General features: G+C 37.6%; 4 protein-coding genes and 1 non-coding gene across 5 annotated transcripts; 3 read left to right on the forward strand and 2 right to left on the reverse strand.

Annotated features, from left to right (window-relative positions):
* The first annotated feature begins 10907 nt into the window (after positions 1-10907).
* Positions 10908-12843, forward strand: LOC113280597 (putative nuclease HARBI1). Its single transcript, XM_026529207.1, has 3 exons — positions 10908-11390; positions 11507-11732; positions 12374-12843. The coding sequence occupies exons 1-3, from the start codon at positions 10908-10910 to the stop codon at positions 12841-12843; spliced, it is 1179 nt and encodes a 392-aa protein (XP_026384992.1).
* A 466-nt stretch (positions 12844-13309) lies between these two features.
* On the reverse strand, positions 13310-13499 carry LOC113284690. The gene has a single exon (XR_003328321.1). It is a non-coding gene; the product is annotated as a U2 spliceosomal RNA (small nuclear RNA).
* Positions 13500-20147: 6648 nt separating this feature from the next.
* On the forward strand, positions 20148-28636 carry LOC113284359 (mitotic spindle checkpoint protein MAD1-like). Its single transcript, XM_026533799.1, has 16 exons — positions 20148-20397; positions 20560-20659; positions 20920-21080; positions 21599-21796; positions 21884-21976; positions 22310-22432; positions 23574-23821; positions 24291-24462; positions 25915-26025; positions 26100-26303; positions 26979-27141; positions 27370-27457; positions 27539-27608; positions 27762-27890; positions 27973-28011; positions 28232-28636. The coding sequence occupies exons 1-16, from the start codon at positions 20233-20235 to the stop codon at positions 28319-28321; spliced, it is 2154 nt and encodes a 717-aa protein (XP_026389584.1). The 5' UTR covers positions 20148-20232; the 3' UTR covers positions 28322-28636.
* Positions 28637-31223: 2587 nt separating this feature from the next.
* Positions 31224-33994, forward strand: LOC113284360 (protein NRT1/ PTR FAMILY 4.3-like). Its single transcript, XM_026533800.1, has 5 exons — positions 31224-31466; positions 31642-31859; positions 31989-32441; positions 32526-32671; positions 32807-33994. The coding sequence occupies exons 1-5, from the start codon at positions 31316-31318 to the stop codon at positions 33729-33731; spliced, it is 1893 nt and encodes a 630-aa protein (XP_026389585.1). The 5' UTR covers positions 31224-31315; the 3' UTR covers positions 33732-33994.
* A 2009-nt stretch (positions 33995-36003) lies between these two features.
* LOC113284361 (peroxisomal nicotinamide adenine dinucleotide carrier-like) lies at positions 36004-40230 on the reverse strand. Its single transcript, XM_026533802.1, has 9 exons — positions 39864-40230; positions 39599-39760; positions 39334-39464; positions 38621-38675; positions 37978-38091; positions 37357-37425; positions 37140-37247; positions 36958-37026; positions 36004-36504 (listed from the first exon to the last, which is right to left on the reverse strand). The coding sequence occupies exons 1-9, from the start codon at positions 39942-39944 to the stop codon at positions 36259-36261; spliced, it is 1035 nt and encodes a 344-aa protein (XP_026389587.1). The 5' UTR covers positions 39945-40230; the 3' UTR covers positions 36004-36258.
* Positions 40231-72089: the final 31859 nt, after the last annotated feature.

The raw sequence follows: 72089 nt of genomic DNA on the forward strand, positions 1-72089 counted from the left end.
GGTGGGTTTGATCTGAATTGAGAGTTACGGTTGGAGACTAGCTTAAGTTCAATAGTTAGAGTTTGTATTTGGAACTCAGATGAATTATGAAGTTATCTGGGATGAACTGGCTGGTGCTTGAGTAAATGAGTTTGAGGTAATTGTTCTTCTCTATGAATTTTGTTTAAGTTATGCAGTTTTGTTGTTGAATTTATGGACATATCTATAGACAGTGAATTGAGATGGATAAGATGAGTATGGTGGTTATGACATGAAGCCATGATTACAGTTTAGAATTTAGGGTTTGAATGTATGTTGTTGGTGTTGTCTATGCAGATGGAAGCACTGGTGGAATTGAGATTTAACAGAAGGAAAGACAAATTTGAAGCTCCTGTTGTTGTTGACTGATCGAATGGACATTAAGATCACTGCCATGGAATGAATGGGTCTGTGATAAAGAGGGGTTTTGAGTTGAGGTAGTGATTCATAGGCATGGTCCTAGTAGTGTTGTGAGATGATTGTGCTGTGAATGTGTTTGAGTTTGAGTTATGGGTTGCAGAGAAGAATTTAGGGCTCAAGATAGAAATTGAATGTGTTTGTGTTAGATTGAATCATTGCAGAGACACGATAAGTTTATTGGATGTTAGAGAACTGAAAAGAATGAAGCAGCGATGGAAGTATAGATGAATTTTAGGAATTTGCAGGGAAAATGGCTGAAATTTGCCTGAGAAAAGCGCAGAAAACAGCTGAAACTCGATCTAATCTTTGTTATGTTGAATCAACTCGGTACCGACGATGGCTTATTCTGGTTAGCACGATGATCGATCCAACCAGCCAACTCAGACCGGCAATGACTTACGCTGTTCAAAATAAGGAATGGGTTTGGTGAGTTGGTGACAGATTTGAGGATGTATATGTCTTTTACTAAGCTGGATAAATGCCACCTATGCACTAACTGATGGCAACAATTTTTTTGGATGGAAAAGGTCAAACGTGTGGCATTAAATAAACTCTGAAAAAAACGGTGGCATTTTCTTTTTTGAGGCAGTCTTTAGAGTAGTTAAAATTCCATTGCTAATTTAAACTAGCAAATCTCGAAATTGCATTATCTCATGGATACTGAGGCTGTATATCATCTTGACTAGCTAGCAAAGTAACAAGTCTTCTTAATAGAATAACTCAACGTGAACGTTGAAAATAACAACACCCCATCCTTTTTTCTTCCAATGTACGTAGGATATGTACATATTCTAACATTCATTTGCGTTTCTACTCGGTATCAGTCAATACTCATCAGAGCGTATTCGTAATTTCGTATCGGCAGAACAAAACACGGTTTCCTAGCAAATTCAACGACATACACAAAACTAACCAATCACATCCTCCCACCTGTGAAATAGACCCACTTAGTTTCTTGATTTTCCCTGGATTTCTTCGGAAGTGATACACTCACGGCGGGCTGGATCCCGCAGTGTGCCCCGCAAGAGAGAAAAGTGGAAAAACCTAATGACCCAGCAGTTTTGCAGGGGTGGGTTTACTGTGGGACCCACACCCTCTCTCTCACACTCTCACTTTCGGTATGGTCCGCGGATCGATATAAATCATTTTTGAGATTTCTTACCCTCAAAAAGTCAAACCCGAAATATTGAAACCATAAGAATCTGCACAAGTAATATAAAAAGGATGTTGTTCCATCCATGCAGTCAATCCCACTCTGTTGAAACCTTCTCTGGATTAAGAAAAAGAAGCAGAAGCAGAAAAAAAAGATGTTGAGGCTACCGGAAGAGATTCAGGTAGATGTTTTCTTAAGGTTACCCGTGAAAACTATCTTGAACTGTAGATGTGTATGCAAACCCTGGTGTAAACTACTTTACAACGGTAAATTTATTAAGGATCACTTTAACCATACAAGTAATAATACAAACCCTAGGCTCATGCCTGTGACTTTCGAGCACGACATGAGACCTATGTATGGTTCAATAGATTATGCTTCAATATCATCAGCATTGTCGTCGTCATCTGCAACATGTATATTTGATGGAACTATTCCAATGAATTACCTTCTCCAAGACGAATGGTTTGCTAATCTTATTAGCAATATACTGGATTCTTGTTATGGTTTGATTTGCATAAGCTTACCAAATAAGGAATTTTGTATTCGGAACCCATCAACCGGCAAATATAAGATAATGAAAAAATAGCCAAAATGTCCCAATTTGGGAGGCATGGTTGCAGAAATGCCCCGGATTTTCAAAAAAAGTTAAAATGCCCCAATTCGTTAACTTTTACATCCAAGATCGTTAAATGGTGAATTTGGCACACATGTGACTTCACACATGTGATAAAAAGACAATAATAACCCTTCAGGGTTAAGGGTTTGGGTTCAGGGTTCGGGATTTAGGGTTCAGGGGTGGTGGTGGAGGCGTCGGTGGTGGTGGCGGCGGTGGTGGTGGTGGCGGCAGTGGTTGTGGCGACGACGACGATGCTGATGATAACAACGACGATGGTGGTGGTGGCGGTGGCGGTGGTGGTGGTAGCGATGCTGGTGGTTGTGGCGGTGGTTGTGACGATAGCGGTGGTGGTGGTTGTGACGGCGACAATGGTGGTAGTTTTCGGTGGTGGTGGTGGTGGTTGTCGGCGGTGGTGGCGTTGGTAGTGGTGGTGGTCGGCGGCGGCGGTGGTGTCGGCGGCGGAGGTGGTGGTGGTGAGGATATGACACGTGTCGCAATATTAAAGGTGGTCATTTTCTAAGAAGAAAAGGTGAATTTAATAAAAAATCAGGTTTAAAAATGACTTTTTTTTTCGCGTATGAGAATTCACATATTCACAAAATTGACCACTTAACTAGCTTGGATGGAAAAACTAACGAATTTGGGCATTTTGACTTTTTTTTCAAAATTCGGGGCATTTTCACTAACGACACCCAACGACACCCCCAATTTGGGGCATTTTAAATCTTAGCCCGAAGATAATATTATGGGATTTTTGTGGAGAATTCGAGTACAATGTCAGATATGGCTTTGGTTACGACTGCATAAATGATGATTACAAATTGGTAAAAGTTGGGACGAATTACTATTCTGAGTATTCTCAAATTCAGGTCTATACATTAGGATCAAAGTCGTGGAAAATTATCGAGAGCATGAACCGTTATAAGGATCATCTTCGGAGTAAATTGTTTGTTTGTTTTTTGAATGGAGCTCTTCATTGGTCAAGATTTATCGAAGCAATTAATTCCAATGTGATAGTCTCTTTCGATATCAGCAATAAGAGATTTGTGGATTTTGTATATCCTGAAGAAGTTAATCAAATGTTGCGAAGCAGTAGATATGACTGTGTCGGAGTTTTGGAAGACCGTCTCTATCTGATGGTTAATGATATTCATGATACAGATTATCGCATTGATGCATGGTTAATGCAAAGTTATGGAGTGCCAGAATCTTGGACTAAACAATTCAGTTTTAAATATCTTCCACGCAGTATCCATTTTGGATCCTTGAAGCTAGTATGGTCTTTTGCGAATGACGAAGTTCTAATAGATGTTGGCTATGAAAAAATTTATATGACCGCAAGAATGATGCAACCAAAGTTTTGAAAATCAGGGGTATTGATATGGAATTGAATGAACCGGTAAGTTATGTGGAGAGTCTAGTATCACTAAACTCGGGTACCTTTGTAGGGAAAAGGATCGGAAATGAAGTCACGAAGAAGCAAAGACAAAAGTAAAAGTACTGATATGCAAACTTTGTTATTATCTTGCGGACAGACTGTTATGTAATTTCAATTACGAGTTACTGAAATTTGAATTGAAATTTTTTTCAAAATTGTTACAGTTTTTGTACATTCATATAGTTGCCAATTTGAAAACGTCAGGCATGTTCTTTCACCTTGCACATGTGATTTATACTACTTCATATTAGTATTATTTATGTATTTACTAGAGAGCAGAATCCAATTATATTACTTGTTGGCAGAAAAACTAGTGGTGCGTTAGATTTACATCTCACATAAGTAGATACTGTAGAGAGACAGTCTAGATTGTGACTCATTACTCTCATTAACTCGGAGACCTCTATCACGGAGAGAGAACGTCTAAGTTGCAAGTTCCAGCTATTTACTTGGGCAGGCTTAGGTAATCTAAAAATCTTGGACTTCATTTTTTTCTAAGTTATTGGACAGTAGCTCAGTTTGTTCAGAAGTTGTTCTTAGGAACGAAAAGTAGCATAACATCATAATTTTCTTGTGCTAAACTGGAATGCTAAGCCCAACTTTCAAAACCTGGCAACTAAAGGACAAAAAAGATAGTAATTAAATGGATGAAAGTACAAATTTACGTTCACTATCAAATTCAATCACAAGCCTTATCCTTCGTCAAAACCTAAATCATTTCTACTAACAATCTTTCATCAAAACCTATTTTTTTTTCAGTTTTCATGATAATCAAAAACTAACCTAATCACAAAGTTCTCAATTTTTTGGTTTTCGGACAATATTTCGGCTTCAAACAACCAAGTGTATTGAGTTAAATCCTTTCAAGACAAACCTCTCAAGTGAGATTCATCAATGATTTTGAAAAAAACGGTGGTCTAACAATTTCACCCAACATTTCGCTTAGCAATCTGTATGTATTAACTTCAATATACTTTCAAGAGAATAAACTAGACAGTCAGACTCAATCTTAATAAAAGTATATCAAATATTTATATCTCAATCTCTCAATTCAATCCGCTATCAAACAAATAATAATTTGTGAGCCTGATTGAGTATAATAGAGATAACTTGAACGGTACCGGAGACCAATGTTCAAGGATCAATCAATTTCAATCAACAACCAAAGGTTGGATTTACTAATTGATCGATTCAAAGCACAACCTGTGATATTTCAATTATATAACAAAATGTAATGTGGAGAAGAAATAACACATACACCAGAATCTGTTAACGAGGAAACCGCAAATGCAGAAAACCCCCGGGACCTAGTCCAGATTTGAACACCACATTGTATTAAATCGCTACAGACACTAGCCTACTACAAAGCTAACTTTGGTCTGGAATGTAGTTGAACCCTAATCAATCTCACACTGATTCAAGGTACAGTCGTGTTCCTTACGTCTCTGATCCCATTAAGATACTACACACTTGATTCCCTTAGCTGATCTCGCCCACAACTAAGAGTTGATACGACCCAAAGTCGAAGACTTGATAAACAAATCTGTATCACACCGAAAAGTCTATTGAATAGATAAATCTGTCTCCCGGAGATATACCTACGAGTTTTTGTTCTTTTTTTTTTAAAATCAAGGTGAACAGGAACCAATTGATAACCCGGACTTATATTCCCGAAGAACAGCCTAGAATTATCAATCACCTCACAATAATCTTAATCGATTAACGAACAAGATATTGTGGGATCACAAACGATGAGACGAAGGTGTTTGTGACTACTTTTCTATCTTGCCTATCGGAGATATAAATCTCAAGCCAATCTTACGATTGTACTCAATCACGATAGAAACAACAAGATCAGATCATGCAAAATAGTTGGGTCTGGCTTCTCAATCCCAATGAAGTCTTTAAGTCGTTAACCTACAGGGTTTCGTGAAAAACCTAAGGTTAAAGGAGAATCGACTCTAGCTTATACAACTAGTATCACACAGGAGGTGTGGGGATTAGGTTTCCCAATTGCTAGAGTTCTCCTTTATATAGATTTAAAATCAGGGTTTACAATCTAAGCTACCTTGGTAACAAAGCATTCAATATTCATCGTTAGATGAAAATATGATTAGATTCAAGCTAATATCTTTCAACTGTTAGATCGAACTTAGCTTGTTATACACAAATGAAATGTAACTTCATTTAGGTTTGAGTAACCGTACCTAAACGTGTACACTTAGTCGGATCAAAAATAGTTAACTAATGGTTAGCCATATGAACACTTTCATATCAACCTTATTCATCTTTACTATAACTAGTTCAAATGACTCAAATGAACTAGTTAGAGAGTTGTTCAATTTCTTAGACCTCATAGAAGTATACAAGACACAATCGAAGCAAAATCGGTTTTGATTCACTCGAATCAATTCATGAACATTATATCCATGGTTTGAAAAGATTGCATTCCTTATTATATAAATATTTTAGTTCATGAACAAACCGATTTTAGAAAGTAACCTACCTAAGTATGCAAACGGGTACGCATAATTAAGTAACCGGATTGAGTTTGTTTTTCACTTTCAAACTCCAGCTGAAATTCACAGACGTGAAACTTCCGCCAGTATGCGTACGGGTACGCATACTCACCCGGATTTCCAACAACCGCCAATACGCGTACGGGTACACATACTTTGGGTTCCCGGTTTTGGACTTTTACACAAATGTGAGAACACACTATGTTTATATCCAAAGATGGTTATTTGTTCTAAACTCTCATTTCAATCATTGAAACTTTCTTAGAGGATGTTAAAATAGTTGTTATTCACAAACTATTTTCATCAAAGCGATTTTCAAGTTATTGAAATAATCAACATGACTTTCGTCACGAGTAAAGATGAACTTGTCTAAAACGAAAGCTTACCAACACATATTTCAAGAAATAGATAGGCGAGATAAACTCGGCTCCAAATAGCAAATGTGTATAGTTGAAGTCTATATAGCAATACGACTTTTGTCTCAAATAAGAGATAGAGTAGATAGACTTTTGAGTGATAGATAAGTTCAAGTATCCACAAACCTTTTTTTGATGAAGTTCCACAAGTTCCCTTGAGTAGTTCTTCGTCTTCAATCGATGAATGTCGTGGAGTCTAAGGCTCAACTACACTTACTATCCTAATCCGAGGCTTAGTTATAAGTAGACTAGAAATCAAGACTAATAGTTTTGGAAACTAAACTTGACAAACAAGCTTGAGATAGCAACGGTTGCGAGTTCGACCGAGCAATGCTCTAACAGATTTAACTATGAATCTATGAAATTTCTCATCAAATTATTCTGAAACCAAACCACAATCGGTTGATATATGCATTAAAAAAACGATTGTTGTTGATGTTCCCCAAAATCGTTTTTTTATTATGCAACTACATAAACCGATTCTGGGTTGATGTTCTTCGTGTTTAATGAACATCAACCACAATCAGTTTATGTTAACTATATTTGAATTTTTGCACAAAACCTGAAATTTTTATCTTTATATTATAGAGCATGAAAATACGAATTGAACGTAAAATGAATGAGATCATTTCAACATCGGAAGAAGAAGTTATGAGCAAAACAGTTTCATGAAATGCCCAGATTTACAATTGGTTTATGTGGGAATTAATATAAACCGATTCTGGTGGAAAAAAATCACAGAAAAACTTTTAAATTTTACAATCGGTTTATGTTCTAAGCCTTATAAACCGATCTAAGAGGGCATGGACATAAACCGATTCTGGTCTGATTTTTTTCATGTTTTGATGATGAATCAAGATTAATTGATTTCTAGTTTAGTTTGACTAAACATCAATTAATCACCCGATTAACACTAATTAATCAGGGGTAAATTAGCCACTATGTAAAATAGTTAGACAAGGGGTCTTCTCTTTTAACTTTTAATGACCCTTTTTGTCCATTAGTAGTAGGCCCCAAATAACTAGACTAGGACCTAAACTAGTCAGGTTTCAAATGAATTATTCATACTACGAAGTCAGTGAAAATTGTGTAATTGAGATGTTATCTAGACGTGTTATGGAAGCACAAGACTCAAATGTTGAGGATAGACTGGAATCCAAAATTCTTAGAATTCATAATTTAAGTGCAGACGAGTTTAATAGAAGGGGGTTAAGACTCGAATAAACAAACCCCACATAAGTACTAGACTTAACTGCCTAAGCAAAAACCGAATGTTTTTGCAAATTTTGGTACGGGTGTGCCAGGACTTAGCAGTAGTGCATCGTATGCAGATCCGGGTCTGAGGCAGTACAAGTCGTGCGACCGCATAAGGCCCAGCTCTGTTGAGGGTCTTTTTCTTCCCCAACACAACAGTCATAAATAAATTGTATTCTCTTGAGGATTTGTTTAGTCATAGGTAGGGGTGAGCATGTAGCCCGAGATCTGTGGTTTTCATTCGGCCCAACCGCATTTTGCGGATGGATACTAGACCGTTCACTAGTGAATTGGATGCGGCTGAAACTTTTATGAACCGATGGATTTTGGATTGGATGTCGATACACTCTTAAAAATCCATTGGACATCCACATCCGTTACATTTAACATACTTATACGATTTTTTTTTTGAAGCATTTATAATATATGATGTTAATTATGTATTTTTAATAGTCCTCCATATAGTCGATTATCTCTTCATCATTCCTTTCATCAAACTTTTAAGGCTTGAGCTTGAGAAGCAAAATTAAGTCATATTCCTTGATCGGTCATTATTCAAGTCATTATTTAAGTCAATTCTGTTAGGTCGTGTTTGGCCGCTTGGATATCCTTATCCTAGGATGGGTTATCTAGATAAAACGGTTATATCCTGTTTGTCTTCCCTCAACTCCCAACTTGGGATAAGAATAAGAAAACCCACCGTGATTTTCGTATGCTAAAAAGGTGTGATTAAGGTATTCCCTCATATACCTGTTTTTCCAATTTCCTCGCCAAGGATAGAACTCCACAATCCCATTACCATTCCCACGAATCCATGATACCTGTATCACCATTACTAAACCCACGATAGGGTTTTTCATACCCAATTTCTTCCATATCCTATATATACTGATGCAAAGCTATTGTTTCCACATAAATTCATCCCAGTTGATTTCTACGATTCATCCCACATAAATTCATCCCACATAAATTGGCACAAGGTATTCTCTTCTTCTCAACTAGTTTAGTTTAACAAATTCATCCCAGTTGATTTCTACGATTCAGTTTGTTACAAATCTGATTTGGTTTTTCTTACAGAGCAATTACCGATCAAATCTGCAACAGATCAATTAAATTAGTAGGTAATTTTTTACATCTGATTCAATTTCTATGATTCAATTCATCCTAGTAATTTCTATGATTCAATTTCTTATCATGCAAATCTGATTTGCAAGTTGCTATAAAATCTGATTCAATTTGTTTTTTTTTTACAGAAGGGTTTTCATATCATATCCGCTAGGAATCAATTGCAAGTTACTGGTACCATATTCATCCTCTTTCTTTTTTTTTATCATCTTTGTTGATGCATGAGTATTTATCCATCTTCTTATTATTGTGTATGTTGTCTTTTGTTTTTTTCAGTTGCATGTTGCTGATATCATCTTCATAGATTAATGATTTGGTTTTTCTGTTGATAGTGGTTTTTCTTCTCATTACTACATATATTTTCTTTTTTTTGTATCAATTGCATGTTGCTGGTATCATCGCAATTATAATGATTTAGGTTGTTTGTTTATAGTAGGTTGGTATGACTTAAATTTGGGAAAAAATTTTTAGTAGATTTGATTGAATCAGTAGGTAATTCATTTTTTTATGACAAGCTTTGTTTGAGTAATTACTAGCTTCCCAAGTTCACAGGGTTAAGCTTTGTTGTGTGGCCAAGTTTCCTGAAAAGTTTGTTTAGCAATAGCTTACATATTCAGTTGATTATAGAATATGGAGAGTGATCAATCATCCAACCCCCAAACTGGAAGGACAACTTGGACTCCTCCCATGGATAGACTGTTCATAGGTCTAATGGAAGACCAAGTACAGAAAGGACAACTACTCGATGGTCAATTCAGCAAATATGCTTGGACACACTTTGTTGATAATTTCAAGCAGAGTTTTGGTTCTTCTTTTACCAAGGATGTGTTGAAAAATCGTATGAAAACTTTGAAGAAGAACTATGTTGCTGTGAGTACTCTTAGAGGTCAAAGTGGATTTGGATGGGATCAGTAGCGAGAAATTGTGATTGCTGATGATGCTGTATGGGATGATTATATCAAGGTTTGTAATTTATCTTATTCTTTAAAAATTTAATGAATTTTGATTTTCGTTTTGTATTTAGAAGATATGCTAATAGGAAAATTTTATAATTCCACTTGCAGAAGCATCCTGATGTCAAATGCTGGAGGACAAAGACCCTTGCTCACTTTGATGAGTTAGCTATTATATTTGGGGATAATAGGGCCAATGGAAGGTATAGCCGTTGTAGGAATGACAATACTGTGCAAGATGATGATGACCATGATAATGAAAATTTAGATAACACTCAATCTCCAGATACCCCTCAAGAACAGAATGAGAATGGATATAAATATAAGGATGAGGACTTGCGTACATCTGACACTCAAAAAAGGGCTCGAGCTTCAACAGGTCTGAATTCACGTCCTTTTAGAAAGACCAAAAAGAGTACAGGAGAAGGAATGGTAGATGCAATTCAGGTAATGGCAGCGGCTGTGAACAATGTTGCGACTAAGAAAGAAGAAAACAAAATATCATCATCTTTAGAGGCAAGTTTAGTGTCCGCACTGGAGGATGTACCAAATTTGGATGATGATACTTTTGTGCAGGCTCTAGATTTATTGGAAGATGAAAAGAAAGCTAAGATTTTCATTGCATTGTCTGGGAACATGAAACGACAGTGGTTGTTATCGAAGCTCAATATTCCCGCATATTATCTTTCCAGTTTTAGTGACTAGGTGTCTGATAGGGTGAAGTTTGGCCACATAGTATTCTCAGGGATTTCGAATTACTAGGTTATGTTTAAGTTTCTTTTCATTTAGTAGTTTGTGTCAGAGATTTAATTTTGTTAATGTTTAAGTTTAGTGTTGTTATGGTACTGTAATAGTAGTTTTCCTTTCATTTTTCATGAACTATGTTCCTGCTATATGAATTAAATTGATATGTTTTTATTTTTAAAGTTTCCATGTTGATTTTTAATCTTCTATATTCTTTCTGTTGGTAGGTACATATAAGATATCGTAATATGGCGAGTTCTGACGATGAAGAAGATTTGGTAGTAGTTGTAACAGCAGCCACAACAACACTAATTGTTGTTTATTACCAATATTTTTTGGAGAAAACAATATGCCATGATTCAATTCTTAGTGGTGCAGCTCATGTAGATGAAGTCTTAAATGGTCATGATGCACGATGTCAGGATAGTTTTCGTATGGAAAAACATGTTTTCTTAAGATTATGTGATATGTTGAAAGAAAAGGAGTTACTTCGTCATAGTAATGGAGTTCGTGTTGAAGAAAAAGTAGCAATTTTTATGCTTGTTGTTGGACATAATGAACGTAACAGGATACTTCAAGAGCGTTTTCAGCATTCAGGTGAGACAATTAGTAGACATTTTAATGCAGTCTTGGATGCTATTGTTGCATTGGCAGATGATTTTCTTGTACCAGCAGGGCCTGATACCCCCACTGAAATCTTAGAAAACCCAAGATTTTATCCATACTTCAAGGTATTGCATATCTTCAACCAAGCTTTATCACATAAACTCAATTAGTTTTTGTTGTATATATAAATATGTTTGTATCCACAGCCAACTACTTTTTACTCGTATTCTTTTCATTATAGGATTGTATAGGAGCCATTGATGGAACACAAATACCAGCAATGGTTGGTCTCGACGAACAAGTCCCTTTTTGGTGCAGAAAAGGGTTCATTTCGCAAAATGTTTTAGTAGCTTGTTCCTTTGACTTACAGTTTCAGTATGTTCTAGCTGGTTGGGAAGGCTCGGCTGCTGATTCACGCATACTAGATTCAGCTCTAACAAGATGCGATAGATTAATTGTGCCCGAAGGTATAACGTGCTATCATATATTTTTCATTCTACTTCCAAATACTATTGCCAACCCATGTTTCTAGCTTTGACATCTTTTTAACGGGAATCTCAGGTAGACAACTACTTTTTAATTAGATAGATAGGCATGCTGGTCATGCTGTATTTTTCATCATTTGTTCAATTCATCATTTACTATCAAAGAAACCCTCCAGCTGAATTATGTGTTTGGAATTCCTAGAGCATGATATTTAATCTCATCTGTGAGCATGACATTTTAATGATTATTGGGAACTATTTGTCTGTTTTTTTACACTCCCCATGTCTCAGTTCAGTGGTCTTCCGAGACCCACTTAATCTCATCTGTGAATCCATTTCATTGATACTCACGGGTGGCTCTCAGTTCAATGGTCTTCCAAATGGTAAACGAGTAAAATACGGGCAGTAACAAGGGTTTTGGTTTTGGTAGTTACTGTTGGTTTTAGCACTGCATTGCAATAGCTGCCATTCCTATTCCTACTGTTGCAGGGAAAATTGTACAATGTTTGTACTTCATTTTAGAATGGGGAAGAAGATCCTATATGCAGTAGAGTCTATAATCACATTTATGTTATATCCACGGAGAGCTTGATTGATAACTTAACCTTTTTTTGTTTGTACAGGTAAATTTTATCTCGGTGATGCAGGATTCGCCAATATGCCGCAGTTTATTACTCCATATCGTGGTGTCCGTTATCACTTGAAGGAATTTGGTGTAAATCGTCCAAAATGTGCAAAGGAATTATTCAATCTCCGACATGCATCGTTACTGAATGCAATTGAACGTGCTATCGGTATACTTAAAAGACGCTTCACTATTTTGCAACTGCAGCCTCAATATCCATTCGAATCACAAGTGAAAATTGTACTTGCATGTTGCATCCTTCATAACCACATCCGCAGAGAGTGCATTAATGACTTGATTTTCGATGATGAGAACTTACAAAACCTACTAGAAACCGATACAAGAATGCAACAAGACAGTGAATGCCCTACACTTGGGAGAAATAGACAACGAGAAGTAGCTTCAGAACTTCGAACTTCAATCGCAGATGCAATGTGGAATGATTATCAGCGTCGCTGCCGCGGCTAATGTTTGCATACTGTTGAGTTAGACTTGGATACTGTTATTTTCATATTGTTGTTTAAATTGGATGAGTTAGACTTGGATATTGTTATTTGCATGTTGTTTAAATTCGAGAGCGAAACAAACATGATTCAAGTTATACTTATGATTTCTGTTGGGTGATTGAGATGTTAACCAAACAACTTCTATGTTAATCTAGGATAAGATAAAATTTGAGACAAACATAATTCAAGTTAACCAATTCCTAGTTAGATAACTGATATCTCTATTTAGGATATGTTGTTGGGTTTCCAAGCTGCCAAACAGACCCTTAGTTTTATTTTTTTAGGTTAAAACTTTGATTATAAAAGAAATCCATTGAATCATCCGCATCCAGTCCGTCCGTCCATCCATTAGATACAAATCCGTTGGATGTTGTATTGAATGTAGATGTCAAATTCGAAATCCGTCATGTATTGAATTGGATGCGGATGAGGCAAAAACTGGCCCATGCTCACCTCTAGTTATAGGAGGATATGTACGCATGATAAATCATGTGATGTGAGCTCCCTCATGAAAACAATAATTTAATATAGCACAATCCGATAAGAACACATATCAAATATTAAACCGATAAAAACGGATACTATACTTAATCTTAGCTAAAAGGTCTAGAAAGATATGCTTTTTCAAGTCTCATAATTCAGGTTTTATAAATCACTATATTAACAATGTCTTACAGCTTTAACGATGTGAGACAAAAGCTAAAACTCTTAAGCATTAGAATTCACAAATACCCTGCCAGATCAACCTATTCATTTTTTTTTCATTCACAAACAAATTGATCAGGTTGTTTAGAGAAATGTGGTGGAGAACCTTCTTTTTATTAGTGATACAATTCTCTTAGTGGCATCCATCATAAACAGCAAAGGTTCTGTAACCGTCTCTAACTTGTCCCTGAAAGTTTTGCAATCTGATAACAAATGCAGGTAGAATTTTGTAACCTCTCATTTTCTTCACCTGCAATTCTTCTATCAGAGATAGTGTTCCTCAACCGTTTGTCATCTTCCCAAATACTTGACGCTTGTTTCGAAGTCTCATCATGTAAATTGATTTGGAAAACTGTTTTCTCTAATGTTTCTTTCTCATCCTTTGTAAATTTATCACCTCGTGTTAGATATGTAATCCAAAAACGAATTAAGTAATTAAACGTGTTTAAGATTTGGTCTTAGTAAATGTGTTGACTAATTCTAATATTACAGTTAAAAGTGTTTAGTATAATGGTTGTGTGAAATGGTCTATAACTCAGGAGTCTAATTAGTGTCCTAGTAATATTAAAGTGCATTATGTACGTATAGGTGTTAGTGGTCTTTTAGTTTTGACCAGTTTGTAGCTTATAAAAGGTATAAGAAGTAATTGATGAAATAAATGAAAAAATATTTTTAGAAATGTAATCTTTTGTTAATTTTGTTTGATCTCTCGCTCCTTAATGGGAAATCCATCATGGTGACGGAGCTGGGCTTGAGAGTTGAGTTGACATATTTTTGAATTTTTTTCTTTTCAAGAAAGTTTTGATTTATTTGTTGAAAATACTGATGCTTTAAAAAATTGGGTTTTTGGAAAAAGAAAAATACAATTGGCTTTTGTCTGAGCCAAAAACAAAAAAACAAAAAAAAAACAATCGAAAACAAGGGTTTGCAATGAGAAAAAAAAATGAAGTAGAAAACAAGGGTTTCTAACTGTGATGAAAGAAGAAATCATACAAATTAGGTCTTTGGAATACAAGGGTTTCCATTGAATAAAAAATAGATTTTGAGAAAGAATTTTTTTTTTTGATAAAAAATATTTGACTAAAGTTTTTGTTGAGAAGAGAAAATTGTTATGAAAATATTTTTGCCGAAGATTTTTTGTCCAAAATAGGTAGAGGAATACTAAAAATTTTTTCAGGTTAAGAGAAATTATGCGGGATGTTGATCGGCTAACAATGATGATGACGATGATGATTTTGATGAAGATTCAACTATGATTTTCAAAATAATGTTAGGGTAGTTGAGATGATGCGGAATGTTGATCAACTTACAATGATGATGATGAAGACCGTGACGACGATGGCAATGATGATGATGATTGTGGTGACAATCAAAGATGTTACTGAAATTTATGATGATGATGTTTTAGGTAATATATGATGAGTGATGAAGACAGCGGATAATTAACAGTGTTTGAATTAAGGAAAGGTGCTACATATGTAATCCAAACACGTATTAAGTAATTAAACGTGTTTTAAGATTTGGTCTTAGTAAATGTGTTGAATAATCATAGGATTAAGGAGTTAGACGTGTTTAGTATAATGGTTGAGGGAAGTGGTCATATAACTTAGGAGTCTTAATAATGTCCTAGTAATATTGAAGTGCATTATGCATATATAGGTGTTAGTGTTTAGTTTTGATCAGTTTGTCGCCTATAAAAGACATCAGAAGTAATTGATGAAATATATGAAAAAGTATTTTTAGAAATATAATCTTTTGTTAATTTCGTTTGATCACCTCGGAGGAGAATTTGCGTCAACGCTTCCCCCACTTTCTTACCTTCATCTACCTTTGATTCATGTAATTCCTTAACAATTTTTTTTTTTTTTTGATGAAAAGGTTACATATCATAAATCAAGTAATATAGTACAATAATTTTACAATGTCACCTCTATCAAAAACATTTGATAATATACTTGATTTACTAACTTTTTTCCTAAGGTGCAAAGATATATGTTGAAGACTCTTGATTCTTGCTTCCTAGCTATAGTATCCGCAACCGAGTTGTTTCCTGCTTATGTATCTTACCTTAGCTTGTGAAAGTGTATCTAAAATTGCTCCAACTTCTATCATTTTTTAACAAGTTCATAAACTGCAGTCATGACATCTATATAAAAATTTCTTTCTCGATCAAAAAATAACATCTAAACAACAACTTCTTTCTTGATCTGTATCTTCTTTCACTTCCACAAATTTACTTGAGATTGCATTAACCGCATTTATCTTCCCGTAAACGAATTCCTTTTCCATGTTTATCTTCTCCCTCAAGGTGTCTTCATTCACAATATGTAACACAATCATAACCTAAATTTTTCTTCAGAAAATCTCGACTATTGCTTCAAAGTTTTCTCATACAACACGTAAAGGGTTTTGTAAAAACTTTTTCTGACACTTTTTAAATTTATCATCTTGGATCATTTTCTTCAAAATCTTCAAATATTACCAGACTAGAACTTTTCTTGTAATTAATTTATTAAACTTTACGAAGATCTTTTTTTCAAAGATATTACTAGCTAGTTTGGATTGATTGATGTTGGTGGGTTTGTGTGACTAATTTCTATCTATACCCAGAGGCAGAAAGAGAAATATCGGAAAAACAAGATAACAAAAGTGTTAATCACTCTTCTCATCATCTTTATGTAGGCGGCAACGGAGGAATCAGATGATGACGATTGAGGAACAATTTGTTATACTATCTAATTCTGTTATGTTATAAGCACCCCACAGGCCTAACGAGTTTCATCCTTTTTTTTTTTGAACACAATTTTAATCTTATGTACCAAAAAATTGTAGGCACCTTATAGGACTAATAATAATCTAATGTACTAATATGTACCAGCAAAATTGTGTTATAAGCACCCCATAGGCCTAACAAGTTTAATATCTTCACTTTTCTAGAGACTTTCTCTTAGAAACTCATATATATAAGCTTTTATTAAATAAAACCTTAAAAACTTAATGACTTCACTTAAATAGACTTCAAAAAAAAAAACACTCATGATCTACCCTTTTGTGGAAAACCAAACACCTAGGTAGGATAAATCCTTTACTCTTTCCCTGTTTCTAGTTGTTAGAGCACTGCTCGGTCAAACTCGCAAGCGTTGCTATCTTAAGCTTGTTTGTCAAGTTTAGGTGATCAAAACTATAAGTCTTGATTTCTAGTATACTTATAGCTATGTCTCAGATTAGGATAAAATGTGTAGTTGAGCTTTAGACTTCACGGAGTTCATCGATTAAAGACGAAGATCTACTAAGGAGAGTTTGGAGGAACTTCATCAACAAAAGGTATGTGGAGACTAAAACTTATCTATCACTCAAAAGTCTATTCTATTCTATATCCTATTGAGACTTAGTCGTGTAGCTATATAGACTTTTACATTATACACATTTGATATTTCGAGCTGAGTTTAACTCGCTTATATTTTTCTCGAAATATGTGTTGGAAAGCTTTTTGCTTTAACTAAGTTCATTATTATTTTTGGTGAGTTTAGTTGGAAACGATTTATTTTTTGGAAACTAAACAATGAGTCAAAAGATGATCATGTGAAAATTGCCTTGAAACATCTTACATGATTTGTGTGAGACAGTCATTTGATGTAGACTCGGAATGTTTCGTATTAATCATTCGATCACTTGAAAAATTACTTATAAGCTAATAGTTTGTGTGAGACAGCTATTGTCGTCTTCTAAGGATGTTTCAATGATTGAAATGGGAGCTTAGAATAAATAACCATTGTCTGGATATAGCACGGTATGCATACCAGTATGCAAATTGTTGTAGTGTGACTCAGGTTCGGGAACCAAGTATGCATACCAGTATGCGAACGGTTTTTACCGTCAAAGTCTGGGAACCAAGTTTTCATACCCATTTTCAAACGGTTTCACCTGAACTCGGCCCGAAACGATAGTATGCATACCCGTTTGCGAACTGTCGTACATGACCAATGTCCGGAACTTAAGTTTGCGTACCCGTTTGCAAACTAAGTTGGTTTAAGTTCTAAAGTCGGTTAAGTATGATTTCATACTCATGAACAAATATATTTATATATTAAGGAATGCAATCTTTGCAAACCGTGACTAAAATGTTCATGAACTGATTCTTTTGAATCAATCCGATTTTGTTTCAATTGTGTCTTGTATACTTCTATGAGAATATAAACAATTGAACAACTATATGAGTAACACAATTAGATTCATTTTATCATTTGATCTAGAAGTGTTAGATGAATGTGGTTAACACAAAAGGTTCAATGGCTAACTTCGGTTAACTGTTATTGAGCCAACTCAATATACACGTTTAGGTACGGTTACCCATATCTAAATGAAGGTATATTTCATTTGTGTGTAACAAGCTAAGACCATATAATGGTGGAGAGTTATTGCTTTGGTTTTAAGCAAACTTAGCTTGAATCTTAAATCAGGGTTTCATCTAACAGTGAATATTGATTGCTTTGTTTCAAAGCTATCAAACCCTGATTTGAATACTACATAAGGGAGAACTCTGGCAACTGGAAAACCTAATCCCCACACCTCCTGTGTGATACTAGTTGCGACTAGAGTCGATTCTCTTTTAACCTAGATTTTTCCCAAAACCATTATAGGTTAACGACTTAAAGATTTCGTTGGGATTCTGAAACCAGACCAACCTATTTTCTCTATAGTTGTGTGTTCTGATCTTACTGTTTCTATCGTATTGAGTATTATCTTCTCTAATATTTTCTCGAGATTTATCTCCGACGGGTAAAATATAAAAAGTAATCACAAAGCTCTTTGTCGCATTCTTTGTGATTCCACAATAATTTGTTCTACTACCATATAGTTAAGTTATTGTGAGGTGATTGATATTTCTAGGCTGTTCTTCGGGAATATAAGGCCAAATTATCAATTGGTTCATGTTCACTTTGATTTATCAAAAGATTGAAGAAAAAAACTTTGTTGGTATTTTTGTGGGAGACTGATTTATCTATCAGAATAGACTTTTCTGTGGGAGACAGATTTGTTTATAAAGTCTTCGACTTTGGGTCGTAACAACTCTTAGTTGTGGGTGGGATCAGCTAAGGGAATAAAGTGTGTAGAGTCCTGCTGGGATTCAGAGGAGTAAAGAACGTGACTGTACCTTAATCGGTGTGAGACTTGGTTAGGGCTCAACTACATTCCAGTCCGAAGTTAACTTGTAGTAGGCTAGTGTCTGTAGCGGCTTAATACAGTGTGGTTTTCAAATCTGGACTAGGTTCCGGGATTTTTCTGCATTTTCGGTTTCCTTTTAAACAAAACTTCTGATGTCTGTGTTATTTCTTTTCCGCATTATACTTGTTTATATAATTGAAGTATCACAGGTTGTGCGTAGTTCAATCAATTAGTAAATCCAACCTTGAGTTGTTGATTGAAATTGATTGACACTTAAACATTGGTCTTTGGTACCGTTCAAGTTGTTTCTCATAATAATCAGGCTCACTGATTCTATCTGTTTGATTTGCTGATTACATTGAGAAGCGGAGATATAACTCTTGGATATATTTCCTTGATTGAGTCTGACCGTCTAGTTGATTCTCTTGGAATTATATTAGAGTTAGTTCATACAGATTGGCGAACGAAATATTGGGTGTGGTTGTTAGAACCCTGCTTTTTCACTAGTGGAAAAAAAAGTAGTTGCCGGAAAACCCACAATACACCCAAATAATAATCCTAAAGCTACAAATCAAAGTTACCAAGCAAGCATATGAGATATAGGGTTAAGATTCACGGTTAAGTAAGCAAAGTAAAGAGACACATGCGATTTACGTAGTTCGGTGTTAAAACCTAGGTCCACGGGGATTTTACTATGGATGAACGATGAGTACAAGCTCTCAGTGTAGTATAAGATAACTCTTAGTTGTTTTCTCTCAGCATGCTTTGAACCCTAAAATTCTCAACCCTTCTAAATTTTTTTACAATTCCTTTTATAGATAAAATTCTCTAGTGGTAGACAACTCACGTCGCTCGCTGGGCTCCTCGGACATGCACTTTACTGTAGCTTACTTGCAGAAGGATTCATCTTCACTGGTAATTATCTTCTCTAATGAACTCACCTACCTTCTTCGCTGAAGCTGTCACTATCACTCTATATGCATCCTTACTTCATTAAATTCCCAACTACCTAATTCAAACTTGATTGTAGATCTCAGTTAATGCTTTCAACGCATCTTAATATCGTGCAATGGGTAAATATCTCGAAAGAAGGAAAATTTCTGCTAGCGTATCTCTTCAGTGTTCTTCACGAACTTGGCTCTCCGGTGTCTGTGTCTGGAAATGTTTACACGTGACGATGTGATTTTCTGCCAACACACCGTCACAAGTAGAATTGCTTCTGCTTCTCCAGAAGTCAGTCCCAGAGATAAGAAGTAGAAACTAGGTGACTTTTCTCATTGAATGAGCGAGCCCATGATAGAACGAGTAAGCCCATTACCGTTCATACACCTTCCTTCCGAATAAAATCCGAATCAACTTTTTCATTAGGTTCTACTTTATTATAATCATCATCACTCGAACCCTTTAATTCATTTCAAAATCCCGCTCCAGTTTTGACTCTTCGAGTTTGAACTCAACCCAAATCTGAAAACCCTAAAAGATGATTACCAGAACACCAGCCGCTAGGAAACGCAGGGCTAAGGATCTCTCAAATTCTCCTCTCGTAATGTATGAAGATCCTCCTGAGTTACCTCTATCTTCTTATGAACCTTCTTCTTCCTCCCCTTCTGAACAGATGTTATGTACCTATCAATGTCGTCAAATGGTAATTACTACATCTACTAGTTCTAGTGTTTAATTTGATGCTTCTATGTTTTAATTTCAGAATTTTTGTTTGATTTTTGAAAAATTGGAAATTATTACATTTTTAAAACCCTTGAGCACGTTAAATTTACGGAAGAAGTTGTTTTTGTTGTTTGTATTATAGGTGAAATCTGAGTTCTTAGATAATCTGGGAAGTGCAGAAAAGCAAGTGCGTGATTATAAAACTAAATTGGAGTCAATGAATGAGGTTCTTTCCAAGACTGGTGAGTTTAACAACATACAGTATTACCTCATCTTGTCAACTATTTTATCATTTCAAATCGGAAATTTGGTTTCGTTGAGCTAGCACATGGTAATTTACACTTGATAATCTGGATTACAGTGGTTGGTATTTGGTAACATGACATGTCTGAGCTATCAAAGATTTTTTAAGTTTTCACATTTTGCTGTTGTTAATTTTTTGATAATGATGCAAAAGTTTTCTTAACCTTAGTCCATTTTTTTCAATTTCGGAATGTTGTAGAAGCGGAGAGAAAGAAGTTCAAAGATCAGTTCTTTTACGCAGAACAAGAACTTGCTGCTGCTAAAGGGCGAGAAAAGGCATTGCAAGAGCAGTTAATGAAAGAAGTTACTGATTCTCAAGAAAGAATTAAAAAACAAATACAATCCTTCAGTGAACTTGAGGTAATAAAGTTTTCCACGCTTACTATTGAGTTGTTTCGGGATGTAGTTAGCCAAACGTTTTACTATAATCAAGCTAGAGTGGGAGTGCAAGTCATGGTTTAAAAAAACGTTTCGCCTTGTGCTTCATATATGACATTAGAAAGTAATCACACTTTCTGTCTTGCTAGTTGATATATTTTTCCTGGTTGACTAATTAACATCTTTGGTCACTTGGAATATTTCTGTTGTTACAGAAGATGTATATAGGTTATAAACTTAAGCACTCAATCAATTGCGTCTCTACAGAGTTTTTTCTTAACAATGTTAGTATTACAGGTTTAAGACGCCATTGCATCGAAGTTTAGTTGTTAATTACAATGAGAAAGGCACCTTGATTCTCTCCTTTTTCTCTCATCAGCAGTAGAGTAGGAGGCCATGAACTGTTCCTATTTGAGCCAAGTTGTTATATTTGCTCTGTTCTTTTTATTTAAGTGAATTTTATGACCTAATAGTTACTGTGTTGTGTAATTAAAATTAAGGTGAAGCACCAAAAAGAAGTCAGTCTTCGCAAGAATGCTGAGTCATCAGCAGCTTCAGCTAAAGATCAAGCAAGCACGCTTGAGCAAAAACTTAGCCTTGTATCTGAAAGCATGGAAAGGGAGAAAACTCGTCTTCAAAGGGACCTCACGGAGTTGAAAAAAGAGTCCAAGCTTTCTATTTCTAGAATAAGTGCAGATGTGAGTAACTTGAATTTTTGTTACTTCCATTTAGATTCTTATCTCTGTTGGGAATTTCTATTTATTGAAACTTTGTCATGTTTTTAGCTTGATCATATGGCTTGCAAAGCTAATAATGCCGAAAAGGAATCAGAGCTACTAAAGACACAGCTGGAGGATCTCCATGAGCAGCTAAACGAGGTTTGTCTATGGATTTCTTTTTAACGTGCAGACTTGCCTCTTATAGATCCCTATTAATGTTTTACTGCTCAATCTTGAATCTGAAAGTTGTTTCACGCTTTCACATTTTGAATAATAAGAAAAACACTTGATCACATATCTTCTGTAGGATGAAGCGGACAAAGTTCTCAACATCATGTGCATTATCCTGTGAATGGACTTTTTATGCGCGTTTTTGTTATGACCAAAAATAGACATGTTCCCTTAATCGTCCACCAACATTACAGACCCATGTAATAAGAGCATTTTACTTCTTGTTTGTTTATTCTTATTTTCTGTTTCTCTATTTATCAGTGTATGCATCAGAAGGGTGATTTAGAGAAGAAACTAGTAGATTTCAGTTTTCAATCTCAAGTGGGTTCTCCCAGGCAGAGTGATATTCTGGTGAAGCACTTGCAAGAAGAGCTTAGGAACTACGTAAGATGTGTCTTCCTCTGTATTTTCATTATTACCTTGAAAATTTTGAGTTTGTCTTTCTCATTTCCTTCATTGTTGTCTAGCACTAACCATCTTCTTACAACTTCGTAATGATATGTTGTATGGTTGGAAGTTTTTCATAAGCAGTTTTGCATGTAGTCATGTGACATACTATAGGATTACCTATTGGCATGAATTCAAAATGCTAGATCATCTTTGCCCTTATGATGCTTTCTGTGCTGTAAACAAGAAAGCGAGAAGTTCAGTTTTTGGTTTTCTCCTTCTAAAACCTGGCTGAGATATAGAGACGACATGGAAAGAAATGGGATGCAATAGACTGACATAATAGAAACTAAATCTTCTTCTTGAGCACTTTCATATTGTTTTTATGACATTTTATGGCTACCGTTACCGCATATTCCAAACGCTAGAGCATTTTATTCTTCTGAACTTTACTTTATTGTAGGCAAGAAAATTTTCTCCCTTAGCTCTTTAGACAATCTGGCTGAGATAGTGAGAGCCATGGAAAGATGGTATTAGATGGACTGAAATGCGAAACCAGCATGTTTGTAAGGTTTACCTTTGTAAAGCTATAAATCACTAAGCTTGTTGGTTAACTTGGTTTATACTTGTATGTCAAAATGGTAATTTCCTTGGTAAAGGAAAAGACTGGCACAATAAAAGCAAAGTTTTAACATTTTTCAGAAACATCTTCAGTAAATTGGGTTGTTACCATTTATGGGGCACTGTCACAGAAACTTTCTGCTGGGGCAGATTCTGCTGAGAGTCATTGACCTTCTTCTTAACTGTATCAACATTAAGCTCTTATTTTTTTAATTTATATTTTTAAAATTATTTGTGATCTTAACTCAAGAAGTGGACCCTTTAGCTGCATGAAGTGAATCACTTTTAGTACATTTAGGGTTTGAAGATTGTAAAATCTATTTACATATTGGAGTACTAGAAGAATCACTGATGCTGTTTGCAAAGTGAGTCTTCTTATGAGCGCAAAATAGATTCTTTTGCGATTTTGGGGAACTGCATGTCTGATTCTTTAATTAGTTAATGATAAGTTTCTATTACATAATATGAACATTAATTTTTAAGTGTTTATTAAATAATTTACTTTTATTTCTACCAGCAAACTGAAGTCCAAGAAGCTAGGAAGTTGAAATCCTCCCATGAAAACAGTGAATTACTGAAAGAGAAATTATTGGAAGAAAAAGGTCGTAAAGATCGGGCAGAAGCAGAGCTACTTAAATTACAAGAGGTCCTGCTTGATTCAAAAAAACTGGAGGATGAACTCATGTCGTGGAAGTCAATAGACAACGATATTCCTGGTATCTCGTGTGCGCAAGATGTACTTACTAAGTTTGCAGCTTTGCAAAAGTAAGTGCTTGAGTCTGGATATTTGTTACACGTCACTTTACTTCAAAATCGATTTTGAGACCCTAATGGTATTCATTAAATGACTCTCAGCAACCCCAACCACGCTTGTAATGGTGCAGGCCTTGATGCATATACCTAACAAAATCATAATTATTTGTTATTGTAGCGTCTTACTCTTGTTTATTATTTTCTCATGTCAAATTTTCTTGTCTAACTATATGTAGTGTAATGGAGCATGAGGTCAAGGCATTACTTGAATATTTCTCCCAGCATTCTGGGTATTTACGGTTCTAACAACATTTCTGATGTTACCTGATTTTTTCATTTGTTTTCTATTTTTGCCAACACACTTATCACCAATTCCAGATTGTTCATTATAGTTTGCTAAATTACTTCCCTGTTAACAAAGCTTTTTAGTGTAGATTTTTTTCCAAGTACTATATTAATGACTTGCCCTTTAATTACGTAGAGAGGTGATTATGAACATGGCAAAGGTTGGTGAAGTAAGTGCCAGTTTGAAGCAGATGGAGGTAGCTTTGGAAGTGGCTGAACTTGGTAAACAACAAACGGAATCTGAGGCTGCATTGGCCAAAGAGAAGGCAGGTCAAGCAATTTCGGAAGTTAAAAGACTTGAATCGATGGTAAGACTCCTGTTCACCACATTTTTATTTTCTCGTAATGATGTCATTCCCCTTCAAACCACAACTACAATCCTTTAGATTTTGGGTTTTGTCTTTTGCTAAACGCAGTTGAGCATACTATATTTGTCTTGCTGAAACAGTTCATTGCTGGCTGTATTGATTATTTCATCACATCTCATTCTTAGTTCTTCTGTGAAACTCAGTAGGATCACTTTTGGTCATTAGCCGAACTTGTTATCTCTATCATACAGTATGTAGACGTGGCGTAGTCCATCTAGAAGAACTAAGGCTATTTCAGAAACAAATACCAGAAGATGTGCTCCACTAAAATGCTGTTTAGTTACCCTTTTGCGTGATGGTTCTTAAGCCTTTTGACTTCAATCTGCCGTCTCATTGGAGCCCAGATCGAAATCCATATAGTTATCTCATCAGATACACTAATAATAGATACATGCGGTTTGTCACTAGATGTAATTTGCGCCGCGCTTCATTATAAACAACTCACCTTTTTGTCTATGGCTGCTCTTTCTCCCCTGGCGTGTTGCTATGTGTCAAAATCTATCTTTTAAAGGTTTTGATTAATGCTTCTATGAGCCTATCCATCCTCCGTTGAAGTTTAGCTATTTGCACTGTCTTGCTGTCGTCATTCTCGTAAAGAGGGGAGGGCCTCTTTACAGGGGCGCAAGCAGCGTACTCCTTCCCGTTATCAATTCTGTTTGACCACCGCGTCCATAAGTGCAAAGTTACGGTCGGAGCAGCTCCTACAGATAGGGCTGTCAGGATTCTCCTGCTTTGATGCCTAGAACAACAGCTCCAACAGCGAACCTCCAACTGAACCATTAACCAAGTCCCTCTTCCCTCCATAATTCAGAATTAATCCTCCACACCTATAAACTCCTCTGATTACAGGAAAAGTCAAGCCATAGTTTCCCATCATTTTCAAGGTCCTTTTAAACCTGGAAGAGCAACACCTCTTCTAACACGAGGCATATTAGCTCAAGTAGCACAAATTGTTCAACTAATTAGTCCCTGGACCCAGCACACAACGGAAACTTTTTCTAGCCTATAGGTTAAATTCTTTGTGAACATTGCTCTTGTTTCATTACACTGTTGTTTTTACTACGAAGTCTAGTTTCAAGCTAATCACTGACAAATCTTGGGAAAACTGGTAGGGAAATCTTGACCTTTTCTGCAACTACCTTCATAATTACTAACGAGTATATACCGTTACCCCTGTTTAAGTTTGTCCGCACACTATTATCTGTCGACTTCTTATGGCTTGCTGTACTCTCGTTATCTCTCTGACTGAACTCTTTGATCTTTTCGCTGATTAGATTACATGCTCTTAATGTTTGTTTTGCCTGTTTCGCTGTTTTCTGGATTTGTTTGTTCTTTGGCAGTTGAATCTGGTCAGTACTCATATTTTTTATATCTGTTGATTGGTTACTTCAGCTCCATTCGGTTGGTGAGGAGAGAGATAGGTTAAGAAGTGACGCTCTTGCGTCAAAGAAGCAGAAGCATGTGGAGGCAGAGACTGAACCTGCGAATGGATCTCTCATTCAGGTGTCAATACTCTTCCTACATCTATCATTTCTGTAATATTTTTGTTGTCTTCCTGATGATGTTTACAAATTAAGGAGTTGGAGGCATCGCTTGCTATAAAAGAATTATCTATTAGAGAGCTGGAGAAAAAGTTGTCTGAACAAAAGGAAGTCATTACTCGTCACAGTGATGAAATAGTGGTGCTCAATGAGAGGCTACATAACGAGGCTAGAAGAATTAAATCATTGGAGCGTGAAGGTGATCGGCTTCGTTCAGAAATTTCTCTTCTGGAGTCCAAGGTAACGCCATTCTTTTGAACATTTAGATTTCTTTTTGGTGCTCCATTCGTAGAGTTAATTTCATGTTAAACCCCTGGTGGGTAGTGGCTCTTGAGGAATCTAGTAAGCACATATCTGCTCGAAAGAGCGAAATTATGCATAAAGGAGAAAATCATCAAACACTAACACTGCTTCAAAAATAAAAAATAAAATCAAACACTAGTACAATCCACTTTTTTATTTTTTTCTTCCGGATTTTCGTTTGTTGATTAGAAATGTTCTTGGGTTCCATACTTCCATTATAATATGCTTATTAGCAGATCCTTAGATTTTCGTTTTTGGAAAGTAGGGGTTCCATTATTGTGTACTAGTGTACCTGTTCTCCTAACAAGATTTCCGTATAAATTTTTTGTTTATACTTGCTATTTTGCTTAAGTTGATCGATATAGTTGTAGGAGTTTTGGGCCTTGAATTTTTTCAAGTTAGGTGAGGTACCCTGTTTTTGCATTTTCTGTATGTATATCCTAAGTAATAGAAACAACATATTCCGTGTTGGACATCTGTAACCTCAGAAGAACAAATAAAACTTGAACTTAACGTAATTCATCTATGTAAGTAATGTTGTAAATTTTATAATTAAAAGTATTTATAGTTTAAGGGGGATGCTACATTTAACATCTTTTGTTTTTTGAACAGTTAGGTCATGGTGATTATTCTGCTTCAAGTACAAAGGTTTTACGGATGGTGAACACGTTGGGAGTTGATAATGAGGCAAAACATACAATAGAAGCATTGCGTACTGAGTTGGAAAAAGCCAAAGAAAAGTTACAAGCTGTTGAAGAACTCAAAGGAAAATCAGGTACCGGAGATGATCATTACTTGTTTATTCGTGCATATGTCCGTGCATAATGTAGTTCTAGTTTCAAATTTTAAATGGTAATTTTTTTTTCAACTAAGTAATGACATTGGAGAGCGTTAGGACTGCTCTTACCGTGGAACCTTAACTTGGGACTGTCGGTTCGTCTTTCAATGTGTGTTATAAACTGAATACCAATCTAACTGAAGGTTTGTGCAAATCATTCCGCAGATACTGGCACTTATATAGATTCCAATATATCAGAAAAGCTTGCGCAACTCAAAGCACAAATAGCAACCCTGGAAAAACGTGAAGAAAGGTGGATGAGTATTTACAAAACATTGGTGATTTTCTTCATGTTTACGTTTCAATATATTTTTTAAATGGGTGCTTGCTACAGATACAAGACCGTCTTTGCTGAAAAAATCTCAGTGTTTAGAAGAGCATGCTGCTCGCTTTTCGGCTACAAGGTACCATCGGTGATTAATATTTTTTTCGTTTTTATCATTGTCTATTTCTTACGAAGGCTTAATATGCCTGCGTTCATATCATTTATCATCATCTGAACATTCTTTATATCCTTATATTCGCTCATTGTTGTCGATTCATGAATTTTGCAACAGATCTTAATGGATGATCATCAGCGTCCTAATGGAATTCCAGTAACAAGGTTTACCCTTCAATCCATTTTTGCTCAGGGGGAAGATGAGAAGCTTGATTTTGAATATGAATCAGGCAACACAAACCTTTTGGTAAGACATTTTATCAACTGGATGTTGTTGCAGTTTGCAGTGTCTGAGGTTAAATGACTAAATGTTTCTCTTGACCAAACAGGACAATGAATACACCTCCCAACATGAGGTTGCGCAGCAGGTATTTACTTAATTTAATTTACACACCTTAAATTTAGACGTCAACCCTGCCAAATTAAATATCAATTCTATGCCGTTATACTTAAACAAATAGATTAGGTCACCAATTATTTCAAATAGCTCTTCAATACTTCAGATTAAATGTTATTTTGTTCAAGATTCAAGGAGAAGAGGCATAACTAATTTCGAGCTTCAACTTCACTGAACGTTGTATTTTGCAGGTTGGGATATTTATAAAGAAGTATAATTCAATTCCTGCATTCACAGCTAACTTGACTATAGAATCCTTCAACAAGCGGACAATTTGTTGAAACTGAAACAAGTAGTTTGATTCTTCTGAGGTATGCAGTGTGTTCGGCCTATGAAGCTTCGAGTTCTTCATTTTCTTCTATTAGTGTATGTTCTTCATGTACAGTAAAGTTGTGTCAATCTCTGATTTGAAATGAGTAAATTATAACAAACTTCGAATTTTGGATGGTTCAGTTCTTTTTCTTGATGGGGTTAATCCACTGAAAAAAAGAGAAAAAAAATGAGCCGATGAAAAGCATTAGTTTTTGTTGGAATAATATGCCTCTGTAGACATCATTGGCCAAATTCTGACCGGAAATGAAGAATCTATGAGCCTATGTGTCAGTGACAAACTATCAGTGATTTCTGTGATATGGTTAGACCACTAAAATCATGGCAAAAAAATGAGCTAGATTTTTTTGTTGTTCTTTCATGAAATCTGTTTCTATAGATTGTAAGCTATCACCTAAGCACTATCCGTCAAACTGAGACTTGAAACAAATAAGCTGACGAAGTATGAGTCTTTAGTGAAAGCTCAGTTTCCCATGATTGGTAAAGGTGGGTGCTAGTATTGCTAGGCCAATACCAATCTAGAGTGCAACTTGGCATTTCGGTTTATTTCATATGGATTGGTACGGTACCTGTCCTGACATACTGGTACCCCTTTTGGCGATTGTGTTATTTTCCATGTTTTGTTTAGATAAAAATAAATGTTACCAACCGAGAAAAACAAAACCATGAGTACTGTTGGTTAAATCTGCGAACCCTCAAAATGGGGGACATGCTTTTAAATTTGGTCGGCATAGTGCAAGTAATGAGTTTTCTTTGCTGTTTAGCTGCTTTGGCCAATCGATTACTGTTAATCTTTCTCTACTTTTTTATCTGATGAAGTTGAAATCCATGTTAATTATGCTTCTTCTTTTTTTTTTGTGCACATAATTTTTGTGGTTCTTGGTTTGGTGTAGTTGGTGATTATTATGTTGGGGTTGACTCTTGGTAGCTCCTCATCTACGTTTGTTTTTCTTTAGTAATGGTTGGTGTTATGGTGGTCCATGTTAGTGGTTGACTTTTTTTTGACCTCTTTGCTAAAAGTAGTCAAATAACGATTCATAATGTTTTGTTAAAATGTCAAACTCCTATTGACTTTTATCATGTATTTACTGCTTCAAAACTATTCCAACTTTTTTTTACTTTTGATAAGAGGCGTTATATATCACCAATGGAATACTCTTGATGTCTTTGGTGATTTCTCTTTGGAACCTGACTTAATCTAGGATGTAGAATTAACCTGACTTAAGTGACTTAATCTAGACTGTAAATATCATAATTCACCTGGTTTCAGATTTTCAAACCATCAATCCAGATTCTTTATATGTTTTTCTCTTTTTTTTTAAGTAGCAAGCCAATAGAATCCTTATATACATCAAAATAAGCATCCCAAAACCGAGATCGTAAAATTACATGAGTGTCCCTGACCACATGGATAATGGGAAGAGTTATTTAATGTTTGGGTCGTAAGTTTTGGTATGGTTCAGTATTTGGGTCCTAAGTTTGTCCAGTTTAGTGTTTGGGTTGTTGACCCGTTAGTCAACTAGGTTTTACGGTCAAACAGTTAAAAGAGTAAATGTCCGTTACGGTCTGTTATAGTCTTGAGGTTAACTTGTCATTCGTTTACCAAACCCTACGACTTCTACCGCATCTCACTCCTTCCTTTCTTCTTTCTCAACTGAAATGACATCAGTTTACTTTGCAACAGCTTATTCAGTACTCTTCAATCTATGCCTTCATGTACCAATCTTCAGTACTCTCTACAAAGATTTCTACTTTTATCTCAAACAATTGTTAAGAGTTTAATCTTGGGTTAATTTACACTTGTGGCGGTAGTGAGTGTTTATTAATTTAACAATCTAATGATTGTTAGGCTTTGTTGATAATCGACAGTAGTTAGTGGTGTTTACTGTTTACCAATCTAACAATCTATTGATTGTTTCTGCATTGGATGCATTAGCAGCAAAACAGTTTGGTGATTAAAGATTACTTGATCGTTTTCTTCACCCAAAATCTCATCTTCAAGAAACCTTTGCTTTTGGTGATCAGTTTTGAACTTTGAATAAAAACAATTCATAAGGAGCGCAACGTATATAGCTTTGTTAACGGTGTACTCCATGAATGGTGATGTTGGATGGAAGAATGATCCTCTTATGGTTTTGGTTAAGAAACTTCATGAACTTGTGAAGTATAAATTGAAAGAATCTTAATCGGGAATTACAGATTTACATGGATTTTTGAGTTGCACTGAAGTTGTTCTCTGAAATGCCCAAGAACTTTCGATTCAGATTTAAACAAATTTTAGGCGATGGCAAACGTGTAATAATGAACGTTAACTCACCTAAGTGTTTGACTACAATACGTAGTTGACTAACGGGTCAACGACCCAAAGACTAAAGTGGACAAATTTAGTATCCAAACACTAAACCATATCAAAACTTACGACCCAAACACTAAATAACTCTAATGGGAAGTGAGTCTCATCGTAACCTTTACTGGTTAAGAGAATGACACGAAATGGAAATACACTTATCCATTCTAGATACTCAAAGTGTGGAATTACTGGCACACACTACACTCTAGTCTTCTTGATGTACAGATGTCTATTTGATGTTCTGTTCTCCATATCTGTATGAAGTCAAAGATGATGCGAAACTTTCCCCCCACCCCAAATAAGTATATTTTCAGCCATTCATATAACCATAATGGTCATCATCAAAAATAAACAATCTAACCTGTTGTGACACATATAGCAGTAGGAATAGTATTAGGCTTATGTGGATGAATACACGTAGAAAGTATTTGAGGGTATATCCAATTATATGATCAAGAAACCCCACAATGGGGCTCGTTTATAAATATGGGGACTTGGCTACTCATTTTATCTCAAGCAAACAAAGTTGTTGCTAATACTAAATAGATAGATCTTGGGTGGTGGTGAGGTACTAGATATCTAGCTAGCTAGAGAGATGAGAGGTACAACTGAAAGAAAGAATTTCAGTAAAGATGGTGTTGATCATGAAGCTGTAGCAGCACCAGCAGATTTATCTGTTGATTGGAGAGGAAGACCTTCTAATCCTAACAAGCATGGTGGAATGAAAGCTGCCCCCTTCGTTCTTGGTAACTCATTAACATCTCTCCATATATATATATAGATCTCCTTTCTCTCCCTATATATATATTCACATGCATGCCATGCACTGCATATATATATCTTCATACTTAACTATTGATGATAACTTCTTTTTTTTATGATGTTTTAATGGAGTAGGATGATTGTGTGTGTGTTTTGTAGGGCTACAAGCATTTGAGATGATGGCAATAGCTGCAGTTGGGAATAACCTTATAACATATGTGTTCAATGAGATGCACTTCTCACTGTCAAAATCCGCAAATATAGTTACCAATTTCATTGGTACTGTTTTCCTTTTGTCTCTACTTGGTGGTTTCCTCTCTGATTCTTATCTTGGAAGCTTTTGGACTATGTTGATCTTCGGCTTTGTTGAGCTCTCTGTAAGTCATATTACTTGTTTCTAGAATCTTTTTCTTTCTATTTTTTTCTTGATCTTCAGAAAATTTTAGATATTCCAACTCTTGGTAAAATGATAGATAATTTTAACTAATTGTCTTATTGTGGTGCAGGGTTTCATACTACTATCATTACAAGCTCATCTTCCACAACTGAGGCCACCACAGTGCAACATGTTAACACTATCAGCCAAAAGAGATAATCACTGTTTACAAGCAAATGAATTCCAAACCTTCATCTTTTTTATGGCTCTATATTTGGTAGCGTTAGGAAGTGGTTGTTTAAAGCCAAATATCATCTCATTGGGTGCTGATCAATTTGTCAAAGAAGATCCTAATCAATCAAAAAAGCTCTCAACTTACTTCAATGCTGCATATTTTGCATTTTGTGTTGGAGAACTCATAGCCCTCACTGTACTTGTTTGGGTTCAAACTCGTTCCGGTATGGACGTCGGTTTTGGTGTCTCAGCAGCTGCCATGGCCATGGGATTAACTTGCTTGATTTGTGGCACTCTTGTTTATAGAAACAAACCCCCTCGTGGAAGCATTTTCACTCCAATTGCCCAAGTAATGGTTTTTCTTTGACTTTTTTCAATTAGTGTTGACTAAGAAGTTAATGAAACTTACTCTTTTTTCGTACGTGATTTTCAGGTTGTTGTAGCTTCAATGACAAAGAGAAATCTAGTTTGTCCATCCAATCCTGAAATGCTTCATGGAAGTGTAAACCACTCATCAAATCACATCAAAGATGCTTCCTCTTCCTTTGACAACAATCTCCTACATACTGATAAGTTCAGGTTTGTATATATACTTGCAAGCCGGTCTTTTCAAGATTTATACGGCGTATGTTCTTTTATATAGGTTCATGGAATAATAATATTCATGATTATTAGATAGCGCCATAATTTGATATCATAATCTGAAAATTTCAGGTTCTTGGACAAAGCTTGCATCAAAGTAGTCCAAGATGGAGTGAAGGAAAGTGCATGGAGATTATGCACAGTAGCTCAAGTGGAACAAGTCAAGATAATCATTTCAGTCATCCCCATTTTCGCTTGCACGATAATTTTCAATACTATCTTGGCTCAACTCCAAACATTTTCAGTTCAACAAGGAAGTACAATGGACACCAGACTTGGAAAAAGTTTCCAAATCCCACCTGCTTCACTTCAATCCATTCCATATATTATGCTCATATTTCTTCTCCCTCTTTACGAAACAGTTTTCGTTCCACTGGCACGTAAAATAACCGGAAAACAATCAGGCATCTCCCCTTTACAACGTGTAGGTATCGGGCTATTCACTGCCACGTTCTCAATGATTGCAGCTGCATTAGTAGAGAAAAAGAGACGAACATCCGCACAAAATTCACACGAAACGTTATCGATCTTCTGGATCGCCCCACAATTTCTTATCTTTGGCATATCAGAAATGTTCACAGCAGTTGGTCTCATTGAGTTCTTTTACAAACAATCCTTAGCAGGCATGCAATCCTTCTTGACAGCCATGACTTACTGTTCATACTCGTTCGGGTTCTACTTAAGTTCACTCCTAGTTTCTCTTGTGAACAAGATCACATCAAATGGTTCTTCAGGGTGGTTAAGTGAGAATGACCTTAACAAGGATAGATTAGATCTGTTTTATTGGTTATTATCTGCACTTAGCCTTTTGAACTTTCTCAACTATCTTTTTTGGTCCAAGTGGTATTTTTATAATCCATCTTTATTGACAAAAACTCCACCAACATATCATCATAATCATGAATACCATGAAGAGGAAGAAGATCACTCAAATCATCATCACCAAAGTTTCAACTCTTCAAAGCGTATTGGAGTTGACAATATCATTATACTTTAAACAATATGTTCTAGTACTTATCCCTTGCATAGTGAGTCTTGACTTATCGCATGTATAAAAAAAGCATATATATAAAAGTAGTATTAGTGCTGCTCATCTTAATAGGTTAGACCCACTAATTAGCACTATATGGGGTTTTCTTTAAAATGGCCCCTTTTGTTTCTCTATTGATTGACATTGTAAGGTGGACTTATATAAAAGTATTAGTTTGCAATAATAATAAACATGATGTAAATTACTTAATCCCACTGTTACAAGCTTTATCAAATCACTGTTGTATTACTGTCTTGTTTTTATTTTCTTTTTCTTCATTAGTTTTGTTTCACAAGCAATGTTGGGTGGGTAGCATCTATGAGTTATAACCGAGAAAAACTAATCTAGTTGATCAGCAGCCTGATTCTCATCCTTGAGGTAAGTGGATCGAGTTTCCATTCAACAGTCTGAGGATCTTATAGAAGCCCTCCTGGCAATACTTTTTCAATAAAAAAAAATATTTATGAGGTATGCTAATTTATACATGAAACCAACCTTTCGGCCATGATCACCATTGAAGCTGGGTGTTACAACACTACCAAGCAACAGTACGTACCACCTATAAGTGAAGCACTCATAGTCCAAGGATGACATGCCTAGAGATGATACATATCAAAAGTATATTTAGGTGGAAGAAAGAGCAGCATAAAGATGCTGTTATAAAATATTAGAAGCTTCTGGAGAGACCACCTAAAAGGAAGAATGTTTTAATGTCCCCTGGCTTTTTCACCCATTTGACCTTTCTATAAAATTCATGTTTCATACATGTTTTAATCAAGTTGCATTATATCCACTAGAGAGAAGCACTCCGAAGCAAATGTTGGAATCATCCAGTTATATACTAAATACTTTGTGGAACTGTAGATCACAAGGTCGATATGTCCGAGTGGTTAAGGAGACAGACTTGAAATCTGTTTTCTCATTCGCTGCTGTCGACGTCTTTTTTTGTTTTCTCATTCGCTGATAAAGCTGTTTTTTTTTTCCTCATTGCACTTTAGGCCAATTCAGCTGGAGCCTGGATACTTCAATCTCAAAGTTCATGTAATAAAAGTCACTTAAGTATTGGCATAGAGATTGAATTGCCAATAAGCAACTTGTAATCTTAGGTAATTTAACAACAATATCAGCTGCTGCTCAAGCATGGTAGTTACCTCCATATGAGATTTCTTCCTTAAATCTCCAGTAAAACTTCCATAAAGAAGTTTACCTCTGAAGAATTCTTCACCATGTCCTTGACTGATAATTTCGTTGTCAATAACTGAATAAGGCGACTCCAAAACCAAAACACACAGTGAGAAATCACGAAAAATCCCATTCCTAATTCGAGAATCATTTTAGAATTCCTAAATTTCACTTATCCCTGTGCTCGGGAGGAAAGTTAAAACAGACAGATATTTGGTGGTATTTTATTTTGCTTATAAAGTTATAATAGTTTAGTCCCACATAGTGTGGGTTACTCATTTGCCTTTTGTTTACAAGACCAGAATAACTAGCATCGAGTTAAGCGTATAGGATCTGTAGTTTAACTCGTAGCTTGCTCTCTGCGGGGATGTCGAGCGACCTGGTGTGCGGTGCAGCGAGTTGCATTGGCGGGTTTGTCCGCCCCTTTTTTTGTTTTTGGTTTCGTTTTTGTGTAGTTGGACATGACACCAAGGCCTTGGATAAGGCTTCCAGGTTCGGACTGTCCCTTGCTGCCAAGTCTCGAGTGTTCGTCTTCTGAATATTCATTGTCTGGAAATGATCTTACGCTGCCGGGATCCATTAACCTTGTCTTTCGTTGGTGGTGTCGAAAAAAGCTGGAAATAAATGTGCCACAGATGAAACTTTTTTCATTTTTTTTAAGGTTTCTGATGCCTGTGGATTTGATTGTTTTGTTCGAATTTTAGGACTGACACTGTACTGCTTTTTATTATTTTTTTTTAGCGAAAGCGTCTAATTGAAGGCTTTTATAACAATTCATTTTTTGTATTAGAGGTTCTTAGCTCTGGCTTTCCTGTGAATGACAGACCAACTCTCAAACCAGAACCTGACAGACTTTCCATTATGCATTTTAGCTCTGGCTTTCCATTTTTTTTTTTTTTTTTTTTTTTTTTTTTTTTTTTTTTTTTTTTTTTTTTGGGTTGTATGTAATTGTTGGATGCATAGATTCTGCCATGAAAGTGTTCAATGAAATGCCGAATTAGGATTTCTTAATCAAGTACATATAGAGAAAATGCGCTAGTCAAGTCTGTTTATGTTTAAAAAACAGGTTGTAAAATTGAAGTGTTGAATTTCTTATGAAATACAAGTGTGTTTAAATTATAACCAGAAATTTCTATGATCCGTTAAGTACTTACAAATTTAACTACGACTCCCCTTTACCCAGATGATTTTAAACATTTCACATTTTGGCCAAGCGATGGCTTATTTATTACTTAAATAGACCCAAGAAAGACGAGTTTTATAAAGGGGAAAAGGGACTGGACAACAGAGAGAGACCTTCGTTAAAAAAAAATCATACAGGCCTTCTCACTTTGTTAACTATGTTTCCTGTGGTCAGCAAGCGAACGCCTTTCACAAGTTCTTCCTTGACCATAAAAAGGACAGCCGCAGCAAGCACACTCTGCGTGATTTTTGTGCTCATCCCTCTGTAGAAGCAATATAACCCTTCGTACTGGATCATCTTCATGATTGCATCCAGAGTACCTTTGTAATGAAGATTTTTATCTCCACCAGTCACTTGTTTTGCCTGAAGTCTAGACTGTTAAAAGGCAGAAGAAAGAAAGATGAGGAACCAAAACATGGTAAAGCAATATACACAGAGGTGTAAATAAGGAAGGAGAAAAATCCCCTCCCACATACGATCATCTGCTTATAAAATAACAAATTCTTAAAATGAAGATATGTTGAGAAGGAACATGCAAGTGTTGGGTGGTGATGGTTGATAAGAGCTTGTTTTTATCTATCATGAAAAAGAATAAATATAAAAAAGGAAAACAGAAACATAAGTGCCAAAGCATATCACAAAAAAGCTTGTCAATTGAAAAGGGTCATCAAATCCATTTTTAACCAACCTGACAAGTACTCCTGCATCAATGATGCACATACGAGAATGGGTATATACTACCAAGTCAAATATAAAACAACCAAGTTTTGCCGCAGAGACAAGATTTTATCATTTTAAAAAATGTTTTCACATGCCAATATGAATTACCTTCACAACCAGAAGAGGGTAAGTCATCACAGTAGCTCCTAGTTTTGCCGCAGCACCAAGAAGAAAAGTCTAGCCAATCACATAAACATAATCACAACGTTAGGCACTGAAATCAGACTAAACTAGTATCACAAAGACGATGATGCAAAAATCAAAAGACATGGTGTTACAGCAGATCTGACCTCTAAAGCAGTTACACCACTGTTTGCTTTCCCTATGAGGGCACGTCTTGCCTTAAGTTTCTTTAATAGGGTCTCATAGATCATGAACTGTATGGAAGGATTGCTAACCTACAAACAAAAAAGAATTCTTGCCGAGTGGCAGGACTAAACTCCAAGAAGATTACATCTCAAGTCTTTCAGAATATTAAAGTTGGAAAGGAAGTTACTTTATACTAACCATCAAAAGTGTCGGGCCTACACCTTTCCAGAACCCACGAACTCCAGCTTCATCAAATAATTCTTGCACCTACAATTCGTAAACTTCCACTTAAATAAGCCTGGCCAGTTTCCAATAACAATACAGTTAACTCAGTATCATTCAAAGGTGGTGATGTATGTGCCTCGTATATTGAATAAATGCGACTGGACTGGAGTCAACTCAATCCAACTGAGACCCATATTTCACTTAATTCATAACACTCAAACTCTGCGTCATTGCAGCTCATCCTTGACATAATCTGACCCGATGTTGGACTATCTAACTTGGACCATGTACCGTTATTCCTAAGCCAGGTGATCTAAGTTGAGCTACCAGTTCTGGAACAGCTAACATTAAATCGTACAGCAAGTAAGAATATAAGCAGATCCTCTACACTATATACATTTCAGGTAAATCTAAATGCAATTTGCATTACATGATCTCATGTTATATTCCGACTTTGGCATTTTCTTTGTGAATATTAAGTCAGTTGATTCCGCAATTTGCCATTTGTAGTAATATCATCCTAAATAATTAGAAATCAGTTAATTCAAAGGAGCAAACATGTTGACCAATATTAGAATGCTCGGAGTTGCGTACCGCGTTAGTAGTTCCATATGGAGGAGGTTCGATTTCAGAAGTTTGAAGTTCTTCATCTGGTGTAACTGAAAGAGTTAGACTAGGTTTTGGAAGTTTTGAAGCTTTTCTGTGTGTCTGCAAAGTAAAACAGATACACCAACATTAGCTAAGAGTATAGCAGATATCTCATCTTAAACAAATACTATTTGAAAAAATAAACAATTGATTTTTTATTCATACTTTACAGAGGTTGAAATATCAGAAAATATTACTGTGCAACACATTTTTGACTAGGAGTATAAGGTCGAATTGGACCAGGCTACATATAAGAAGATGCTCGGCAACACAGGATGCTAATTCAAGTACTAAAAGGTAACAAGCCAAGGATCATAAATCATAATCAGAAATCTCAAGCACTTGTACAAGGATACAAGGTCTGAGACCTCTTTTCCATGATTCAATGGAGTTGGATCTTATTTTTATTAAAACACATCGGTAAAAACCCAGTGTTTTATAACTTAGCCAGTGGAGGGCGTGTAGTACTGCACATACAAAATTAAAGCCCAGGTCCTATTAAATTGTCAAATATTTATTTTCTACACAGATAGACAACTATGTTTAGTATTATCAAATAGCCTAAGAGCAAAAGTGGAGATTATGTTACCTGCATACGGGTAACAACTACCCATATAGGATTGGTCAACAGCACGTTCACACACCTATAAAGAACAAAAATAATGAATTAAACAGTACAGAGAGCATTGACTCACATGAGAATGCCACCTAAAATATGTTTTCATAATGTTGCATGAGCACCAACAAATTGCCAATAGTAGGTTTTGGGGGTATTAATTCAACACAGATACAAAAATGGCAAGCCAAAAGCAATAACCGAGGGTTCAAATTTCCTTCCATCATGCAACAATGAATGGATAAGAGAAACAGTGGCAAGGATGAGAAAAACAAATTTAATTTCAGCAACTAACTCACAAGTTCCACCAAAAATATACCCAATGAAAACACTAATCCAAGTAAATGGCAAATATTATTGATTGGAAGGATTGAGGCCTCCAATACAATCATCTAACCAAACTAAGTCTGGTAAAGATATATGTGAGCTGGAATGTTGGATCCATCAGTTGATCAATGGTCTGTCTTACTCTTATCAATACAATATCCAGCAAATATTTACATCGCAACTAATGAAGAGCAGTTTAACCTTAGAGTGGCAGGGGGAGATAGAGTGCTCAACTACAATTCAATACTTTCTACCACCTACTACGAATAAGTAGAAAACAAATACCACTAAGTTCGAACCAAACTAGGACAAGAGAACAACACATCTTAATTCAAACAAGAATACATTAACTAACTCACCCCGAGAATGCAGCCACTAAGAGAGATGAGAATATCCCAACTGTACCATCACCATGCCCTTTCTTAAATCTAGCAATTGCAGCAGCCTCAGCTTTACTCCTAAAGACTTGATAGAAATAATAATACACACCCTGTAGATTACCAACAAAAGCACAGTGATCAGAAACTGTACAACTTAAGTATCAAATTCGCCAATTCGGCAATGAGGGTTCCTTAAGCTGAAGTAAAAGCTGAGGGAATGATGCATTGGTGAGGATAGCAGTACCTGAGAAGCAGCAGTACCAAACAATGAAGGAGCAAGACCACTGTATAAACGACCCCAACCTTCAGTGTTAACAACCTGAATCATCTGCTTTAGGGTTCCTACATCTTGTTTCCTCTTTGTGCCTTTCTTATGATCACGGTCTGTCTGTTGACGAGTATTAACCTAAACAACCAAAATCAAACAATTGAAAAGGGGAATTCAATCAGAAAACAAAAAATAAAATCAAAATCAAAAACCTAAAAAAGTAAAAGGTAAGGAGAATTACAGTTTGGAGGGGGTAAGTGATAAGTTGAGCAATGATTCCACCACCAGCACCAGCTAATCCGTTAATTACAGCATCAGACATGATGATGTTTGAAATTGAAGAAGAAGAGAAAGGAATTTGAAGAATTTCAAGGCTACGTCTGTGGATGAAGATGTGAACACGAATGAGAAATCAGAATCATATTATTCAACAAAGAGAAAAAGAAAGACTTGCTAGGAAGTAAATTGAGGAGGAGAGTCTTCTCTTCTGTGGAGTAGAGTATTATTAACTAATGTTTTAATTTCGGACGCAACGGGTTGGTGGTGTTGTGATACAGTCCTCCCTCCTTCCTTTTTCCCCCCTCCTCACTGTCAAAAGAGGGTGGTAGTGGTGGGGGTATATAATGGTAATTTTGCCAGGACTTGTGGATTTATTGTGCAGTTCGAGAAAGAAACTAGAGTGACGTCTTCAGTTTTGTCTGGGTGTTACAACGGTCCGTGCTAGGCCAGGCACGTTTTCACTTTGAAGTTGAATGCTGTGTGAGTCGAATCAAATGGGAGACTAACCTTATGGTCCTTGTGCTTTTACTTGATTCAAGTTAAATTTATACGAAGATTACTTGATTCAAGTAAAAATATTTATACGACGATATGGCGAACATGAACCTAATTATTTAGTTAAAAAAGTGGAGCCGATGTAAAGAAATTTTTTAAATATTCATATAATATATGTCGAGTGGTTTACATAAAAGTGAAATTTTTTTGTGCCAAATAATTGAGCGTAAAGAGCTTGATTCAATTTCATGCTCAAGCCACAATTTGAGTCAAGATTTTCGAAAACCATAGGAAACGTTTTTTCAGGTTGAAACTTGAATATGCTCATAAGTCTTTAACCTAAGTGTAAGACTGATTTCAAACGAGAGGAGATCTGTTGAGATTAATGTTATAAGCTAAAATTTTGTACTATATTCTCCTTACGAGGATAATGTTTTGATAATATGAGATGTACACAAATCTAGCTTGACTTGTAAGAGTAACATAACACCAAAAATTGAGCTTCAAATGCATATTGTTGTTTAGGTTAAAAAAGATGCGCAAAAAATGTGAGATGGTTTGAAAATAACATGTAAATTATCAAGAGATCCTTTACCATCAGGAAAAAAAAAGATGAGTTTTTATTAAAACATCTTTGTCTTTGTGAAAAGACGAGGGTACCCAAATTTCTTCTCTCTTTTCTTCTTCTTGTCCATCACATCGTGATTCTCCATCGTATGATGATGAAGATGATGATCTTAACAAAAGAAAATTTACTATTTTTCTTCTTTTCTTCTTCTTCAACTATTCAATCACGTTACGATGATAAAAAAAACAAACTAAGAAAACCTACCATTTATTTTTGCTTTTAGTTGACTAAAAAATTCGATTCGATATTGAGTAAAAAAAATAATCTGAAACTGTATACGGCCCAATGTAGTCAATATCGGCTGTATCGGCCGATATATCGGGGATATTTCGGATATCGGCCCAGAACGATACGATAAGAAGGATATCGAGGATACGATATTCGCCCGATAATATCGGCCGTATCGATCGAATATCGGCCGTTTCGGTCAAATATCGGCCGTATCGGTCGATACGAAATTTTCCTACATTTCCTGATATGAGACAGTATTGGTCGTTTTCTATAAAGTTTAAGGGTAATTTTGGCGAAGAAAGTCTTCCAGGTGGTAGTAGAGGTGCATGTAGCTCTCGAAGCAAGTCTACTAAAGTTACTCTTTTGTTTTTTTGATAAAATTGATGTTATCTATTATATCTTATCCGAAAATATGTGGAGAAATGTTTAATATAAAATTATAGTCTCTAAATCTAGAACCGATATTTCAACGATAATATTCCCGATATAAAATCGTACCAGTGTATCGGTCCCGGCCGAGATGAACCGATATCCGATATTAACTACATTGATACGGCCGAGAGTTCTTACTTACCCAATGTGAATCCTATATTACGGTTGGGAAAATACGGATTCCTAACCGTAACCTACATATACGGGTTGGAAAGTAAGAAGTCCCAACCGTAAAAGGGTGTTTACGGCTTGAAAATCCTAGCCGTAAGAAATTCTGATAACACGCACAAAAAAAAGAAGTTTTTTTCCTGATAGGTTTTCCCCGCCCAACGTGTTTGTTTCGGCTTGGAAAATAGCTGATTTTTTTTTTTGGTAATTACTTAAAAAATAGAAAAAAACTGTTTCGGCTGGGTGTTCTTCATTTCCCACATTTGAAAGTAACTTACGGCGGAGATTGCCTCAATTTCGAGCCGTAAATTACCAAATGCGGCTGTATAGACAATATTTCCCACCCGTAACTGCAAAAAAATAAAATAAAAATAAAATCAGATTTCTGATGGATTTAAACCGATTGGATCTATAAAATCCTCAAAATATAATCTTCCCCTTGAGAACTTTGAGGATATTCTTCATCATATAGGTGGTTGATTCTCAGAAAATTTAGAAAATTTTTTTAAAAGAAATCAAACAAAAAGAAAAAGAAAAAATTATGATGAAAAAAGTTTTTTTATTTTGGTTAATCCTAGTTTATGTACTAATTGTAATTAACATTGATTTTATCGGGATACTTTAGCCATTATGAAAAATAATTAGATAAAGAGTTATAAAAATTAATTATTCATAACATAGAGCAGCCTCAAAAACCTATCCGGTGTGCATCCCCAATGATAAGATTTTTTTGTGTTCATTATTTTGTAATGCACTGTTTGGTCTGGTTGCTTCACAATAACCATTGGAAGTTTGGAACCACTACACCGCCCCTTGTAAATTGGCACACCATGTCAGCAACACGATTTTTAGAAGAATTAGGGAATGTGAAGCGTAATGGTTTACGAAGAAAATGGGCAGAAGTGTGATCGTATCGTGGGCAACTGGGTGGTTATGAGTATACAGTCGGATTTTATCCACATGCCCTTAGAGTAATTTCGACAGTAGAAATTCTTATTTCCTTATTTTTTTTACCATTTTTATTTTTCATTTTCCGTATCAAAATCTTTTGGGATTGAAATTTTCCAGCCGAAAAATTAGTTTCCCAACGGGAGAATAATGATCTCTTTTTTAAACGAAACCCTAATTAATGCAATTTCAAATTGAATACATATATACTCATATATCTCTCAGAAGAAGAAGAAAAGTTTCTGAAAAAAGATATTACACTTTGAGTGATCAAAAAAATTGTTTTTTTTTAAGAGTAAGAAATCTTGAAAAATGGCTATTCTAGCGGGGAGAAATCTTAGAGAAAGAAAAAAAAAAGTTATGTAGATGATGATAATGATGATGAGGGTTTGGAGGATGAGATACTTGTTGATGATGATAGTGTAAAGAAGACGGCAAAGAGTCGTAAAAGCACTCTACAGAAGAAGAAGAAATGTGTTGCTACTAATATTCAGAACATGAGAGTTAAGATTGGTATTGATGTAAGTAAAAAATTAAAAGTTCTATTCTTAATTATTCTTGTGCGGTTTTTTTATTTTATTTTATTATTTAAGTGTTTTGAGGATGGAAGGTGCACATACACGGTACTAAAATTCTATTGAACAATTTCCATCAATGTCAGGGGAATGATAGAGGGGATGTTATTCGATTTCTTAAGTGTAATGATAGAAAACGATTTTGTATTCCCTGCCTAAAAGCCTTGAGATAATCAATAAGGCTTTGCTGATGAAGCTGGTGTGGAAGATATTATGCTCTGATGAGGATTGCACAAAATTTTTGCGTGCTAAGTTCTTGAATAATGGTAGTGGTGATCTGTGTACTTACTATAAAAAATATTATAAGATGGGTTTTGAATGAAGTGAAGCTCCAAACAAGGTGAATTATAGATGATAATAAGACAAATATTTATGTGTGAAATGATGCATGGATAAAAGAATCTGCATTGTGTAACGCGAACCTTGCAATTAGTATATTTGGCAACACCAAAACATGAAAGTTTCTGATATGATTTGTGAAGAAATGATGAATATATTTGAAAAATTACTTAACTTTTTCTTAATTGATGATCCATTATCAAATGCTGGTAAGGATAAGAGGATCTGGAGTATTGAGATTTCTGGTGAATCCTAAACAAGAGTAGTTGCCAGTATTATCATGATTCACTATCTTTTTCGCAATTGGGATAAATATGTTTGGTTCTTAGGTCTTCATCTTAAATCTAGGAGTCGAAAAAGTTTATAAGTTGTTGTTGTCCTAAATACCATCGCCTCACCAGGATTAAAAGCCTTGAGATTATCAATAAGGCTTTGCTGAAGAAGCTGGTGTGGAAGATGTAATGCCCTGATAAGGATTGCGCAAAATTTTTGTGTGCTAAGTTCTTGAATAATGACAGTGGTGATGTGTGTACTTAATATAAAAATATTATCTTCAGCCTGGTATAAGATGGGTTTTGAATGAAGTGAAGCTGCATACAAGGTGAATTATAGATGATATGACAAATATTTATGTGTGAAATGATGCATAGAAAAAAAGAATCTTCATTATGTAACGTGAACCTTGCAATTAGTATATATGGCAACACCAAAACATGAAAATTGCCGATATGATTTGTGAAGAAGTGTTAAATATACTTGAAAAATTACTTAACTTTTTCTTCATTAATGATCCATTATCGAATGTTGGTAAGGATAAGAGGATATGGAATATTGAGATTTCTGGTGAATCCTCAATAAGAGTAGCTGCCAATATTATCATGATTCACTATCTTTTTTTCAATTGGGATAAATATGTTTGGTTCTCAGGTCTTCATCCTAAATCTAGGAGTCGAAAAACTTTATAAGTTGTTGTTGTCCTAAATACCTTCGCTTCACCGGGATTAAATCCTTGAGATTATCAATAAGGCTTTGCTGATGAAGCTGGTGTGAAAGATGTTATGCTCTGATGAGGATTGCGCAAAATTTTTGTGTGCCAAGTTCTTGAACAATGACAGTGTTGATTTGTGTACTTACTATAAGAAATATTATCTTCAGCCTGGTATAAGATGGGTTTTGAATGAAGTGAAGCTGCATACAAGGTAAATTATAGATGATAAGACAAATATTTATGTGTGAAATGATGCATGGATAAAAGAATCTGCATTATGTAATGTGAACCTTGCAATTAGTATATATGGCAACACCAAAACATGAAAGTTGCTGATCTGATTTGTGAAGAACTGTTAAATGTACTTGAAAAATTACTTAACTTTTTCTTCATTGATGATCGATTATCAAATGTTGGTAAGGATAAGAGGATCCAGAGTATTGAGATTTCTGGTGAATCCTCAATAAGAGTAGCTTTCAGTATTATCATAATTCACTATCTTTTTTTGCAATTGGAATAAATATTTTTGGTTCTCAAGTCTTCATCATAAATCTAGGATTCGAAAAAGTTTATAAGTTGTTGTTGTCCTAAATACCTTCGCTTCACCAGGATTGCATCAGTTACGCTGCACATCCATTAATCAATTAAATCTTTATCAGTTCATATTCACTGTTTTCATCTTCCACATGATTGTTATTTAAAAAAACATAATTTATCAAAGGAAAAAAATAAAAAAATATTAAAAAAATACTGGTGATCAACTGAACTAGAGAAAAAACAAGAAGAAATTCTTGCTTGAATCCAGTCCATCAAACTATATCAGAGCAAGTAAAAGGGAACATTTTTTTAAAGAAAAAACCCTAGGGTTCGAAGGGTCTGGAGAGAGTAATAGAGAGAAATGGGAGGCAATAAATACTCAAGTTTTTCAACTTTTCTTTTGATTTTTTGTTAGCGTTTAGTTTCCTAAAAAAAATATTCGGTGTAATGTATTAAATTACGTTTTTGCTTGATTAATAAATTTTAAAAGCAAAAAATCATAATAAAATACAAGAACAAAGTCTTCCCTAAAAAAGGATTGCATTAACAAAAATAAACCAGAACAGGAGCACCCAGATTTTAGGGAACCCCTTACAAGCTAATACAAAACAACTAAAACACAATCATCTAAAACGAAAGAAGATATTAAGGAGACCAGAGAGTAACTAAAAAGGTTGTCTTATCGATATGTACAATTTCAACTTCTTTCGTCAAACTAGCGTCTCTTTGATCTATCTAAAACGAAATAATATATTAAGGAGACTAGAGAGTAACTAAAAAGATTGTCTTATCAATATGTACAATTTCGACTCCTTTCATCAAACTAGCGCCTCTTTTATCTAGCGCCTCTTTTATCTAGCTTATCTGTTGGGAAGTTAATTTTGTTGTAGTTATATACAAAGTTAACACTCCTAAATGTTGCACAAATTTTAGATTCCATAAACCAAATTCTTACCATAACAAAAATTAAAAATTACTGCCTCAAAATCAGAATGAATAAATAAATTTCTAACTTAAAATCCTCAATTTCTATTTAGAAGCATAAGTATTTTTAAGTGAGTGTAACTTCTTTTAATATTTTCTTTCTTTCTATATTCTTTGTGAACTTGTTGTTTGCTTTTTGTAAATTTTATGTGCATAAATAAAATCTTTTCTTCTTACCGAAACGAAAAATTAAATGCTGATAAATCTGTTTAAGGCATGTTATCACCGTCGACTCTATTTAAAAATAGTCTGAAATGTTTCCTCTTTTTTATATTAATTAATTTGCAGAAATTAATTGATAAATCTATAAAATTTATTAAAATCATTATACAAAATCAAAAGGTAATCTCCAAAGTCAGGGAAATGGTTGGAAGTCGAGCAACAAGCTGAGCTCCAACCCCCTTCTGAATGGTAACTCCTACTCTATGAAATAAAAAATTTCCTATTTTAGAAGACGTATCATGACTAGTAAGAAAATTCTTCAGTCTCTTAAGAAAATCACAAACTCCTCTTCGGGCTCTCCTAAAGTCGTGAAAGCCAAGGTACCAACACAATAACCATGCCTAGAACATATGTCAAGATATTTGTTGCGCTTGCGGTCAACAACACGAGAAGCAGCCACACCAGGTGAAAACTTCTGCACGCCATTACCAGTAAAGGGAGAAACACCAGTGACATCAAAACAAGTATCCCTTCCATTATCCTAGTTAAGCACCAGGATATCTGCAGGCTTAGCTTCACCTCCATCATTAGCAAGGAAACCAAGAGAAGCCTCTGTCTTAGCTTGCACCCCAACACGATAGCATATATCCGACAAGGTGTCACGCATAAAATCGGGGCGAAATTTCAATCCAACTTCATGTGCACAATGAATAACGTGATCACCAAAAATATCCATGTCATTACCACAACAAGAACAAAGGTTATCCTTGGAAAATAAGGGGACACCCAATCTATAGCCAAGAATTGCGCTAAATTGTCGAGGTCCAATTTTTTGAACCAAACCCTCTATTAGGAATAGCCATTAGGTAGTATTTAGTATGCTTTGTTTTGTTATTTTTCCATAAGGCCAAATCCCGTTGCATCGTACCAAATTTAGTGGGAATATCTTTTGTCACTTGATCGAAATACATAGCTACCAATTTACTCATGGGATGGGGGGCAACAGTTTCGATACAAGGAGAAGAAGAATCTAAACCATAAAAACGGGCAAACGCATCCAAAGAAAGTGTGCATGAGGGACTCATACCTGTAACCTATGAGTTGCGCAAAATATCACCCTGTAACTGCTGAGTTTTCTAACAAGAAGCAAGGTAAGAATACTGTATCGTGTCCTCCATCGTGTATAAACCCAGGCCACCATACTTAAGGGGTAATAAATCCACATGCATTTGTAAATCCCAAAACTAGGATCATCACATGCAACAATTTTCCATAAAAAATTAAACATGCGACATTCAAAGGTGTTCTGAGCCTCCTCAACAAAAACTGGAGCAGTCATTCTCAAAGTAAAATAAAGCTTGGAGACACCGGAGCAACTACGAAGCTGCATCTCAATTTGGGGGTCCTTCAAGCTTTGAATAGAATACATCAGCTGCAAAGTTTTGTTTACACGAGCCTTCACCAACTGGTTGCAGAAAAGGGGATCAAGACTTACCGGGACACCTAAAATATTAATCCCCAAAGCATATCTATCAATGTATGTTGGAAAAACCGACACAACAGTGCTCCTTACATCAACAAAAGGCCAGAATAATTCATTTTTACGAATATTAAGGTCCATACCAACCAGGATGCCCTCCTCTCTAATAATATGTAAAGCCTTGGAAACCATGTGAGTGTCTCCAACCAAAGTACCATCATCCAAATACTAAGCTTGCAAATCCAATTTGCAGGATTGAGAGATCTTCAGCACTATTGGGTGTAAAGGTTGGGAAAAAAGTAGGGGCCCCAAAGGGTCTCCTTGCTGCACTCTTTGCGATGAAGAAAGAGTGTGAGATCCATAGTAAAGTCTTGTTAGGCTAGTATAACAAACTTCCACCCATATCGATATAGAATGACATTTGCGTATGACTTCTAATATCATGGCAGTTCTATCGACCAAATCAAAGGAATTCCTAAAATCCACTAACAACATATACATGGAATTGCAGTTTTCTTTCTCGGTCAATATGCGATTAACAGAGTGAAGTTCAGCTTCACCCCCATATGGTACTCCAACCCCAAATTGGAAGTCACTGATGTAAGCACTCATGTCTTTGCATACACTAAGTGCAGCTACCTCAGAGACCAGCCGCCTCCAAATGGTACTGACCGCAATAGGACGTATACCCCCATCTGGCTTTAGAAGTGGTGTGAGGGGTGCACTATCAATATACTCACTCAGTTGAGGAGGGCAACGACCAGCAAGTAGCAGATTAACAACAACAGTGATAGAAGTAAGTACCTCATCAACAATGGAAGCAGCTGATCCACTGAGCGCATCGAGCAGATGTTGTGCGTTCAAACCATCCCTACCACATGAAGTAACTCTAGGAAAACTTTTAATTCTCCCCAAAACTAAATCCTTGCTAGGAATGAATGGTTCGGCACTAATGGGGGAGGGAGGGATAATAGGCGGAGGTGCAACTGGGTGTTTGAGCTGTAGGTCAGCCAAAGTAGCAGCAGTCTTGGGTGCAATACCATTAGATGTTAGAATACGATTGGCAGCACTAAACGAACCTTGACTTGCCTTCTTTTTGAAAATACTTTGGTTGATATCTAACTGGATCTTCTTCTTCGGCTGTGGTTTTTTTGGGATGAGGGATATATAACAAAAGTTCTTGCGCCAACTGAAAACAACCATCAACTTCACGCCATTTGGACAATGCTTAAGTAATAGCACAGGCTTGCGAACTTTTACGCACTCTAGACTTACCTTCAACCTTGTCCTTGGTAGCATAATGACGGAGTATGCATGATGGGAGAAGAAGAAACTTAATCCAAGCTACGGAATCCATAAGGCGAAGAATAACTTCGTCTAATGCAAGCTTGAGAACCCTGGAAAAGTTCAGTCTGCATTTAGCAGGTACATGTCTGATGGTACGAGTTTGGTACCTGAGTACACTGTTAAAGAGACCAATGTCGAGACACGGCACTGGACCAGGTTCTTTTCCACTAGTTATACTACCAGCGTTACCCTCTTCAGCAGCAGGCTTCGAAATCCCATGAATAAGGAAGTTGGCATCTATCCCCTTGAAGGGTGCAGCAGCGCATTGGTTTTTCCAATCCTTTCTCCAGGCCTGTAAATGCATACATGTAGTTGATAAGTGCATAATTCATATGATTTTAGTGTCCATTCCATACTTGTTTTATTTATTATTCTTGCATATTTTCGTGTTATTACTCTTGTTTTCTCTTATTTTCCTCTATTATGTAAATCATCCAAAAAGGAGCTACAAAGTGATGAAAATAGCTAGGAAGAGAAGTAGTCCAAGTATCCAAGTGACCAAGTCCAAGAGAAGTGGTAAAAGTACGACGAAAAGGAGAAAAACGCTCAAAATCAAGAGAAGTACCAAAGACCGATCTTAACTCATTCAAATTAAGGATTTATCATCATCATCTTTAAGATAATTGAAATAGAAAAATAATGCAAAAAGAATGATGTCATTCCGAGTTCGGATGAAGAAGTTGTGGCAAAAACGAGTTATTATCGAATACCGAAGACGGTAAAGTATGCAAACGGGTACGCATACTTAAGTTCCGAAAATTTCTGCTGGAATTTGAAGTTCGCATACTGGTACGCATACTTAGTGTTGATGGTGGTTTTTAGTTCAGGGTTAAGATTGTAAAACCTCGCATTTAAAAGGCTGTGACTCTGCCAAAAGACAGAGCCATGTAAAAGTGATGAGTGTTCAACCTCTTTACTGGCGCATTTATTGAGCAACTCAATATTTCCTCATGAAATTTATCCAGAATGGTGCATGTAGCAACAATCCCAGATATTCCGTAAATTTTGGCACCTTGCCTGTGTTATTCAGTTAATATAAGTTTCTCTGAATACTTTTTGTGCTATGTTCCCCGGCTGAACCCTTAATGTTGATATGGCATGACAATTTGTGTTCACTCTTAGCAGAGTAGCACGAATTTCCAAGTATCAAGGTTAAGGTCCTTGCATAAAGTATTTAATCGGAAAGCATACTGCTCTCTGACAATGAACTTAAAGAACTATGTGTCAACACAAATTCAATCAATTTTGTGATAATTCACAAGATTCAGATATTACCCTGACTAATTTGCAAAAATTAGGTTTTTGCGCCCTGCGCAGTATATTAGACCTTTCCTGCAAAATTAATCCTAGGAGGACTAGGTAATTAATCCGCCATGGATTAGTAGGTGCAAAATCCTACCTAAAATCAGAAAACAAGGAATAAAATGAGCCGCAGAATATGAGCAGCAACAAAGGAAGGTGTGGCCATGCCATAGGCCATCCGGTGCCACTCGCAAGTGGCCACACCCCATGATTTCTCGATCGACCCCTATTTCCTGTCGACCAATCAGGTCGCCTTAAACCCGCCATACGCACATGAGTTGTGGCTGGGCCCATACTTGCCGGACCTATTTCTTATCGACCAATCAGGTCACTTTAAACCCGCCACACGCACACCAGAAGTGTGGTCATTCCCATGCTTGGCCGACCCCCTCTTTTTCGACCAATCAGGTCGGTCTAAACCTGCCACAGTATTAAAAGAGGCAAAGTTGCGCCAGATGGTCACGATGCCGAATTGGCTTCCCAAAAGCCGCGCCAACATGCTAATTGGCATGCCAAACGTGCATGCCAAACGTGCCATTCCGCTCCGGCGTGCTAGTGGCATGTCAAACATGCCATGCCGCGCCAATACACTAATTGGCATGCCAAACGTGCCACTTTTCCGCAGTAGCATGCCGAACATGCCGAACGTGCCACTTTGCCGCAGTAGCATGCCAATCATGTCAACATGCCATAAATAGCGCGCCAACTTGCTAATCCACTCCTTGTTCGTGGCCAAACGCCATAACATATTACAATTACATTTCAGTCAAAGATTCCAATTTCCCAGATGTATCCTGGTCATTTGAACTTATCAAAAGCAATGAACAGCCAGAAGCCAACCGCCATGGAAGGCGTGATAAGAATGCTAGAAGATATGGCTGCAAACCAAGTCGATATTATCAGACGCCAAAACGAGACGCTTCGTATCTTGAAGAGTATGATAAGCCGATTGTGGAAAGAATCAGCGGGTACCTGTCAGAAGGATCACACCAATTTCAAGGATAATATGAAGAAGGTTCAACCTTTAGCTAAGTCTCATACTCCTACCAATGAAGACGCATACGGATCACGTAGCCATGCCATAAAAGAGCAGAAGAGCAGCCAATTGAATTCTGTCAACGACAGGGAGCTAAGACATTTTCACGAGACCAAGGAAGAAGACTTGCCAGGTGTGCCACAACGTCTACAGGACAAGGGTAAAGAGCCATCCTATGAAGTTTTGTTGGAAAACATTTATCTCCAAACTCTCGCGGAGGTTCAAAGAGTCGTCCAACAATCTGCATCCACGACTGCTTTACTTACGAGAGAGGCGCCGGAAGAATGGGAAATTTGTGATGTGTTTTTCAATTTAGTTGTAGTAATAGGTTCGTTGAGGCTTGTGAAAGCAAAAGATTCTAGACTTAATAAAACTTAAAATAAAGAAAACTTAACTTCAAAATTTGATTTCAAGATATGAGAAAATAACCAAGACACTGATTCCACTATTACACATGAATGAATGATGGTAAATAACCCAAAACTCTAATTATCTTTAAGTCCCTTATTTTCTTAACTCACAAATAATCAGGCAAATTCTCAAAAATTAATTGTATCCCCTAAGCATAGATTATCTAATCAAAGCATAACCTATCTAATTGAATCACAACTAATGAACAAAAATATGCAAACAATTAAAAACTCTGCAAAAGCAGTGATTGAGTGAATTATAATTAAATATTAGAGAAAATATAATAGTTAACAAATTATTCATGCGTAAATAGCTTCCTCATTGCCTTGGTTGTGAGAGAATTAACACATCATCATGTTGGAAACACGCTCTAAATTCATTATTATTGCTCAAAAATGGTTTACAAATGATGAAAAGGGAGAAATATAATGAAAACCGGGAACGACACACAATATGTGTCACTGATACTGCAGCAAATAAGTCTGCCTCTGATATGCGACCCTCGACTGTGAGTCGTTATCACTGTAGAGAAACGACTGTCTTTGGTGGTCTGTTCTTCATGTTCTTCAGCTATGCAGCAGCAGAAATGGTGACTCTCTGCAACTTTCAATTTCTCGCCTCTGAGATGTTCTAAATCCTCCCAATTCTCTCTGTCCCCCTTCAGTGATACCCTAATTGGCTATTTTTACTCAACATGGACAAGAATCTTCGCTCATTACTCCGTAAAATCCTTCCAATATTCGGCAGTAAAAGAAAATATTTTGGAGATATTTTCTTTCCTTTCTTTTAGAATCATGCATCTGCAGCTGTCCGAGCTTCCTTGTTAATCTCAGTCATGCTCCAAACACGCTTAGAATGAGTCCCTGGTGAAGTAAAAATCATGCAAGAACATTATCTTCACGTTATTTCCCGTGAATGTCTTCTCGGCCAAACAAACCTCCCTGTTTTCTTCTATCCACAATTACAACCTAGTTTCACCGGTTCTGATGGACTTACCAGTCCTGTTTAGATGTAACAGGCCCATATCAATCCATTTGAGTGACTGAATCACTCCATAAGTCTCCAAGATCAAAAACAACAACTCTCGGGTTTTCTCATGCAAAACCCGGAACTCCCTGATTTCTTCTAGCTCGAGTTCTAGCGAAAATACATCGAACCAAAGACCCAAAACAATCCTGTTAGGCTCAAAGGAAGATACCAAAAATGTTCCAGCTCTTTAGTCTCACTGAAACAAGCTCAAATTCGCAACCCTAGTTCTGACATTGAAACCAAAAATTTCCCGCCAAAACATAACTTTTGAAATGAAGAAGATGGTTAGCCCTTATCCAACGTCCTGGGTGCCAAATAACAAATGGGTGTTGTGGACAAATGGGCTACACATAGCCATGGGTGACACATAGCAAAAGTGGGGGTCCGTATAGCAAATGTCCTTCGGGGGGCTCCGAGCAACTTTTCGAGCCGAATTTTCCAACAATACTTATTTCCAAAAAATACCTACAAACACACAAAACACCATAATAAGGAAGAAAACGAGTACTAACAATACGAAACATTGAGGACAAATTAGACATATAAATGCGTCTATCAATTTGCCAAGACGCCTATGGGAACGAACAATACCCAGCCCAACAATCTCATGTCGCCGCCACTGACACATGCCCCTCAAGATAAATTACCCTTCAACTATATGGTGGAAGTAAACGGTCCGCTCATGAATCCATGATCGCTCAAGCATCAATTCCGCCCCCGAAAAGAGCTTTATACCAAAACCCACCAGAACTTCCACCACATCCACTGATGCAAGAGAAGCCAGACCCAGAATATCCACGCTTCCCGTTGTCTGTCAACAGAATCTTGGAGTTACTGGAAATTTGGGTGCAAGAGGGGGTGGTCTAACTACCCTCGGTATGGTGCCCACCAACTAATCAAGATAGATTCAAGATATTGCCATTATCACAAACTTATCCATCATCCTACCAGTGAATGCAATGCTCTGAAGCGCATTGTCCAAAGAAATATAGATTCAGGGGAATTGCGCCTTGGGACTAGAAATTCTTCGCCTCGCCGCAGGTCAACGTAAATGTGTTACACATACGATAAATGACGACTGAGGACTTCTCGTGACCAGGATGGCGTCACACAATAAAACTCGGATTTGCTCTTGAAGATTCAGTTTGTTGAAAGACCCTTAAGCGGGTAAGTTTTGTTTGCACAACTCACGTTTGAGTGTGCTGGAAACCTGACACGGGCATCAGTTCCATGTTGACTACAAAATCCAACAACCCAATTGTTCTAAAATTTCATACCATTCCAGAAATAAACCAATTCAGAAAATCATTATAAAACAACCATCTATCAATCCAAAAACTAGAAAATCAAACCATAAAACAGGCGTCTATTGTCTTTCAAAAAAAAAAAAACCTAAAAGAGGAGGTCCAGAAAAATAAAAGCATTCAAGAGAAATTGTCCAACAACAACCCATTCTTCTTGGAGAAAGCATCCTTCATGTTTTGAAGAGCATCCTTCTTCAACTTCAACTCATGGGATAATATCTCGATTTCCGCCTCCTGCTGGTTAATAAAATCCGCGGAAGGAACTCCAGCCATCTCAGTTTGCAGCTTTTGGATTTTGGAAAATCCTTCACAGAACCAGGAGGCGTTAAACTCGAAGTTCACACACATGTCTCGATGGAATTCCCAGCTTTTGATTACATCTCCAAAACCAGTGTGTCTAGTCACGCTGCACATGTTATGGATTGAAGAGTAGGCTTCCTCCACACGCTTAACCAATGCAAAGCGACTATCAACCTTCCTGGTCGTGGTGATGTGCCCATACTTTCTCCATATCTCAGTATATAGCTCCGCATACTTCACTTGCACGATGAATCCTCCTATCAGCACATGACCCTCAAAATGAGCCTCAAATGGAGGATCGAAAATGACACCTGCAGCTTGATATGCGAATAGCAAAGATTCTTTGGGAACAATCACGCCCGTCGTCACAACGACGTTTTCCGCCATTGGGGACACAAAAACATCTTCACGACGATCAATCTCCATCTCCAGATTGCCATCGGGTACGGTTTCCATGATTGGAGACACAACTACATCTTCATTGCCGTGAATCTCCATCTCAAGGTTATTTTCAGAAGCGTCTTCTTCATGTAAATATCACCGGTTGAATATTTATTATATATAAATAAATAGTCCAAGAGGAAAACGTGTAGGAAACTCACCGACTCATCTGCGGGCCCACTGGGACTATAAGAAGACTCGTCGCTACGCTCTGAAGTACTTTTCCCGTCACCATCATATCCTGAGCTTTCTCTTTCTTCGCTTTCCTCTTCACTGTCAAGAGGCTCAGTATCGCCAGATTTTTCTTCAGAAGGTGCCGTTTTCTGGCCACGTGCAAGTCTGGTGAAGGCGTTTATCTTGTTAAGACCCTGAGTCAAAAGGGGAAGAGATTTTCAGTGGCGACAATTCAGAATATTTACACAATTCGTCCAAGTCAGAAAGAAGATCATACGTACTTGCATGTTGGAAGAACTAAAGGTCACGAGAGCCGTCGAATCTGATCGGAAGCCACCTGCATGACTTTTGGATCTTTGCTCCCTTTTCTGCGGACTATTCCCATTTGAACTAGGAGATTTCCGCTTAATCGGGGAAGGCTCCCTCAACAAGGGGTGCTTTGCTAAAATCTTAGAGGAGGGCTTGCCACGTGGATTTGTCACAATATCCTGCACGAATTGATGAATAACGAGAAACTCATCCTTCCAAAAGACATTATATTTGGGAGTCGTCACAGGTCTTCGTTCTGAGAGCAAGAAGGGAATGCTTTTATCTTGTGCAAAGACGTTGTTATCAAGAACGACGGGTAGCAATTCATCTGGAGCTGTCAGTGGGTGGCGGAATGAGACTCCCTGATCAAATCCCATATGTCAAGCAGCCCTGTCAATGTTGTAAGGGACTACATCACAAGACCCTCTGAAAAAACATGGCACATACCCAGGTATGCAGCTTCGCAAGAACACAGTTTCTCCAATGCTCATATTCTCTTCAGCAGAATGCAATGTCACGTTTGGGGCGGAAGCAAAAGTGTCTGGTTGAACTATGGAGGCATGGACCGGAGCCCAAGGACGAAAGTTAACTGCATGCGCGTTTTCAAGAAAATCAATGAGCTTTGATCCAGGTCTTGGACGCCTCTCCAACCAACGAAGTATCCTAGAGCCGCCATATGTATCAGGAAATGAGTTTTTCGGGTTAGGAGCATAATTTTTGAAATTCTCCCACAACCATGCTTGGACATACATGTCCGAACTAAGTAATCCAGATGGGTGTACAAATAGCCAAGGAACAAACTGCCGATGGGAAGAGCAACGCCTTTCGCTAGTTTGATAGAAAATTTGATGAGCTTCTGCCTTATCTCCTTCTTGCCAGAGCCATCATCAAAAATGTCTCTGGATAACCACAGAGCTAAAAATGCAGCAACATAGAGTGTATCATCCAGCACATGATCCGACCCCGGCTCATCAGGGAACCATTCAGACACCCACCAGTTATAGAAGTACTTTTCCTCATAATCCTTCCGAACATATCCTGTTGCTTTTGTGACCAAAGTGGCACGTATTTATTCTTCTTCCTTAAACAAGACGACGTCAAGTTTCCCAATTATTGGAAGACCCAACAGAACGACTAGGTTTCCAAAGAAATGGTCATCTCACCCCATCTACATATAGATGTATGAGTTTCCGGACACCATCTGGAGATGAAAGTAATCAAGCCTACATCATCTTTTCGGATTTGAAGTGTCGCAGATGCCATGATAGCATTCACGATTTGCGCCCCAGTCAGATTAGCTCTTACATGGTCTCGGCTTATCATGAATTTCATCCATTTATCATAAGAGCGCAATGGACTATGACAGATTTTGAAGTCTATGGGAGAAGCCAAATACTCTTTCTTATGAAGTCAAAACCTCATTATATGCCCTGGATAGACTGATTGGACTTCTCCCTCATTCTCTGAATCGGTCAGGAGGGTTGCCACGAATTTGGGATGGGTCTTTGTAACTGTAGTAGACTTTGTAAAGAACTCATCATCCGCGTTCGGCTTAGAGTTGTTAGCATTTCTCGATGCGGACATCTTAACAAAAAATTCCTTATGCTGCTTTCACTTTCAAAGTAACTACAACAGAGCAAAAACGAAAAAGTTACTACTTTGAAGAAAACCACGCATGAAGATTTTCTCAAAATCTGGGTATAATAATCAAGAGTCAACAACAAATTCTATACATGAAGTTTTCCTTGGCCACATGTCATGGCATTCACGGCCGAAGGGAATGGGGACTGATGCTCGCTCAAACGAGTACTGGCCAAGAAAAATATGCTCTTGGCCAAACTATGTCTTGTCACGAGAATGGTGATCACGGCCAAGTAAAAACCTAAATCTAGGTTTTACGAGAGAAAGAATCAACAACGTCCACCTGCCCATACATGTTTGCTTTGCATTGGCTTCGTTGCGATTAATGTTGTGGCTAACACTACCACAATACTACTGAAAGTAGGAATTATTCATATTAAAGTGTTTTTAAAAGTTCATGGAAGACATGCCTATGGCTAGGGTTTACACCAATATAGAAACAAACAAGAGGGAAGAGATGTTGGAATACATACCTGAAATATACTCGCCTGCGTTTAATGCTGTTGTTCCTTCCACTGGTCCACTCACGGATGATGCACCTTTGCTGCTAACACGAAGACGCGGAAGCAAAGCCAACGATACAAAAATAAAAAGAAAGATGGGCGACACCTTTTATATACATGGCGCTTTTTGAAGTTTGAGTAGAACAAGTTTTCCTTTTTTGGGCCCAACACGGAAGAAGGCAGCTCAGCCCGCGGGGCCAACGTTCCATGGCGCCAATTTCCACGGCCGAGCCGGCGCCACGCCAACGCTCCAAGCGCCGACGCCTTGAAGTCGAGCCAGCGGAATCATCACCACTCTGTAGCCCAAGCCAGCAACGCCATCATTACCGCTCCGTGGTTAAAGTTGCAGCGCCATCATCACCGCTTTGTGGCTAAAGTCGCAGCGCCAACAGCAATGGTCTGTGGCCGAAGTTGCAGCGTCAGCATCAGCACTCCGTGACCAAAGTTGCAGCGCCAACGCTAGCACCCTGTGGCCAAGCCGGAAATACGCCAAGACGCCAACACAAGGATCATAAACTACTCATGTCTCCTTCCAAAGGTTAGTCGAATTTTCCTGGCAATCTCTTCATGTCTCGTCCTTCCGATTTTACCCTTGTCTGTCACCATCTCATGCTTACCGCGCAACAATGCCACTATTACGAGCTAAGCAGGGGACTTAATGTTGATGGTGGTTTTTAATTCAGGGTTAAGATTATAAAACCTCGCATTTAATAGGCCGTCACTCTGCAAAAGGACAGATCCATGTAAAAGTGATGAGTGTTCAACCTATTTACTGGTGCATTTATTGAGAAAATCAATATTTCCTCATGAATTTTATCCAGAATGGTGCATGTAGCAACAATCCCAGATTATCTGTAAATTTTGGCACCCTGCTTGTGTTATTCAGTTAATATAAGTTTCTCTGAATGCTTTTTGTGCTATGTTCCCCGGCTGAACCCTTAATGTTGATATGGCATGACAATTTGTGTTCACTCGCAGCGGAGTAACACGAATTTCCAAGTATTAAGGTTAAGGTCCTTGCATAAAGTATTTAATCGGAAAGCATAATGCTCTATGGAAATGAACTTAAAGAACTCTGTGTCAACACATACAATTCAATCAATTTTGTTATAATTCACAAGATTCATATATTACCCTGACTAATTTGCAAAAATTAGGGTTTTGCGCCCTGCGCAGTATATTAGACCTTTCTTGTCGAAATTAATCCTAGGCGGACTAGGTAATTAATCCACCATGGATTAGTAGGCGCAAAATCCTACTTAAAATCAGAAAACAAAGAATAAAATGAACCGCAGAATAGGAGCAGCAACAAAGAAAGGTGTGGCCATGCCATAGGCCAGCCGGCGCCACTTGCAAGTGGCCACACCCCATGATGGCTCGATCGTCCCCTATCTCCTATCGACCAATCAGGTCGTCTTAAACCCGCCACAAACACATGAGTTGTGGCTGGGCCCATACTTGTCGGCCCTATTTTTTATCGACCAATCAGCTCACTTTAAACCCGTCACACGTACACCAGAAGTGTGTCCACGCCCATGCTTGGCCTCCCCCTCTTTTTTCGACCAATCATGTCGCTTTAAACCTGCCACAATATTAAAAGAGGCAAAGTTGCGCCAGATGGTCACGATGCCAAATTGGCTTCCCAAAATCCGTGTCAACATGATAATGGGCATGCCAAACGTGCCATTACGCTCCGGCGTTCTAGTGGCATGTCAAACATGCCATGCCGAGCCAATACACTAAATGGCATGCCAAATGTGCCACTTCTCCGTAGTAGCATGCCGAACATGCCAAACATGCCGAACGTGCCACTTTGTTGCAGTATCATGCCAATCGTGTCAACATGCCATAAATAGCACACCAACGTGCTAATCCACTCCTTGTTCGTGGCCAAACGCCACAACATATTTCAATTATAGGGTATTCTAAAAGGATCTGCCTTAGTGGCATTAGTCGAAACCCTAATTTCCAGTCGTGGCCCAATTACGCTACTTTGGCCCTACAACATGCCATGAGCCATGTGGGACCCGCCAAACCCTAAAAATGGCGCCATTCTATAATCACCCGTGGCCATCCTCGCTCATTGTGGTTATTCCCATATTATGGCCTGCCATAGTTCCTTTGCTGTGGCCATGGCACCGATTGCATAAAGCGTCACCGTGTCGCGGCCATGTCGTACGCTAATTAGGGTTTCGATATGTCAAACCCTAATTTAGCTAAAGTTGCCACGCCAACTAAGTCAAGTAATTCTGCTGAGTCCCTAAGTTTGATATAGCAACAGGGCCGACGTTTCCAGAGCCATATTTGGGTCTAACACCAATATGCCAAAATAGCTGACACGGCTACGCCAGACGCCACTATGCCACTGGCATGCCGTTATATGCCACTGGCATGTCCCAATGGCGTCACTGTGCTGTCGTCAGGCGCCAAAAGAATATGTCCATAATCAATGGCCATCCTTTCTCATGGGTTACAATCTCAGCCGTCCTAATTCGCCACAGAATTGACAGGCCTGTGGCAAGTTTGGGCGAACAATTAAGATAAGCCAAATAGAATCACGTGTTATTCTCATGTGGTAAGTCTCCTGACTTTGACTTGCCACACATAGCAACTTGCTACATGTTTTCCATGAAAACGCTCGAGACGTAAAACATGTCACAAACTGGGGGATGCTCATCAGGGTATTGGTCTGGCGGTTTACAGCGTGCGGCGAGCAACACGCCCATTATAAGAAAGTGTCAGAAAGTAGGGCAGTTAGTGGCGGTAAGAAGAAGTGGGTGTAAACTGACCAGTTTCCTCCATGGTGGGAACGTGGTCTCTGGCATTTACACATAATCCCACTTCTCCATTACTCAATCACTCCCACTTTTTACGAGATCAGGGTGCGTTCAATATGACTTGTATAAATAGGTTTTACCTATTTTCGACCAAACAACAAGTTTTTGGTTAGAACAACGCAGTATCTAGAAAAACACCAAAGAACTGATAGCTTTCATTCCACAAGCCAGTTCCAAATTCTGATACAAGTCATAAAATAGCCACACCTTCAGAATTAACCATTCTGGTCTCAACACCTTCTTCGCTTCCCTCCCTAAGACCAACCCTTCTCCTTCACTGTATGACCGAAGCAAGAAAGGAACGACCCTTTCTCATCCACAAACCAAAATTTACCAAAACCAGCAGAAACAGTTTTTACCCATAAACACTTAGCTAGTAGGAAATCGTGTATCATACCTTGGAAGGCCTAAGGGAACGTTTGGAGTTGCTATTTCGTATTTTCGGGTTGGGTTCTTGAACCGAACTAAATACGTGAAGACCAAGCAATGTAAACCTATAAAAAGGTGTTAGGTTATGTAAAATGAGATCACATCAATAAGTCACGAAATTGTAAGTCTTGGAGAGGAGAAAAATCACTCAGAGCGAAAGCTAGGGTTTCAGTGCGATTCTCAATCGTAATGATATCTCTAACCTTTTCTTATACGTATATCATGGGTGTTTCTACATCCATGAGTAGCTAAACACCTATTGATTGAGGATGAATTCTAAGTTGTAAACAAGATTTGAGTTATTATATTAATCTACTTTGAAGTTCTTCATATGATTATCGTTTGTTTATACTATAATGAATATTTATGATTGATTGATAGATTGTTAAGGTTGCCAACTAAATTGATTTGTTGATTCAATATATTGCTAGTATTGAGTTAGGAGATAAGTAATCGTCGAATAACTTGTACACAAATAGATAACACAAAACCTTGCAGAGGGATTCTGTGGAGCTTGTGTGAATAAAAAACACTAAAAAGTGGACCTTGATCTAAGAGTCTAACTAGTAGGATCAACCTATAAATTCACAAAAGATAAAGCATTCGAATAAATTACACATTGAGTGATCTACTAATAGGTGGTTTGGATGAATAGAATCTGGTAGGCGAGAACTTTCGTATCCAGTGATATAAGGAATTTTGGGGATAGCACTGATCTAGCTGTTATTCCACGGTTGATGATAATCTGTGACTAACGACGAGTAGGAAACTATAATAAATCATTGACGGTTTATTAACGAAGAAGGATTCCTTGATCATATCTCTCTCTATTGCTTACAAATTAATATTTTCAATTGCTTTTATTTACTTTGTTCGAAATCTAAAACAAAACCCCCCTTTGTGACGCTTTGAGAACTAAAACTCACTGCTCTTCGTCGGAACGATCCTTACTTCCATTATATTACCAGTTAATTGTGTGGAAATAAGATTATTAATTTGACAACCATCAAATTTTGGCGCCGGTACCGGGGAGCAGTCGGTAGCTTTAGTTGTTATTTTTATTAGTTTTATTATTATATTTAGAATTTCTTGTTAGTTTTTTAATTTCGTTTTCTAGATTTTTATTTTCAGGTACTTAATCTCTGACACCGAAAGATTGGGATTATCAGAGGTGTGGTATTCAAACCCGTAAAGGAATGGTACTACAAGCACGCCAACAAACGCAACCAGAACCTTCAGAACAGATGGTAGACGGCACAAACCCTCCACCGCCTCCGCCTCAGGAGAGGAAGCTGCGAGAGTTGACATCTCCATGCTTAGATTCGCAACCACTGTGTATTACAATTACTAACCCAGAGGAGCTGAAGTTGAATCTTGCCGAGAATTTCTGCTGGGATTTTCCAAAAAATCGTTTGCGTGCTCAGTCCGCGAACTCAGTCTGCGAACCTAGTCTGCGAACTGGCGGAAGTCTCTTTGACGAGATTTTATGCTGAGTTTGGAAAACTCTGCCGGTTTCCTTAATTCCGCGAACTTGTTTGTGAGCTAAAGTAGTTATGATCTAAAGAGGTGCTCTGAACATGAAACTTAAAATACTAAGGAATGTTTTATGCAAACCGTGGCTATAAAGTTCATGAGCCGATTCATCGAATCGAATCATCTTTGTTTCAATTGTGTTTTATGTAATTACATAAGATCTCATAGAAATTGAACAACTCTCTAACTAGTTCATTTGAGTCAATTGAACTAGTTATGGTGAAGAAGAACTAGGTTAATATGAATTGCTCATATGGTTGACCTTTTGGGTTACTATGTTGAACCAACATACACGTACACGTTTGGGCACGGTTTTCACAAACCCAGTAAACGTCTACCCAAGTGTGTGTGACAAGCTAAGTTTTCGATATAACGGTTGAGAAATATTAGTTAGAATCTAAATCAGGTTTTCATCTAACGGTGAATATGGATTGCTTTGTAACTAAGGAAAAACCCTGATTTGAAGGCTATATAAAGGAGACATCTAGCATTATGCAAAACTAATCCCCACACGTCTGTGTGATACTAGTGCGCTCGCTAGAGTCGATTCTCCTTTAACCTTTGGTTTTCTTCTCTAAAACCAGGTTAACGACTTAAAGACTTCATTGGGATTGTGAATCCAGACCGATACTACTTTTATCGTAGTTGTGTGATCTAATCTTGCATCTTCTATCGTACGAGTACAATCTATTGATTGGCTTGAGATCGTGAGAGTTCTCCGATAGGCAAGATAAAGAAGTCACAAACATCTTCGTCTCACTATTTGTGATTCCTCGACAAACCGCTTGTGTAGTCAAGAAGGATTGTTGAGAGGTTATTGATTAATCTAGGCTGTTCTTCGGGAATATAAGACCGGATTATCAATTGGTTCCTGTTCACCTTGATTTTATATCTTAAGACGGAACAAAACCTAGGGTTTTTCTATGGGAGACAGATTTATCCTTTGATAGACTTTTCTGTGTGAGACAGATTTGTTAATTATCAAGTCTGCGATTTTGGGTTGCAGCAACTCTTAGTTGTGGGTGAGATCATCTAAGGGAATCAAGTGCGCAGTATCTTGTTGGGATCATAGGCGTAGGAGTACAACTGTACCTTGAATCGGTGGGAGACTGATTGGGGTTCAACTATAGTCCAGTCCGAAGTTAGCTTGTAGTGGGCTAGTGTCTGTAGCGGCTTAATACAGTGTGTATTCAATCTGGACTAGGTCCCGGGGTTTTTCTACATTTGCGGTTTCCTCGTTAACAAAACTTCTGGTGTCTGTGTTATTTCTTTTCCGCATTATATTTTATATAATTGAAATAATACAGGTTGTTGATGAGTGCCTAATATTGTATATATTTATCCCTTTTTGTTGGCATTTAACTCATCTTTTGTGCAGTAATTCTACATTTTATCCCATATTCTGTATTTTCATTGTTTTCAAGAATAAATATTTTTCTTACTTAATTTTGCATTTTTAGGTAATAAATAAAGTCTGGATGACTTGCGGAGCAGAAAAGAGCTGAAGAGTAGTGAAAAGCCGGAAGAAATTACGCAAGGAAGCCGCAAAGAATGGTGCGCACAAGACCAAAAAGCTAGGAATGGGCTCAAGAAGGAAGAATTGTTCTTAAAGAAGATATGGGCTTGGCATACCCAAGGCCCAAAACCCTTACCCAAACCCATTTTCTATATCCATACCCGCCTCCATTCTCAGCCGTTAGATTGGATCCATCTCATCATCCAATGGTCGCTTCTTCATCGTGCATCAAAATCTGAAGTCCCTGCAAAACACCATAGTGCCTAAATTCCAAGCCTTCAGATTAGATCACATTTAGATCCTACGGTCGCTTCTTTGCCTGCGCATCAAATCTCGATACTTCCGCTTAACACTTCAACACCTAACCCCATCTAGAGCCGTTAACTTCGTTGTATCAAGACATCCGACGGTCGCTACCAGCCTCTTCAGGCGGAGCCGTCCGATTCACCTACCAGCTTCGATTCCAGTGGCTCAGCTTCGCCAACATCTAACTTTGATGCGCCCGCTCAACTCCCTAAAAACGGATACCCTATACCCTAAACTGTCGACCCATTCTTCTCCTCTTTCTTTCTTCTTCTCCTCCACCCGACAGTTGCAGAGCTGCAACTGCAACACCATGTACGCCACCACCTATTCTGCCACAGCCAAGCCACCAACTCCACCTGCTCAAACATCATCACCCCCATCTTCTAGCCATCTATCCTACCAATTTCTTTTCTTTTCTTTCTCAGAAACCCTAGGAAAGAAATTGGTACAATAGCTAGGGCTAGAGAATAAATAGAAGCATGGGAATGGAGCAGAGGACCAAGGGGAAGAATGGGTCGAAGACAAACTCGTCAAATCACATCAATATGGGTAAGAATTACCAAACCCTAAATTTTCTGATTTGGGGGAATTTATTAAAGAACCCTAAGTTTCTGTTAGGGAGAGCATAGGGAAGCTAGAATAGGGATATGGGTATGGTTGAATTAGGTGAATTAGGTAAAACCAAACCCTAATTGTACTGTTTTCAATTTGGGGATTTTTTGGGTAGAAACCCTAATTGTATAATTTAGGGATTTGGGTATAAATAGCCTTCTGTGTATGTTGTAAAACTTATGCTGGGTTAGCATCCAGTGTCCAGAACTGTTATGTTCTGTTAATGTTTTTTTTTTTGAGTCTCTTCAATTTGTGCTGTTTCATGCACTGTTCATGTTTAATCATGTATGTGTTCTGTTCAATTTGTTGTTCATGTTAAGCTGCTGTTAATGTGATGTTTGTGATGTTTGTTCCTTCATTGTTCATCTTTTGTTCATTATTTATGTTTTCCTGTTCTCTAATGTTCTTGTTATGTATGTTCTAAACCTCAAATGCTAGGACTAGATGAAACCATGAATCAATAAGATAGTCTTCATCATGTGCAGCTCATGTCCAATGTTGTTAAGCCCTTAGACTAGTTGTACTTTAATCAGACAATTAGTACTTTGGTAACTATTTTAGCTGTGAGTAGAATATCCCTTAGGTTAATGGTGGATTCAACATCCTAGTGTTCTTTCATCACTCTTGTTTACTGTCTCCCTTCATTGCTGTTTTCTCAATTGTTCACTGTTAAACTTTCACTGTCCACTTGTTTTACTTCTCTAGTGTTTCTTTGTCATTTCTCTGCTTCTTTAACTTAACTGTTTTATTGTTTCTTCACATCTCCACTGCCCTTGGCTCATAGCCTTGGTTTACTTCAATACCATTGCTTCACATCATCTTCACTGCCACCTTTCTTTTACCACTTTCTTTTGTAACTTACTTTGCTTCGTTGGCACTTTGCCACTGTTAACAATCACCATTTCACTGCCATTGTATATGCTTCCATTGTTTCATTGTCTTTACCACTGTCACTTTAGTGTTTTTGTCTCACTGTTTTCTTATTCACTTCATCTGTTTTCTTTCTCTGTTTCTTTTCTGTTTTCATTTCACTGTCACTCTTTGATACACTATATCTTTGTTACTCTTCACTACTGTTTCTTTACCTTCACTGTTCTTTCTTTGCCATTGTTTTTTTTTGTCCTTCCTGGTTTGTTCTCTGTTTCTTTGTCATTGTAGACTGTTAGGTTAAGGCCAAAAGCCCAGCTCATTGCTAGGGTGAAGCAAAAGCCCATATCACTGTTAGGGTACCCAAGGCTCAGTTCAGTCCATCTGTAGTCCAAAGGCCCAAAGCCCAGTTCATTCTTATAGAATAAGGCCAAAGCACAAACTCAATCAAGAGCCCAGTGCACTTCAAGGGCCAAGCCTAGTGCACTTCAAGACCAACTGAGCCCAAGCTCAGTTCACTTCATTATCAAACAAGCCTATAATCCAAAGGTACCCTAAGCCCAAAGCCCAAAAGGCTTCATAGTTAACCAACAACAAATTAGAGCCCAAAATAGCTAGAGAACTCCAAACACACCCAGTCTCTGTGGATCGACCCGTACTTGCACGAGCTACAACCGACGACCGTGCACTTGCGGTATTACTGTAGGCCCGTTTTTATTACGCTTAATTTTCACGCTTTCCCGGGTCCACCAAGTTTTTGGCGCCGTTGCCGGGGAGTGGTGCTGTGTGTTGAATTTCTTTTCCTTGCTGTCTTTCATCTACCATTGCATCTCTGTCAAGATCATTGCAGAGTTGTCTAAGTTGCTGCAGAGCTGTGTTGCTAGGCCACCTGAGCTGCTGCTGTTGCTGCTGCTGCTGCCAAGCCAAAGCCTGCTGCTGCCAAGACAAAGCAACTGGGATGCTACCTGCTGCTGCTGGGCTCTGCCTTCTGTTGCTGCTGGGTTTCTGAACTTCAACTGAGCTGGGCTCTGTTGCTGCCGGGCTTGTGCACCCTCTGCTGCTGGGCTCTGTTCCAACCGTTGCTGCTGGGCTTGAGCGTGAGCTGCTTAGGACGATCCTAAAGCCCAACTGGGCTGTGCAACTAAAGGGAACAAAAGCCTAACTGGGCTTCCCTCCTTAACCAAGTAAGCCTAAACCATGAGTAACCCACTTGGGCCCCATTAAATATTCAATTTGGGTATGTAATAATTAATTTATTTTTAATTTGGGCTTGTAATAATTATTTTTATTTTTATTTTTATTTTCTTTTTCTTTTATTTTTCTTTTTCTTTTATGGGCTTGTCTTAATTATTATTATTGTTTTTATTTTCTTTTATGAGTTGTGCTAATTTATGCTAGGTTTAGTTCAAAAACTTTTCCAAAGCCCAATTTTAAACCAAAAACCAAAATCCCTTGTTAGTCCAACACCCATTCAAAACCAAATCTTCGTAACCCTTGTGGGCCAAATTGTTTCCGATTGCTCTGTCTGACCAACATGTTAGTTAAGGTACCTACTAGGACATGATTGTGACCTACAGAGACCAAACAAACAGACTTGTTATAATTAACCCAGACGAACCTATCGAAATTCTAAGTTCTGAGGGAGACAGTCCAGATCAACCAGAAACAATGGGAGAACCCCGTACCCTCAAGGATTATATGTACCCAACTAGAGCCAGTCAACCTTCTTGTATTGTGCTACCCGAGGCTAATGGCCATTATGAGCTGAAATCAAGCACAATACAGATGCTTCCTATTTTTAGAGGTGTTGAGAATGAAAACCCGTACCACCACGTGAGAGAATTCGAGGAAATTTGTGGAACTCTGCGTTTCACTCAAATGTCCGACGAAACCCTAAAGTTAAGGCTTTTTCCTTTCTCCCTGAAAGATAAAGCAAAGGCCTGGCTTTATGCTTTACAGCCTCAATCCATCATGACATGGGATGACCTCATAAAGGAGTTTTTCAAAAAGTTTTTCCCGAACCACAAGACTGCGACAATTCGTCAAAGTCTGAATAGCTTTGTGCAATTAGAGGGTGAGACCTTAGCTAGATACCTGGAGAGATTCAATGAATTATTGCTCCAATGTCCCCATCATGGTTTTGAAAAATGGAGACTTGTGCAAATTTTGTATGAAGGTCTAGATGTGTCCACCCGAACAACGGTTGAGTCGATGTGTAATGGTCTATTCGTAGACAAAACTGCTGATGCGTCTTGGGACTTCTTGATTGAAGTAGCTGAAAAGACGCAACAGTGGGAATCCATCCGTGAACCAGAAAGACTACATCCGAAGCAAAGGCTTTTAGGATTGAAGCGGATTTCGAGGGAAGAGCAAACATGGCATCAATAGTTAGGAGATTAGAAGAGTTAGAACTACATAAAAATTCAAAACCTTCCACCACTACTCTCCGAGAACATGTCGCTTCGTCTGTTTGTGCTGCTTGTAACGATCCCAACCATCAATTCCAAAATTGTCCCGATTTGCTTGCAGTCCAGGAATCTAGGCTTGAACAGGCACATGCCATGTTTCAAAAACCAGAGCATAACCCTATTCACAGACCTACAATCCAGGATGGAGAAACCACCCTAACTTTTCATGGTCAAAAGGACCCACTCAGGAGGACCATCTCAACCCAATCAGAGCTATCAAAACAATCAGGGATATCAGAACAATCAAGGTTATCAACACCCGAGAAACCCTCAACAACAATCAAACTCTCAACAACAATCATATCCTCAACACAATACCGACAAGAGATTATCCACCCTAGAGGAAATGTTCCAGAGTTTGATGCAAAGTCAGAAAAATCTAGATCAAAAGATGGATCAAATGTGTGAGAGAGAAAAGGGTAAACTTCCGAGCCAACCCCAACAAAATCCAAAGAGGATATTTCAAACAGGCACAACATCCTGCACTGAAACCTCACCCGATCAAGTCCATGCCATTACCACCCTCCGAAGTGGTAAAGTCATCGAGAACAACGTGGGCGAACCTAATGAATCTGATACAAATTCCACGCTGTCTCCACAACCCCAGAAAACCAAAGAATCTGAGCAAGTTGGAAAATCTGACAATTCTACTGCTGTGAATGTCCCTTTGCCAACTCATTCTCCTGTTGCCCCATTTCCTCAAAGATTGATCTATCAACAGAAAAGTACCCATTACAATGAGATGTTAGATCTGTTCAAGAGAGTCAACATCAACATTCCTTTTCTTGAAGCAATCAAGCAAATCCCTGCTTATGCCAAATTCCTCAAAGACTTGTGTACTCAAAAGCGCAAGCTCAATGTGCAAAAACGTGCTTTCTTAGCTGAGCAGGTGAGTTCCATCATTCTGAACAAAACTCCACCCAAGTTTAGGGATCCAGGATGTCCAACAATTTCTTGCACTATAGGAGAACACACGGTCAATAAAGCGTTATTAGACCTAGGTGCAAGTGTTAACCTACTGCCATATTCTGTTTATGAGCAGTTAGGTCTTGGGGAGTTGAAACCAACATCTATCACTCTACAACTGGCAGACCGATCTGTCAAGATTCCTCGTGGAGTGGTCGAAGACGTTTTGATCAAGGTTGACAAATTCTATTTTCCCGTAGACTTCATTGTCTTAGACACTCAACCTGTACAAAACCCAGACTGTCACATTCCTGTCATCTTAGGACGTCCTTTCTTGGCTACGTCCAACGCGATCATTAATTGTCGTAATGGAGTGTTGAAACTGTCTTTTGGTAACATGACGGTAGAATTGAATGTGTTCGATATTAGTCAACAACCTGTGAATCTTGATGATGATGATGTGCATGAAGTTAATATGATTGAAGGATTAATGCAAGATTCGTTGACTAACATTCTATCCGTCGACCCCTTTCAAGCATGTATGGAGAACTTTAACCCAGATTCCTATGATGATGCATACTGTAGTGACGTCCTATCTCTGCTCGAATCTGTACCTCAAATGGATCACTGAAAGGAAATATGAAGTGGAACCACCCTTACTCTCTGATTCCAAGCTTATCCATCCATTGTTGAGCCACCCAAGCTTGAATTGAAAACATTGCCTAGTACGTTGAAGTACGCATTCCTAGGTTCTTCTGATACTTTACCCGTCATTATTTCATCATGTTTAGACACGGAACAGGAAAGTAAGCTTTTAGAAGTACTTAAGGAACACAAAGAGGCCTTAGGATGGACCATCTCAGATCTCAAAGGAATTAGTCCCACCATTTGCATGCACCACATTAACCTTGAAGAGAATGCCAAACCATCGAGGGAAATGCAAAGGAGACTTAATCCTAACATGAGAGATGTAGTCAAAGGAGAGATCCTGAAACTACTTGATGCGGGTATCATATACCCAATACCGATAGCAAATGGGTTAGTCCCATTCAAGTTGTGCCTAAGAAGTCAGGCATTACTGTAGTTCAGAACGACAAGAATGAATTAGTCCCTACTCGTACAACCACAGGATGGCGAGTATGCATCGACTACAGGAAGTTGAACACAGTAACAAGGAAGGATCACTTCCCGCTCCCTTTCATTGACCAAATGCTAGAACGTGTGTCTGGACACAGTCACTACTGTTTTCTAGATGGCTTTTCCGGTTATAACCAAATTCACATTGCTCCGGAAGATCAGGAAAAAACTACATTCACGTGTCCATTTGGGACGTTTGCTTATAGACGTATGCCCTTCGGGTTGTGTAATGCACCTGCTACTTTTCAGCGTTGCATGATGAGCATTTTTTCTGACATGATAGATAGTTTTCTCGAGATCTTTATGGATGATTTCTCTGTTTTTGGTTCCTCGTTTGACGAATGTTTGAAGCATCTTGCCCTCGTGATATCCAGATGTAAAGAAAAGAACCTTGTTCTAAATTGGGAAAAATGCCATTTTATGGTGAATTCAGGAATAGTTCTAGGACACATCATCTCAGAAAAAGGAATTGAAGTGGATAAAGCTAAAGTTGACCTCATTCAACATCTACCACAACCTGCTCTGTGAAGGAGATCAGATCATTTCTAGGTCATGCTGGTTTTTACCGGCGATTCATCAAAGATTTCAGCAAAATCTCCAGACCTCTGTGCAGTCTTCTCTCCAAAGATGTTGCCTTCAATTTCGATGCTGCTTGTGTGAAGGCATGGGAGGAATTAAAAACCCTTCTCACCACCGCTCCTATAGTCCGACCACCCGATTGGAAGCTTCCGTTCGAACTTATGTGTGATGCCTCTGATTATGCTGTTGGTGCTGTTTTAGGACAGCGAGTTGATAGACTACCATATGTGATATACTATGCTAGCAAAACCCTTAATGATGCCCAACTCAATTATTCAACTACCGAGAAGGAATTGCTTGCCGTCGTTTTCGCATTAGACAAGTTTAGATCTTATCTGATAGGGTCTAAGATCATCATATACACAGACCATGCGGCTTTGAAGTATCTTCTTTCCAAGAAGGATGCTAAAGCTCGCCTTATTCGATGGATACTCTTATTACAGGAATTCGATCTCGAAATCCGTGATAAGAAAGGTTGTGAGAATGTGGTTGCTGATCATTTGTCTAGATTAACTTTAGAGTCTATTGATGAATTGAGCTGATTAGAGAATCATTCCCAGATGAACAGCTGATGTCTATCTCAGACCTTCCTTGGTTTGCTGATATTGTTAACTACCTCGCTACAGGTAGGATGCCCTCACGTTGGTCGAGACAAGACCGCTCTAAATTCCTGGCTGAAGTAAACATTTCCTTTGGGATGACCCATATTTGTTTAAGTACTGCCCAGACCAAATCATTAGGAGATGTGTCCCCAACACTGAACAGAAAGATGTGATATCTTTCTGTCATGACCAAGCATGTGGAGGCCATTTCAGTGCCAAGAAAACCGCTGCAAAGATCTTGCAGTGTGGATTCTATTGGCCATCATTGTTCAAGGATTGCCATGATTATTGTGTTGCTTGTGAACGCTGTCAAAAGCTAGGAAGCATTTCGAGGAGAAACATGATGCCATTGAACCCCATTTTGATTGTGGAGATTTTTGATGTTTGGGGGATAGACTTCATGGGTCCATTTCCCATGTCTGACAGCAAGTTGTACATCCTAGTCGCAGTTGATTACGTTTCTAAGTGGGTAGAAGCCATAGCAACCAGAACAAATGACCACAAGGTGGTACTTTCATTTCTAAAGGAAACATATTTCACGTTTTGGTACCCCTAGAGCTATCATCAGTGACGGTGGTTCACATTTCGTACACTTGAGTCTTTAGTACGCAAGTATGGCATAACTCACAAGG

The sequence above is a fragment of the Papaver somniferum genome, chromosome 5 (genome assembly GCF_003573695.1).
Source record: "Papaver somniferum cultivar HN1 chromosome 5, ASM357369v1, whole genome shotgun sequence".
Taxonomy (NCBI): Eukaryota; Viridiplantae; Streptophyta; class Magnoliopsida; order Ranunculales; family Papaveraceae; genus Papaver; species Papaver somniferum.

Bases quoted from the DNA above. Each gene is read 5' to 3' on its own strand.
- LOC113280597 (XM_026529207.1), top strand. From the start codon at position 10,908: ATGGCGAGTTCTGACGATGAAGAAGATTTGGTAGTAGTTGTAACAGCA. The intron at 11,391-11,506 runs GTATTGCATATC...TTTTCATTATAG, and splicing joins GATTTTATCCATACTTCAAG to GATTGTATAGGAGCCATTGA. The intron at 11,733-12,373 runs GTATAACGTGCT...TTGTTTGTACAG, and splicing joins TAGATTAATTGTGCCCGAAG to GTAAATTTTATCTCGGTGAT.
- LOC113284361 (XM_026533802.1), bottom strand. From the start codon at position 39,944: ATGTCTGATGCTGTAATTAACGGATTAGCTGGTGCTGGTGGTGGAATC. The intron at 37,027-37,139 runs GTCAGATCTGCT...GTGATTGGCTAG, and splicing joins GTGGTGTAACTGCTTTAGAG to ACTTTTCTTCTTGGTGCTGC. The intron at 36,505-36,957 runs GTAATTCATATT...GCCTTTTAACAG, and splicing joins ACCCTCTTCTGGTTGTGAAG to TCTAGACTTCAGGCAAAACA.
- LOC113284359 (XM_026533799.1), top strand. From the start codon at position 20,233: ATGATTACCAGAACACCAGCCGCTAGGAAACGCAGGGCTAAGGATCTC. The intron at 22,433-23,573 runs GTAAGATGTGTC...TATTTCTACCAG, and splicing joins AAGAAGAGCTTAGGAACTAC to CAAACTGAAGTCCAAGAAGC. The intron at 24,463-25,914 runs GTAAGACTCCTG...TGGTTACTTCAG, and splicing joins TTAAAAGACTTGAATCGATG to CTCCATTCGGTTGGTGAGGA.
- LOC113284360 (XM_026533800.1), top strand. From the start codon at position 31,316: ATGAGAGGTACAACTGAAAGAAAGAATTTCAGTAAAGATGGTGTTGAT. The intron at 31,860-31,988 runs GTAAGTCATATT...ATTGTGGTGCAG, and splicing joins TCGGCTTTGTTGAGCTCTCT to GGTTTCATACTACTATCATT. The intron at 32,442-32,525 runs GTAATGGTTTTT...CGTGATTTTCAG, and splicing joins TTTTCACTCCAATTGCCCAA to GTTGTTGTAGCTTCAATGAC.